Source organism: Oncorhynchus mykiss, chromosome 6 (assembly GCF_057628025.1).
Source record: "Oncorhynchus mykiss isolate SJ-2025 chromosome 6, ASM5762802v1, whole genome shotgun sequence".
Taxonomy (NCBI): Eukaryota; Metazoa; Chordata; class Actinopteri; order Salmoniformes; family Salmonidae; genus Oncorhynchus; species Oncorhynchus mykiss.
The window spans coordinates 56,877,126-56,945,654 of record NC_143027.1 but is presented as its reverse complement, the minus strand read 5'-3'; the positions used below and the strand labels follow the sequence as shown (position 1 = coordinate 56,945,654).

At 41.5% G+C, this 68,529-nt stretch overlaps 2 protein-coding genes and 1 long non-coding RNA gene across 6 annotated transcripts; all 3 read left to right on the top strand.

The window, feature by feature from the left end:
• The first annotated feature begins 24,849 nt into the window (after positions 1-24,849).
• LOC110526192 (protein kinase C and casein kinase II substrate protein 3) lies at positions 24,850-60,195 on the top strand. 4 transcript variants are annotated; one of them, XM_036980544.2, is made up of 11 exons: positions 24,850-25,271; positions 30,782-30,900; positions 45,581-45,681; positions 48,286-48,442; positions 48,729-48,964; positions 51,310-51,465; positions 53,717-53,892; positions 54,803-54,923; positions 56,119-56,252; positions 57,281-57,368; positions 58,896-60,195. In XM_036980544.2, the coding sequence occupies exons 3-11, from the start codon at positions 45,628-45,630 to the stop codon at positions 58,905-58,907; spliced, it is 1,134 nt and encodes a 377-aa protein (XP_036836439.1). In that variant the 5' UTR covers positions 24,850-25,271; positions 30,782-30,900; positions 45,581-45,627; the 3' UTR covers positions 58,908-60,195. The 4 variants fall into 4 exon arrangements, with proteins under 4 accessions (XP_036836439.1, XP_036836436.1, XP_090094476.1 ...); XM_036980541.2 differs by having other exon boundaries at positions 57,281-57,441; XM_090238350.1 differs by having other exon boundaries at positions 24,916-25,676; positions 57,281-57,441.
• A 2,158-nt stretch (positions 60,196-62,353) lies between these two features.
• Positions 62,354-62,867, top strand: LOC149982934 (uncharacterized). The gene is made up of 3 exons (XR_016496956.1): positions 62,354-62,465; positions 62,602-62,647; positions 62,787-62,867. It is a non-coding gene; the product is annotated as an uncharacterized LOC149982934 (long non-coding RNA).
• Positions 62,868-63,368: 501 nt separating this feature from the next.
• Positions 63,369-64,749, top strand: LOC110526931 (hatching enzyme 1.2-like). The gene is made up of 4 exons (XM_090239445.1): positions 63,369-63,400; positions 63,599-63,726; positions 63,844-63,925; positions 64,036-64,749. Exons 1-4 carry the CDS (start codon positions 63,369-63,371, stop codon positions 64,244-64,246), a joined length of 453 nt encoding a protein of 150 aa, XP_090095571.1. The 3' UTR covers positions 64,247-64,749.
• The last annotated feature ends 3,780 nt before the right edge of the window (positions 64,750-68,529 follow it).

Here is a 68,529-nt window from a genome sequence, read left to right as displayed (position 1 = left end):
AGGGGGAAAAAAGCACAATTGAACCAATTAGTTAAAAATAACCGACATGTCGGTTAATCGCTTAGCGCTGGCTGTAGTTTAATTTGCATGTGTTCATTCCATTGTGTTTTCATGGCCAATTACTAATTATAATGGTGCCTATTGTTGAACCAGATGTCTGGTTAAAGTTGTCCAACTGATTTTTGCATACACATGGGGTCCAAATCATGTCTCAATTTTAACACATCGCTGCAGTCGAGCTGTACATCATTTATGTGTATTGACAGACTGGAGAGTAATTCTGATCTGTAATATGTTGTGCTAACAGTCATAAATAATGGGTTTCACCATAGTGCTTGAATTATTGCAACAATATTTTGAGATTGTTTGCCTTTACGCTTGCAATGCTGTTTAACATTAATGCTTTTATGTCCTGATATGCTGGAAATTAGTTGTAAGCATTTTATGCGCTGGGAATTCGCAAGGCTTTATTTGAGTCACTGTTGATGTTTGGATTGCTTAAACTGCATTTTGAGTATTTTAGTATTTTTTTTTATCAATAGTCTTATTGCACTTTTTTTTATTTTTAATTAAGTTCCATTCTTAAAATGATTTGGGCTAGTACTTGTTCCGAGACGTAGGGGAATATACAGGTGACTGACGAAATAAAGTTAAGTAATAGGGCGTTGGGTCACCACGAGGTGACAGAATCGCTTCAATGCGTCTTGGCATAGATTCTACAAGGGTGGAATTTACCCAAGTGAAGCCCGAGTAAATGGAACGTACAGTAATATCCTTTAAATGCAAATTTCTTTCTGCGTGTTCTGACCTTGACTTTAAGCATGAAAATTGCATGCGATTCACCCGCTATTCGTTTTGGGTGGAGATCAAAGAAATGAACGTGTATCGGTGTGTCTACAGATACTGTATTCTTACATTGATTTAATTCCCCTCATTCCACAACTTTAACGCACGATGAATAAGGTTGAGCAACGTGTCGGTTCCTACTGGAACGACATACTTTTTCCCGATGGAATTAACACCATTCTACATGCACTTCAATTTACAAATTGATAAGAGCTGCGTAAATTAATAAACTGTTTGGGAAAGGGGTTTGTAAATGACAATTGTTTTACATCTATTTTACCTGGAGACAAATGTGACTATCAACATACTGTAACACCTTTTCCACAGTGTAGTTTGTGAAATGCTGGCTTTATAACCTTTCAGGGATGAAATTTGGAGACCCAAGTTGTCGGCTTCTGTAGCCATGCAGTAAATGACCGTATAGGGCCAAACCTACAAGAGTTGATGATTATTAGGGGATATTTGTATGACTACTGTTCCATACCTATTGTACACTTCTCACCTTCCAATATTCATGGGTGGATCCATTGAGTATGTTAACTTTCAGGATGAATCCAACCACTATTTTTGATCCACCAATACATGTTGTGCATAAAAGCTCTCCAACCCGTTTTTTAAAAGTATTCATAAGAACTTTCCTAACCCTAAATAATATACAGTATCAGATTTTCAAAGCTTACAATTGGTGCTGAAAATTGTGTATATACATTACTTTATTTCATTGATACCTAAATATTCTGAACTGTTCTCTATATTTTAGTGAGTCTGTGGAGAAAATTCAAATTATTGGTAAGGTGAATTTGGAATAAGTGGGCACTTTTTGCAGTTCCATTTTCTGTAACCTCTTTCGACATCTATCCAACTTATTAGCCCAACACATGATACATTAATAAAATACTCAAGATGTTTCCTAATGTCACTGATCTTACCCTGTGCTTTGCGAGTTGAGCTTCCTGTTTGAAGCTTGCTCTATCTATCCCACACTCACACCAATGAAGTGACGTAATTTAGTAATTAGTAACAATGTTATAATTTTTATCTTGTCAGAACAAGAAATAAATACGCCAGTATTAAACTGACTCAGTTTGTCCCACTCTTTCTGAATTCACACTACACCAAATTTAAAAGGATGGCTTTTGATAAATGTGCTGCAACCCCTATTGAATGAACTCCAGGAGAAAATATGTTAACCAGCAAGTGGGAAGGTTTTCGGCCGTTTAATTAAATGTTTTCAACTCATGCTAGGGAACCACACCTGCAAACAGTGTTGCCATGTTCGGATTTTCCGGACAAATTGGGCTACTTTGAAACCGCGGGTGAAAATGTATTGGCCGCTTGCTGCAGGTTTTTGGGCGTTTTCTAAATTGCACCGCGGTCGCCATGGCATTTTTCTTAATATATATATATATTTCACTGTGATGATGCTGCTGACTGTCGGGCAGTGGCGCATGCTGTTAGTGTGTGTGTTTTTGCTGAGAGAACACTACAGTTATTGGTTGAGTCACGTTAGCTAGAGGAGAGAAAGCAGCATTACTTTTTAAGTTGTAGGTAGGCTATTTGACATTATGGAGAGACCTATTTCCAACCCTTTTTCCATACAACATAAAGATATGCATTAACTGATGCACAATAATTAATGTAGACAAAGCACAGGAACATGACTTTGGCGCACTAGCGCGCATTACATTAAATTATCTCAAAGGTGGTTTAAACGGTATTCTACTGTTGACTGCCTAATGAAAACGGTATCAAGCGAAGGGCTTTATGCATGCTCAGATCTTGGTCTCTTGTGGGCAGCCCGAGTGGATTTTTGAAATCCGTGTTGGCAACTAATTTTCAGGGTAAATTGCTAGAGGTAGGTTGATTTGTTGCTCAATGACGTCGTGATGTCATTGCGTGATAAAGTAAAACTGCGTCATTACGTTGAATACACAATAACTTTACTCAAATTGACTGGCCAGCTCGGCAAAAAATATGATTTGACGTTTGTTCAAGTACAGACTACCACTCTTTTCTGTACTTCTGGCCGTACAATTTTGTTTGAGACATATTGATTGATGTTGTAAGTTCTGTTCAAGATCAAACATTCGTGAGCAGCTATAGTCATTGGGTTTGGCTCGTCGAACCCGTACTACTGCTGCTGCAGTCAGCCAACAATGATTTGCAATTTGCTGAAATTGCTGCTGGCCTGCTGCTGACGTCACTCAATGCACTTTTGCAGCCAGGCACGTGTGTTGTGACTGAGTGTGTGACAAAGAACATCGTTTTTGTTTCATTTAGAGGGAAATTGCGTGCATTTTAGCGTTTGTCACTTTTCAAAAGTTGCTAAAATTTAAAAATACATTTTTAAAAGTAGCAAAATTTGTTGCTAGGTGCAGTTTGAAAAAAGGTAGTCTGAAAAGTTGCTAAATCTAGCAACAAAATTGCTAAATTGCCATCACTGTTTGAAATGGAAGTTATGGAAGTCTCGCGTTCTTTGTTGAAATTCCTCAATGTAACTGACATTAGGCTAAATATGGAGAATAGTACATTTGCTTCTGGCCATCAAGTAGCCCATTAATGTAACGGTATATGCCATTGTAGGCTACCATTTCATAAAATAAATGTTGAAATCACTGGATCACAGCTAATCAATTTGTGCAACTTGTGTAGCCTACCTGGATCTGGCAAACCAGTTTTTAATAAATAGCCTATGACTTCAGTTAGTTGTAGTAGCCTTGGCATTATATTGACGGTAACAGTAGTCAGATTAGGCCACAGGTAAAACCTTTAAAAAATAAACACTGATGGTTGTTGACAAGAATATTTAGTTCATATACATATTATTTAATTCAGTGATTGAAATTATGACCCCCATCCTCAGTAGCCTATTCCAGCAGGCTATTGGGAAACAAGCTCTTATTACCCCGTTAGTTTGTGGTATATGGCCAGGCACTCCGCGTTTGCATCATGCTTAAGAACAGCTCTAAGCCATGGTATATTGACCATATACCATACCCCTTGTACCTTATGATGTAATACAGGGATTTGAATGTGAGGAGAAAAATAAATATAATTTGCCCTTATTCAACTTTCCAGATCATTTTTCATTAATGGCTGCCGATTTGAACTCATTTGATTGCTATGATTAAGCAATGTCATAGCTTGCAATAATTATTTTGAAGAAACCCACGTTTTGCTTCTAACGTCGTTACAAGTTACTATGATATACTATACTATGACACGCCTGCATGCATTTTCTTAATGGGTGTAATTGTGAAGACCATAGGCAGGTCATTAGTTTCAAGTTTGGGGAAGCTTACAATTTGTCCTACCATTTCCCCCGATAAGCGTGCCTCTTATTAATCTTCATATATGCACATTTTCATGGGACAGTTTTATTGCGTTAAAGTTATAGTTTCTCCAAATCACTGTCATGTGGTTAATCATACAAATCTGAAGTAAAATCGAAAAAGTTAAAATTCAACTATGGCTAGAGCCCTAGCCTCTGTCATATGGACACATTGGTCCACTGGTGGCTAAAGAAATGAGAGCATAGAACTCAGCCTATAGGCCAATGCAGCAGTTGGCCTTTAACTTACATCAACTAAATAAAATATCCTAAAGCTGACAAATAAAAACAGAAATTATCGTGAAATTCTGGTTCTTTCATTCACATTCAAATCTCTTCTCTGCATGTCTGCCTCCCTTATCTGTCTTGCTAACGAACTTGCAAAGTATCAACTAGCCTATTCCGGGCCCACAAAGTTTACTACGATGGTGAGCTCGGGACAGAAAGTTGATTTTCATGGCATTTCCAATGGATATATGGGATCATCAGATCATAATACAGGTATTATGCTCTTTCACACCGAGGCTTGGTGATTATCGAGGGCGGGAGTGTACCCCTTTTTCTCCCCAATTGGTAGTTAGTCTTGTCCCATTGCTGCAACTCCCGTATGGACTCTGGAGAGGCGAAGGTCACGAGCCATGCATCCTTCGAAAACACGACCTTGCCAATCCACCCTGCTTCTTGACATACTGCTCGCTTAACCCAGAAACCAACCACACCAAAGTGTTGGAGGAAACACCGTACAACTGGCGACCGTGTCAGCGTGCATGCGCCCGGCCCGCCACATGAGTCACTAGAGCGCGATTGGACAAGGACATTCCTGCCGGCCAAACCCTCCCCAAACCTGGACGACACTGGGCCAAGTGTGCGTCGCCTCATGGATCTCCCGGTTGCGGCCGGCTGTGACACAGCCCAGGATTGAACCCGGGTCTGTAGTGACACCTCAAGCACTGCAGTGCCTTAGACTGCTGCGCCACTCGGGAGCGCCTTGGGTGCAACATTTTAAAATTATACTCGACATTATCTTAAAACACATTTTTGACGCTATTCACTGACAGCCGTAACTCAAATCAGTTAGACCTATTGCCCATGCGCACTACCCAAATTGCAGGCTTCCCAAACACACTTGTGATTTGAAACAACCCACAGCTGTTTTTTTTTTTAAAGAAGCCAATGAACCTCTGTGGCGAACATGCTGACCACAGTGGCTGCATCGTGTGCACTGAAAAATATATTTACACATACATGTTATTCAATCATTGCATCCACAATGCTCGCGGGCATCGGCGTAGCCAGGTGCTAAAATAGAACTTGGTTATATTAGTGAAGCTTGATAAGCTGCAAGTCCCGCCTCTCCTCATTGGTTTTTAGGAGCATATTCAGTACCCACGTGGGTGATTTGAAGATTAACTGAGGTCCACAGTCCAGTTAGTGGTGGTAATGCACCTTTAAAGTTGGTTGGTCCAAAGAAGAAGCCTGAAGGAGGAGAAATTACTAGAAACAAATTGGTTTGCCCTCTTAGGTGTGGATTAATTGTCCAGAGTAGAGGACCTTGTGCATTTCAGGTAAAATAACAACCCAATGTTTATATCCCAGGACAAATTAGCTAGCAACAGCAAGCTAGCTATCTAAATTGCCATAAACATATAATTATTTTTGACCTGTCCCCAAATTAATACAGTTGGTTCAGAGTTCATTTTGATATTTCAACCTGCATGTCCTGATCACGTCTGGTGTTGGTGGACAAAATCAACATGTGGACACGCCTGGTGTAGTCAGCATGTTAGTCATGCTCCCTGTTGAAGTATTTTGAATTATTTTATTTAGACAGGAGTAATTATCTAATTTTGGCAAAACATCAATTGACTAAAGGACTATCCAGCATCCTAACAGCGCACTCGCTAACTTTCCTTTCCAATTCCCAAGAGACTGAAACCAGAGATCTTTATATAATGACGAGATGCTCATGTCTCCTCCCTAACAATGGGAGTCTTTGTCTCAAAGGCAGGAACGCAGGCGACAAGGGTAGGTCTGCATATTATTCCTATAGAAATGCATCGGGCTTATACTGGACAGAGCAGTGGCTTCTTCCTTGCTGAGCCGCCTTTCAGGTTATGTCGATTTAGGACTTGTTTTACTGTGGATATAGATACTTTTGTACCTGTTTCCTCCAGCATTTTCACAAGGTCCTTTGCTGTTGTTCTGGGATTGATTTGCACTTTTCACACCAAAGTACTTTCATCTCTAGGAGACAGAGCCTTCCTGAGCGGTATGACGGCTGCGTGGTCCCACGGTGTTTATACTTGCATACTATTGTTTGTACAGATGAACGTGGCACCTTCAGGTGTTTGGAAATTGGTCCCAAGGATGAACCAGAATTGTGGAGGTCTAGATTTTTTTGGCTGAGGTCTTGTGGAGGTCTTGGCTGATTTCTTTTGATTTTCCCATGATGTCAAGCAAAGTTTGAAGGTAGGCCTTGAAATACATCCACAGGTACACCTCCAATTGACTCAAATTATGAATTTTTAATTATTTCACCTTTATTTAACCAGGTAGGCAAGTTGAGAACAAGTTCTCATTTACAATTGCGACCTGGCAATTGATGTCAATTAGCCTATCAGAAGCTTCTAAAGCCAAGACATTTTCTTGAATTTTCCAAGCTGTTTAAAGGCACGGTCAACCTAGTGTATGTAAACTTCTGACCCACTGGAATTGTGATACAGTGAATTATAAGTGAAATAATCTGTCTGTAAACAATTGTTTGAAAAATTACTTCTGTCATACAAAAGTATGTCGTAACCAACTTGCCAAAACTATAGTTTGTTAATAAGAAATTTGTGGAGTGGTTGAAAAATTTGTTTTAATGACTCCAACCTAAGTGTATGTAAACTTCAGACTTCAAATGTAGCTAAGTAAAATGGAAGAATACTCTTATTGCAATGTGGATGGCTCGTAAAATAGCCTTTGGTTGTGCATAGTGTAGTTTGCGGTGTTGCCAGGGAACAGCACCCTCTGTTAGGAGGTGAAGATCTCCCGCACACCGTTTGCCGCTCTTGCTGTTTTGTTGGCCACCATCCTGGAAATATCCTGCAGAGCAGCAGACTTCCCTTCTGGCACATGGCGAGCTGAGATTAGGAGCACACTCTTAAAGGGAGTGCTCCTAATCTCAGTTTGTTACCTGTATAAAATATACCTGTCCACAGAAGCAATCAATCAATCAGATTCCAAACTCTCCACCATGGCCAAGACCAAAGATCTCTCCAAGGATGTCAGGGACAAGATTGTAGACTTACACAAGGCTGGAATGGGCTACAAGACCATCGCCAAGCAGCTTGGTGAGAAGGTGACAACAGTTTGTGTGATTATTCGCAAATGGAAGAAACACAAAAGAACTGTCCATCTCCCTCGGCCTGGGCCCCATGCAAGATCTCACCTCGTGGAGTTGCAATGATCATGAGAACGGTGAGGAATCAGCCATGAACTACACGGGAGGATCTTGTCAATGATCTCAAGGCAGCTGGGACCATTGTCACCAAGAAAACAATTGGTAGCACACTACGCCGTGAAGGCAGCGCCCGCAAGGTCCCCCTGCTCAAGAAAGCACATATACATGCCCGTCTGAAGTTGTCCTCTGAATCATTCAGATGTTCATTGGCAAACTGGGTGAAAGTGTTGTGGTCAGATGAGACCAAAATGAAGCTCTTTGGCATCAACTCAACTCGCCATGTTTTGAGGAGGAGGAATGCTGCCTATGACCCCAAGAACACCATCCCCACCGTCAAACATGGAGGTGGAAACATTATGCTTTGGGGGTGTTTTTCTGCTAAGGGGACAGGACAACTTCACCGCATCAAAGGGACGATGGACGGGGCCATGTACCGTCAAATCTTGGGTGAGAACCTCCTTCCCTCAGCCAGCGCATTGAAAATGTGTAGTGGATAGGTATTCCAGCATGATAATGACCCAAAACACAGCCAAGGCAACAAAGGAGTGGCTCAAGAAGAAGCACATTAAGGTCCTGGAGTGGCCTAGCCAGTCTCCAGACCTTAATCCCATATAAAATCTGTGGAGGGAGCTGAAGGTTTGAGTTGCCACACGTCAGCCTCAACCTTAATGAATTGGAGAAGATCTGCAAAGAGGAGTGGGACAAAATCCCTCCTGAGATGTGAGCAAACCTGGTGGCCAACTACAAGAAACATCTGACCTCTGTGATTGCCAACAAGGGTTTTGCCACCAAGTACTAAGTCATGTTTTGCAGAGGGGTCAAATACTTTTCCCCCATTAAAATGCAAACCAATTTATAACATTTTTGACATGCGTTTTTCTGTATTTTTTGGTTGTTATTCTGTCTCTCACTGTTCAAATAAACCTACCATTACAATTATAGACTGATCATTTCTATGTCAGTAGACAAACGTACAATATCAGCAGGGGATCAGAATCCACGCTCTACTAAGACTTGCTCGTTTGACACACGCTGTCTTGGACAGGATCAAAGTTTACAAACTCTGAGTGTTGGGCTTGGACAATGTCATCAATAAAAAGTGAGTATGTGATGACATCATTCAACAAATCTTCTTCCTTCAACCAATGACTATTTACAAAGTAGGTTAGGGCCTTCTTTCCATTTCTGCCTGCCATTTCCTTTGGATCCAAGAAAGAAAGATGCGAGACCAGATAATTCTTCAGTGGAGATTCCACAATGAGTTTAACAGTTGTGAGCGATTTTCAAGTCCATCAATGTTTTCTGTCCAATTTTCTTCCCTGCGGACAAGTCTCTCACAATTCTTTGAGTAACAAAGCCCAAGTCGACCTGTGAGGAGTCGATGTGATTGGATGACTGGTTCACCTTGACATCAAAAAGTTTTTGAGGGGTCTTTGCTTTTTTCATGAGGTCTGGCTTAATGAATCTGCTCCTCGAGCTCCTTAAGCAGCTTGAACAAGTCTGTAGAGAGAAATGGCACCATGGGCTTTTCGGTCTGGTAGCGTGTGAGGAATGGTGTCACTTCTTTGCTCACTGACAAGATGAAATTCAGTTTTGCTGTCATGAGCGGGTCCTTAACGGCCTCCTGAATCACCTCAAAGGACTTTGTGCCTGGATTTGGACATCTCTTCTCTACAGCCTTCACATATATGTTGCCAAATGGGGTTGAAACTAAACCTCTCAAGCACGGGCACATTTTCAACCCACCATGTCTTGCATAACTTAAGTGGCAATGGGGATCTGAAGTAGTCCTCCTTGCAGCCTGGAGTATCCTTCAGAAGTTGGTACATAGCATGAAATGCTCCATGTACAATATGGAGACTGCAACTGCCAGTGTTTATAAGGTGTACATCAAAATCTAGGAGAGACTTCTCAACCAATTTACATTTGGTCCATCCATTGAGAATTTTCTTTGGTAGATCTTTGGTGCTCTTCTTATAGACCGCTTTAAGGTCCAACGCAGTCGCATGTCCCATACATTTAGAATCATAAAATCTTGTCACAACTTCGTCCTCATCCCATAAACGGACATGAAAGTCACACTGCTTTGACTGTGTTTTTCCTGTTAAAACCTATTAGGTATAGGTGTTCCGCTAGCGCCAAATTCAAACAGAAATCTCATAATAAAAATTACTCAAACATAAAAGTGTTATACATCAGCTTAAAGATAAACTTCTTGTTAATCCAACCACAGTGTCAGATTTCAAAAGACTTTTACGGCGAAAGCATACCATGTGATTATCTGAGGACAGCGCCCAGCACACACAACATTACAAACAGTATCCAGCCAAGTAGAGGAGTAACAAAAGTCAGAAATAGCGATTAAAATTAATCACTTACCTTTGATCTTCATATGGTTGCACTCACAAGACTCCATGTTACACAATAAATGTTGGTTTTGTTCGATAAAGTCCCTCTTTATGTCCAAAAACCTCCGTTTTGTTGGTGCGTTTTGTTCAGTAATCCATTGGCACCAAGCGCGGTCACAGCAGGCAGATGAAAAGTCCAGAAATTACCATAAAAGTTTGTAGAAACTTGTCAAACGATGTTTATAATCAATCCTCAGGTTGTTTTTGTCATAAATAATCGATCATATTTCAACCGGACAATATCTCCGTCAATTGAAAATTAAAAACAAGAATGCACACTCCCGGTCATGCGCAGCAAACATCTCTGGAAATTTCCACTGTCCACTCATTGAATGTGGTGTTTCTCCCTCATTTTAGAGAGTAAAAGCCTGAAATAATGCCTAAAGACTGGCCACATGTAGGGAAAGCCATAGGGATCGTAAACTGGGTCATAAGTCTTTGTATGGTGGGTAGGCTTTCAATGGAAACAGCCATTTCAAAATAATAGCATTTCCTGGATGGATTTTCCTCAGGTTTTCGCCTGCCATATCAGTTCTGTTATACTCAGACATTATTTTAACAGTTTTGGAAACTTTACTACCATGCATATGTATATACTAGCTTCTGGGCCTGAGTAACAGGCAGTTTACATAGGGAACCTTATTCATCCAAACTACTCAATACTGCCCCCATTCCCAGAAAGGTTAAGGCTCTCATCAAAGCGAAGTACATATTCCTCCTCCCCAGCAGACAGTTGTATTAGACAACAAGTGCTTGAAATGAGGAGGCAAGCCATGTGCACACATAGCTGGACTTTGTTGCCCTGCATGCGAAGGTCTTGGCTATTGCACTGTCTGGGAACATCGCTGAGAACAGCACACCGAAGAGTAAAAAAAAGATTGAAATCAAATACTTGTTTCTGTTTCTAGCCGGTGTGTGAACGTGTGTGTCACAGAGAGAGAGAACATGAAAACAAACATAACATGTTCTTAAAAAGAATTTCATGTTACGGGTGACGGTTTATAAACCATGCCACTCACCCGTGCATTCACTAGAGTGGATAGAGTAGTGAGACTCCATCATATTCAGACCCCACAATGTCTCACCCCGCAATGTGTCCTCTTTGGGAATGGCAGTTATGACAGACTGTCTTGAGGAGGTGGTGAATGTGGTAGAAGATTGTACAGGTGGTGATGTAGATGACGATGACTTTTCCACATAGTTCAATAGAGTGGGAGCTGTAAGAAAATAAGTGTCCAAATCTGATGAATGACTAGCTAGCTGGCTAACGTTAGCTAGCATTAGTCATGAAACGTTGTCACAAACAACTCTAGTGAACATCCTTTAACAAAATGTAAACATTCAGCTAACGTTAGCAAACTGTTATTTATTTTAAATGTTCACTGTCCAGCTCTGTTTGACGGAAGTTGGCTAACGTAACATTAATAACTATTCTAACATTAGCTAGCTAGCACTATATTGACAGATGTGATTCTGTGGGAGAACTGACTGAGATGTCTAGATAACGTTAGCTACAGTAACATAGCAAACGTTAATTTGACTGAATAATTCTGTAACGTTAAAGTTAATTTACCCAACCACGAAGAGACAGAATAATCTAGCTAACTAATTAACGTTAGTAACTAACTAAGTATGGTTGTTGTATTCCTTTCTACATGTTCCTGGTGTAGGACCTACCTGCTTTTAACTTGCAGAGTTTTTATTTTATTTGATTTCACCTTTATTTAAACAGGTAGGCCAGTTGAGAGCAAGTTCTCATTTAACACTGCGACCTGGCCAAGATAAAGCAAAGCAGTGGGGTGACAACAACAGAGTTAAAGATGGGCTAAACAAACGTACAGTCAATAACACAATAGAAAAATTTATATACAGTGTGTGCAAATGTAATAAGATTTGTGAGGTAAGGCAATAAATAGGCCATAGTGGCAAAATAATTACAATTTAGCATTAACACTGGAGTGATAGATGTGCAGATGATGATGTGCAAGTAGAGATACGGGGGTGCAAAAGAACAAAGAAACTAATATGGGGATGAGGTAGTTGGGTGGGCTATTTACAGATGGGCTGTGTACAGGTGAAATGATCGGTAAGCAGCTCTGACAGCTCATGCTTAATGTTAGTGAGGGAGATATGTCTCCAGCTTCAGTGATTTTTGCAATTTGTTCCAGTCATTGGCAGCAGAGAACTGGAAGGAAAGGCGGCCAAAGGAGGTGTTTGCTTTGAGGATGACAGGTAAAATATACCCGCTGGAGCCCGTGAAATGGGTGGGTGTTGCTATTGTGACCAGTGAGCTGAGATAAGTCGGGGCTTTACCTAGCAAAGACTTATAGATGACCTTGAGCCAGTGGGTTTGGCGACGAATATGTAGCGAGGGCCAGCCAACGAGAGCATACAGGTCGCAGTGGTGGGTAGTATATGGGGCTTTGATGATAAAACAGATGGCACTGTGATAGACTACATCCAGTTTTCTGAGTAGAGGGTTGGAGTCTATTTTGTAAATGACATCGCCAAAGTCAAGGATCGGTAGGATAGTCAGTTTTACGAAGGTATGTTTGACAGTATGAGTGAAGGAGGCTTTATTGCGGAATAGGAGGCCAATTCTAGATTACATTTTTGATTGGGGATGCTTAATATGAGTCTGGAAGGAGAGTTTACAGTCTAACCAGACACCTAGGTATTTGTAGTTGTCCACATATTCAGTCAGAACCGTCCAGAGTAGTGATGCTAGTTGTGCGGGCGGGCAGCGATCGGTTGAAGAGCATGCATTTAGTTTTACTAGCATTTAAGAGCAGTTGGAGGCTACGGAAGAAGTGTTGTATGGCATTGAAGCTTGTTTGAAGGTTTGTTAGCAGAGGGTCCAAATAAGGGCCATATGTGTACAGAATGGTGTTGTCTGCGTAGAGGTGGATCAGAGAATCACGACATCATTGATATTTACAGAGAAAAGAGTCGGCCCAAGAATTGAACCATGTGGCACCACCATAGAGACTGTTCAGAAACACTATTGCATAGTGGAGAAGGTACGGTGGGGTTCGAAATGGTCAGTGATCTGCTTGTTAACTTGTCTTTTGAAGACTTTAGAAAGGCAGGGCAGGATGGATATAGGTCTGTAACAGTTTGGGTCGAGTGTCACTCCCTTTGAAGAGGGGGATGACCGCGGCAGCTTTGCAATCTTTAGGGATCTCAGACGATACGAAAGAGAGATTAAACAGGCTAGCAATAGGGGTTGCAAAATTTGTGTCAGATAATTTTAGAGAGGGTCCAGATTTTCTAGCCCAGCTGATTTGTAGGGGTCCAGATTTTGCAGCTCTTTCAAAACATTAGCTATCTGGATTTGGGTGAAGGGGAAGCGGGCGGGGGGGCTTGGGCAAGTTAATGCAGGGGGTGCAAAGCTGTTGGCCGGGGTAGGGGTAGCCAGGTGGAAAGCATATGGCCAGCTGTAGAAAAATGCTTATTGAGATTCTCGATTATCGTGGAATTATCGGTGGTGACAGTTTTTTCTAGCCTCAGTGCAGTGGGCAGCTGGGAGGAGGTGTTCTTATTCTCCATGGACTTTAGTGTCCCAAAACCTTTTGGAATTAGTGCTTCTGTTTGAAAAAGCTAGCCTTTGCTTTCCTAACTGACTGTGTATATTGGTTCCTGACATCCCTGAAAAGTTGCATATCGCGGGGGCTATTTGATGCTAATGCAGTAAGCCACAGAATGTTGTTGTGCTGGTCAAGGGCAGTCAAGTCATGAGTGAACCAAGGGCTATATCTGTTCTTTGTTAAAAAAAAAATTGGAATGGGGCATGCTTATTTAAGATGGTGAGGAAAGCACTTTTAAAGATCAACCAGGCATCCTCTACTGATGGGTTGAGGTCAATAACCTTCCAGGATACCCGGGCCAGGTCAATTAGAAAGGCCTGCTTGCTGAATTGTTTTAGGGAGCATTTGGCAGTGATGAGGGGTGGTCGTTTGTCCTTGGACTCATTATGGACGCAGGCAATGAGGCAGTGATCGCTGAGATCCTGGTTGAAGACAGCAGAGGTGTATTTAGAGGGCAAGTTGGTAAGGATGATATCTATGAGGGTGCCCATGTTTACGGATTTAGGGTTGTACCTGGTCGGTTCCTTGATCATTTGTGTGAGATTGAGGGCATCTAGTTTAGATTGTAGGACGGCCGGGGTGGTATGTAAAATAGATCTCCTTTCTATTTCTGACGCAGTTCGCGGTGCAAGTCCTGCCTCTCCCATCTCCTCATTGGTTTATTGAAGCAGGTACCCCTCTCCTCATTGGTTATACCCATGTGGGTGATTGAAAGACAAACTGTTTTGCCGGTAATCGTGGTAATACTATGAAAGTTTAGATGCGATCACCATATATGTTCAAAGATGAAAAAGCCTGGAAGGAGGAGAGATGACTAGAAACGATTCGGTTGGCCGTTTTATGTGTGGATTAATTGTCGGAGTAGAGGACCTTGTGCATTTCAGGTAAAATAACGACCCAATGTTTATATCCCAGGACAAATTAGCTAGCAACAGAAAGCTAGCTAAATAGGACAAATTAGCTAGCAAGCTAACTAGCTATATTGCCATACATGTTTAATTATTTTCGACCTGTCCCAAAATCAATGTAATTGGTTCAGAGTTTTTGATATTATAACCTGCGTGCCGTGATTGCGTTTGGTGTAGGGGGACAAAATACATTTATGCACGATGGCGCACGTGCACAGCCCGTTTGGGTTCTATGTCACGGCCATGTGTTGGTCTCAAACATAGGTTACAATGTTGCGCAAACTGTTGTGTCGAAAATCTACCCCCTGCCAGAACCCTCCCACCTCCCTTTCGTATGAACGTGCACGCACTCAAATCTGCATTGCTGTGGCTTGCTTGCGAGTTGGGATTTCTGCTCTTCACTCCGTTGTCAGGTTAGCCTGTTGAATATAACACACATTAATTAATTATTAATTTCGGTTGCCTATCCTGACGTGAAGTCTGTTCTAGAGATAGTATTTGACTCTAGTGACAAAGTGCCACAGAAAGTATTAAGCACTGGATTAGTAATAATGCATTCACTTTATAGAGCATTTTTATTGTAGCGCTGGTGATTTTAAGTGTCAAGGCTGTTGCCTAATATGTAAATTATAGTAGCCTATGTCACAATTGCAATGGTAGGCCCATTCCATAGCCTTTGTAGGATGAATAATAATTGATTGAATTCATAGAGTGCTTTTCCTATGTTTAGTTGTAACCACACGGGAGTCACAGATCATCTGACCAAAGCAGTAAAGAAGATCATTGAATTTTATGATGGTTTCTGAAAATGATTTGGTTTGGTGAGTGTACAGTATTCATTCACCTGTTTGTTTATGCTGGGAAAACATTTGGTCCAGATGGTCTTTGAATTGGGGATATGTGTCCCATCTGTAGCACCAATGGCGTTTGGAAAATCTGTGGGATGAATTATGCTATCATGTTTATCATGTTGTCTAGGTTTATTCATTTGGGATTAGAAAATCATTGCTAGCAGTCAATTGAGCGCAGCCTACTGTACCTGCAATCCTGTAAAAGTCATCCTTGACAGTTTGAAGGCCAGGGAATGCAACAAGTAGCCTACATTAAAACATATATTCAATGCGAGGTAGGCTCTACACACAGTTGCCTTGCCAAATATACTGAACAAAAATATAAATGCAACAATTTCAAAGATTTTGAGTTACAGTTCATATAAGGAACTCAGTCAATTGAATAAATGCATTATGTCCTAATCTATGGATTTCACAAGACTGAGAATACAGATATGCATATGTTGGTCACAGATACCTTTTAAAAAGCTTTCAACATCCTGGTCCTCAAATGAAACTGGTATACTTTCCTATTTATGCAATTTTTATTCCTCCGCCACTTTTTTAATACTTTATATTGGGCGGACAAACCAGTTCCCTAGCTCCTCCCGCTGCCACCTGCCTCCATTTTTGGGGTAATGCTGTAATATTGGATTGAGCAGACCTTCTCGTACAATTCTGATAACTCCATGAAAGACATAACCCTACCATTCCAATTGACAATATCATTTAAAAACAAAATACCCTTTTCAAACATCTGTTCCATAAATACAAGTATTTTATCAACCAGCACATTTGAGTTCAGCCATAATATTTGTTAATTATTTCAGGGGAGTGAAATTGAAATTGTTGCCAGCTTTGCAATGCTTGTTTGAAAAAGAGATACTTTGAAAAAAGTATAATTTTCAATTAATTGAAAATGAGACATGGCAATCTGCAGCACAAAGGCAAAAAGGCAATTTTTAAGCAATGGATGAGCTTTTCTTAGTAATCTACTTGAGAACCATTTAGGGTTCAAGTAAAACTTTTGAATAAGTAACACCTTTAGAGAGAGGTTTAGTGATTTTATATTTAATCATCTCAACCCACCCTATTCATATTCATGATATAGATTGGCACTCTTTATTTTGTCTGGTTTAAAGTGAAATATAGAGCAAAATGTTTTTTGCTCATATGATTTGAAAAATGAATCATCAGGAGTAGGCAGCGCCATAAATGAATAAGTAAACTGAGATATGACTAAGGAGTTAATCAGGGCAACTTTTCCAGAAATAGACAGGTATTTACCTCTCCATGGTTGCAGGACCTTGTCTATTTTTACAAGTTTTCTATTGAAATTCATTGTGGAGAGCTTATTTATATATTTTGTGATATGAATACCAACTATGTCTACTTCACCGTCAGCCCATTTTATAGGTAAACTGCTGGTAGTTGTATTTTTTAAGGATCCAATACGTAATATTGTACACTTGCCATAATTAGGTTTTAGTACAGAGAGTCCAGAAAAGTTATCTAGATCTTCAATGAGACATTGCGGGGTTCTAGCTTGCGGACTTAATATAAAACTTGAGTCATCAGCATACATGGACACCTTTGTTTTTAAGCCTTGGATTTCTAATCCTCTAATGTTGTTATTAGATCTGATTTTAATAGCTAGCATTTCAATGGCCATAATGAATAGATATGGTGACAGCGGATACCCTTGTTTAACTCCTCTTGACAATTCAAAACTCTCTGAGGAGTAGCCGTTAATAAATATTTTACACCTGGGGTTGCTAAACATTACTTTTACTAGTTTTATAAGAGAATCGCCGACATTCAAAACATCCAGGCATTTATAAATAAAATCCAGTCTTACTTGATCAAATGCCTTTTCAAAATCTGGTATAAATACCAAGCCTGGCTTCTTAATGTTTTCATGATGTTCTATTATTTCTAGTAGTTGTCATATATTATCTCCAATGTATTGTCCATGTAAAAAACCTGTCTGATCAGGATGAACAATACCTGATGAAAGCCTTTTAATTCTGAGTGATATGCATTTTGCTAGTATTTTTGCATTACAACATTTAAGTGTAAGGGGCCTCCAGTTTTTTAACTGGATCTTTTATATTTGCCATCTGGGTCTTGTTTTAATAATAGTGAAATCAGACCTTCCTGCTGAGTGCCTGACAGACTACCATTTCTATAGTAGTTAAAACAATCAAACAATGGTGCTTTTAGTATATCAAGAAATGCTTGATATACCTCTACCGGTATGCCATCAAGCCCTGGGGTTTTTCCAGACTGAAATTATTTAATAGCCTCAAAAATTATTCCTCTGTAATTTGGCCTTCGCACTGATCTTTCTGTACATTTGTTAATTGACCGCCATGCTTCACAGTAGGTATGGCAACTAAGCATTCTTTGTCCTCCAAACACGACGAGTTGAGTTTTTACCAAAAAGTTATATTTTGGTTTCATCTGACCATATGACATTCTCCCAATCTTCTTCTGGATCATCCAAATGCTCTCTAGCAAACTTCAGACGGGCCTGGACATGTACTGGCTTAAGCAGGGGGACACGTCTGGCACTGCAGGATTTGAGTCCGTGGCGGCGTAGTGTGTTACTGATGGTAGGCTTTGTTACTTTGGTCCCAGCTCTCTGCAGGTCATTCACTAGGTCCCCCCGTGTGGTTCTGGGATTTTTGCTCACCGTTCTTGTGATCATTTTGACCCCACGGGGTGAGATCTTGCGTGGAGCCCCAGATCGAGGGAGATTATCAGTGGTCTTGTATGTCTTCCATTTCCTAATAATTGCTCCCACAGTTGATTTATTCAAACCAAGCTGCTTACCTATTGCAGATTCAGTCTTCCCAGCCTTGTGCAGGTCTACAATTTTGTTTATGGTGTCCTTTGACAGCTCTTTGGTCTTGGCCATAGTGGAGTTTGGAGTGTGACTGTTTGAGGTTGTGACAGGTGTCTTTTATACTGATAACAAGTTCAAACAGGTGCCATTAATACAGGCAACGAGTGGAGGACAGAGGAGCCTCTTAAGGTCTGTGAGAGCCAGAAATCTTGCTTGTTTGAAGGTGACCAAATACTTATTTTCCACCATAATTTGCAAATAAATTCATTAAAAATCCTACAATGTGATTTTCTGGATTTCTTTTCTTCCATTTTGTCTGTCATAGTTGAAGTGTACATATGATGAAAATCTTTTTAAGTAGGAGAACTTGCACAATTTGTGGCTGACTAAATACTTTTTTGCCCCACTGTAGATTAATGAGCCAAATCTCTTTTTAGTCCACTTTCATATTCAAAAATATCCACCTTTCTTGTGAATCATTCCTGACTATTTGCATAATCAGATCAACATTTTTGTTAGTTAATATCATCACACCTTTTGGGTTCCTTTGTCCGTGACAGAAAATTATTTCACCACCCCATTCCTTTTTCCACGCAGCTTCATCTAAGGATGTAGACTTAGTTTTCTGTAAGCAGTATATGTTATATTCCTTTTCTTTTAGCCATTTAAAGACTGATCTTCTTTTTTTATAATCTGCTAAACTGTTACAATTATAACTAGATATACTTATTTCGCCCCTTACCGTAACTAGATAATATTCTCAGTCTAAATTGACCATCATTAGTGTTTTTAAAGTTTCTGCCATCAGAGGTATGACGGTCAAAATTAGAACATTCAAATGTCTGTTATTTAGAATTCAAGAAATAGGTTCTAGCAATATTTGTTTTATTCCCTTGCCTGTGAGCCTGTGCTGCAGATATTGGAAAATTGAGACAAGATATTATGTGTGTAGTAAATCTGAGTAGGTTGATGTGTATGATATTGGATGTGATTTAGTGAGTGTGTGTACGATGTCTGTAAGAGTCGGCAGGTAGCCTAGTGGTTTGAGCGTTGGGCCAATAACCGAAAGGTTGCAAGATCGAATCCCCGACCTGACAAAGTAAAAATCTGTTGTTCTGCCCCTAAACAAGGCAGTTAACCCACTGTTCCTAGGCCGTCATTGTAAATAAGAATTTGTAATGAATTGATTTACCAAGTTAAATAAGAGTAAGACTATAATGTGTTGTCCAAATAAATAATAACCCCGCCAATTTGCATGGTTGCGTGTCTATATGTGTAACATGTAGTGCATATAGCCTTAATATTCATGATGATAATTGTAATCCATATCGTATCTGCATCTTAATTACCTTTAACGTCATTAAAAAAACACATCCCAGCCGTTCCATAGCAATTGACATTTCATATGATCATGAGAGACCTTGCGTTACTATGGCGACGGCTTCACGACAGAACAGATTTATCCCGTGCAATATGTTATTATTCCCCAATGCCCCTATTCTGATATCTTCCCCTTGCTTGTTATAAACATGTAGACAAAGACATAGAAAAGATGGACAAACAAGAAACATATTAAATTATAGAACAGTTCTCGACAATCGAGGGAGAGCAGAGACTAGAGCGAGGTCAAGTGTGTATGTATAATTCTGTATGTGTAAGCGAGCATGTAATTGAGTATGTGTGTGTTCATATCCACTTCATAGTGTTCAGATATTTTTACGGTTCCCATACATTCTTTTTTTCGTAACCTGAAGCCACTGTAGAATTTATTAGGTGCCACAGTTTTCAGTGCATGTCAGAGCAAAAACATAGACATGAGGACGAAGGAATTGTCCGTAGAACTCGAGACCTCAGGGTACCAAACTATTTTTGCAGCATTGAAGGTCCCCAAGAACACAGTGGCCTCCATCATTCTTAAATAGAAGATTGGAACCACCAAGAATCTTCCTAGAGCTGGCCTCCCGGGCCAAACTGAGCAATCGGGTGAGAAGGGCCTTGGTCAGGGAGGTGACCAAGAACCAGATGGTCACTCTAACAGAGCTCCAGAGTTCCTCTGTGGAAATGGGAGAACCTTCCAGAAGGGCAACCATCTCTGCAGCACTTCACCAATCAGGCCTTTATGGTAGAGTGGCCAGACGGAAGCCACTCCTCAGTAAAAGGCACATGACAGCCCGCTTGGAGTTTGCCTAAAGGCACCTAAAGCACTCTCAGACCATGAGAAACAAGATCCTCTGGTCTGATGAAACCAAGATTTAACTCTTTGGCCTGAATACCAAGCGTCGCGTCTGGAGGAAACCTGACACCATCCCTACGGTGAAGCATGGTGGTGGCAGCATCATGCTGTAGGGATGTTTTTCAGCAACAGGGACTGGGAGACTAGTCAGGATTGATGGAAAGATGAACAGGGCAAAGTACAAAGAGATCCTTTATTTAAAAACTTGCTCCAGAGCACTCAGGACCTTAGACTGGGATGAAGGTTCACCTTCTAACAGGGCAACAACCCTAAGCACACAGCCAAGACAACGAAGGAGTGGCTTCGGGACAAGTCGCTGAATGTCCTTGAGTGGTCCAGCCAGAGCCCGGACTTGAACCTGATCGAACATCTCTGGAGAGACCTGAAAATAGCTGTGCAGTGACGCTCCCCATCCAACCTGACAGAGCTTGAGAGGAACTGCAGAGAAGAATGGAGAAATTCCCCAAATACAGGTTTGCCAAGCTTGTATTGCCATACCCAAGAATATTCGAGGCTGTAATCGCTGCCAAAGGTGCTTCAACAAAGTACTGAGTAAAGGGTTTGAATACTTATGTAAATGTGATATTTCCATTTTTTTTTTTAAATACATTTGCAAAAAATTCTAAAGAAACAGTTTTTGCTTTGTCATTATGGGGTATTATGTTTAGATTGATGAGGGGGGAAAAAACTAACAATTTAATTAATTTTAAAATAAGGCTATAATGGAGGGGAAAAAAATGGAAAAAGTGAAGGCGTCTGAAAATTTCAGAATGTACTTTATGGGTTGAGTAAATTGACCAGATATGTGTTATTGTGCTCATTCAACCATTCAGTAACCACTTGTGGAATGGGGCATTGTCATCCTGGAAGAGACCACTCCGATCAGGATATAAATTATTCACCATAGGTTGAACGTGATCACTCAGAATGGCTGTGTATTTATTGGCGCTAACCTTGCCCGCTAAGGGGTTGAGTGGACCTAAACCATTCCAGGAAAATGCACCCCACAGGTCACACCAGAACCCTCATTTACTCAAGTGTTTCCTTTATTTTGGCAGTTACGTGTACATGTAGGCCTACACAAGATGCATAATGCAAAATCTGTTCAGAAGCATTATACTCAGGATCACACAATCATGTAATGTTATCATGGATAAAGATTTACTTTGGACAGATTACCAACTTAATTTAACATACCTACAATAAAAAATGTTTTCATGTAGTTGCTTAAAAAAATACAATATTTAACTTTAAACAGAATGGTTTCTGGATATTGTATGAAGAAGACAATGCGTACAATTATTTAATGTTTTTGACAACAGTGGTCAGCATATCAACTCTGAAAATATAGTATTTTCAGAAATATCATATCAATGACATTGGCTGCTTTGTGGTGAATGGTAGGGTGAGCAATCTGACCATGGGAAACCACTTGTAGTCAGTTTTCGGCCTCCCCTGTGATTTAGGGAATGTGCTCTCGTGTGGCTTGAGCTTTGAGCTTGCGTGGAAGCCAATAGGTCAGCTCACTCAAAAAATGATCCCACAATTTTGTCCTAGAATAGACAGATCACCCCCCTCTTGTCACTCATACTAGAAACTATTATCTGTTACCTAGTTTACAACCATTGTATTGTAGTTACATGGATCTGTAAAGTTCTTTAAGGCCCTTCAAAATCTAGATTCTCAAAGTACTATCTTTAAAGATAGTCCTAGTTGTGGAGATAACATTAACATATGGTCTATGCAATGTATAGTTTCAGTATTTGACCTGATGGTATAGAGCACTGTAAGTGTAAGTGGTTGCCTTTTAAATGGTTGTTAAAAAGAATGAACCACAATGGGTGGTGTCTTTCTATATATATATATATATATATATATATATATATATATATATATATATATATATATATATATATATATATATATATATACACACACACACACACACACACAGCTCAAAAAAATAAAGGGAACACTAAAATAACACATCCTAGATCTGAATTAATGAAATGTTCTTATTAAATACTTTTTTCTTTACATAGTTGAATGTGCTGACAACAAAATCACACAAAAATTATCAATGGAAATCAAATTTATCAACCCATGGAGGTCTGGATTTGGAGTCACACTCAAAAGTAAAGTGGAAAACCACACTACAGGCTGATCCAACTTTGATGTAATGTCCTTAAAACAAGTCAAAATGAGGCTCAGTAGTGTGTGTGGCCTCCACGTGCCTGTATGACCTCCCTACAACGCCTGGGCATGCTCCTGATGAGGTGGCGGATGGTCTCCTGAGGGATCTCCTCCCAGACCTGGACTAAAGCATCCGCCAACTCCTGGACAGTCTGTGGTGCAACGTGGCGTTGGTGGATGGAGCGAGACATGATGTCCCAGATGTGCTCAATTGGATTCAGGTCTGGGGAACGAGAGGGCCAGTCCATAGCATCAATGCCTTCCTCTTGCAGGAACTGCTGACACACTCCAGCCACATGAGGTCTAGCATTGTCTTGCAGTAGGAGGAACCCAGGGCCAACCGCACCAGCATATGGTCTCACAAGGGGTCTGAGGATCTCATCTCGGTACCTAATGGCAGTCAGGCTACCTCTGGCGAGCACATGGAGGGCTGTGCGGCCCCCCAAAGAAATGCCACCCTACACCATGACTGACCCACCGCCAAACCGGTCATGCTGGAGGATGTTGCAGGCAGCAGAACGTTCTCCACGGCGTCTCCAGACTGTCACGTCTGTCACATGTGCTCAGTTTGAACCTGCTTTCATCTGTGAAGAGCACAGGGCGCCAGTGGCGAATTTGCCAATCTTGGTGTTCTCTGGCAAATGAAAAACGTCCTGCACGGTGTTGGGCTGTAAGCACAACCCCCACCTGTGGATGTCGGGCCCTCATACCACCCTCATGGAGTCTGTTTCTGACCGTTTGAGCAGACACATGCACATTTGTGGCCTGCTGGAGGTCATTTTGCAGGGCTCTGGCAGTGCTCCTCCTGTTCCTCCTTGCACAAAGGCGGGGGTAGCGGTCCTGCTGCTGGGTTGTTGCCCTCCTACGGCCTCCTCCACGTCTCCTGATGTACTGGCCTGTCTCCTGGTAGCGCCTCCATGCTCTGGACACTACGCTGACAGACACAGCAAACCTTCTTGCCACAGCTCGCATTGATGTGCCATCCTGGATGAGCTGCACTATCTGAGCCCCTTGTGTGGGTTGTAGACTCCGTCTCATGCTACCACTAGAGTGAAAGCACCGCCAGCATTCAAAAGTGACCAAAACATCAGCCAGGAAGCATAGGACCTGAGAAGTGGTCTGTGGTCCCCACCTGCAGAACCACTCCTTTATTGGGGGTGTCTTGCTAATTGCATATAATTTCCACCTGTTGTCTATTCCATTTGCACAATAGCATGTGACATTTATTGTCAATCAGTGTTGCTTCCTAAGTGGACAGTTTGATTTCACAGAAATGTAATTGACTTGGAGTTACATTGTTGTTTGTGTTCCCTTTATTGTTTTGAGCAGTGTGTATATATATATATATATATATATATATATATATAACTTTCTTCTCGTAGAACAACCACTGTTGTTGTTTCCTCTTTTTTCTTCATTACCTTACAGTTGCTCGGGGACCTTGAAGACCCACCAACCATGTGTCTCTCATATAACTTCTCAGATCCATCTGATAGAAGTTATTATTTCTGAGAAGTTAAATGAGAGACACATGGTTGATTGTGCCTTTTAATGTCCCTCAGCATCTGTAGGCTATAGTAGGTCAACTGGTGAGCAGATCTGTCAGATTGAGAGCTGTGGGAGTGGTGTTTCCAGAACAGTCTCTGTGCTCTAACATTATTTATCACTACAGCCAAAGATACCAGCATGTAATACCTTAATGACTCCTCAAAGTCCCTCAGGGTGAATTAAACTTTGTCAGAAGAGAGGAACATACAACAGCGCTCTTCAGCAGATTTCCAAGAGTGAGTTCAAATAATAGTTATATTGTATGTAGCCTACAGTTTAGTTCAATATCATCTATTTGTTTTTCCTTACTCATTGATCACATCCAACGTCAAATCATCTCACACTATTAGCCGTGGTTTGTTGAAGATGATTGTATTGAAAAAAGTATTGTCATTTGGCTACAGTAGGCTACTTTCACCAGGAACCAGACGAACTATTAATATTATGTGATTTACATGATGACCTATAGATGGTGCTGTTCACAAGTATTTGAATAAGGCAGTGGACCAAGCAACAAGTGTTTGGCATAATTCAAATAAATCTATTAATTCCACAGACAATTATGTTATGTCACGTAGAGTTGTAGCCCATGTGTTGAGTGATAATTAATGAAAAAGGTTTGATTCACATGGCCTGATCATAATTATCACTGTGAACTAGAGACTCGCCTCTAGTCAGTAAAGGGTTAACGCCTGTAATTGGATGAATGGATATTGTGGTTCGCCACAACATCTGATTACACAGCGTTGGAGACCTCTCCAGAACAACCGGGAGGATTGCCTTTGTACCTTCCTGCCCGTTAGATAGCACACGTTTTTGGGGGCTTTTGTTGCACTGTTTCTGACTAAAGTACATTTAACCAATTTACCGCCGATGATATTAGGCCTACCTCGTGAATTTGAAGGGGCAGGAAATATAATAATTATATCTTCGTTGCAATGGCAGAGTGGTATCTACGATGGCCTTCGCTGTTTTCGGGAAAGTTCTTAAGCGAAATTGTTGATGCACTTGGTTTGGTCAAGGGATTGCTTTGGGAGTTTTCGCTCCGGCGTTGGTAAACTCGTCGAGAGACGAGGGATTTGAAGCTGCAACAGGTAGGTCGCAAACTGGATAGAAACTAAGTAGACACGATATGGTTACAATTTTGTAACAATTCGACTTGTGTTTGCGTCTGTTCTGTTGTTGCGGTGAGCAGGAGTTACATTGTGTCGATAATGACCTAGATATCAGCCAGGGTAGGCTTAACCATAGGCGTAACTACGACTGCATGAATGTAAGATCAAACGTGCATGGTGATTTATGTTGAGTGACTATCTCCTGGCATATTATTAAATTGTGTTTGGATTCACATGTGATTTTAAATACCCTTTGCAATGTGTATTTAAGGCGGTGGAACAATACATTTATCCTTGGGCTACTGTAGGCTATACACCTCTTCAATGGATATCATCTATTAGGCTACTGCTATTCGACAGGAAGCTATTTGGCGAACGTTCAAGGTTTGTGTAAGACTGTAAAGTGAATTTGAGATTAAATAACGTTGTGTAGGCCAACAGAGCAATTGCTTTGTCTGTCAATATCTTTCAATAGCTTAACAATATGGCTATTAGTTGTGTTGTGAGCAGAACTGCCAATACACAGGATAGATTGGGCAACCTCCAATTGAAGATACATTGCTCTGTTGTAATATGAGAACAACCCACCCTTTTTAAAAGCATGTGTAATTTCATAGAAATATAGATTTTCAGAACCATTAAGCATGATCACTGATATGCCTGATCCTAGCATACTTAGACTAAGCAAGAAATTGGTACACAATATATTGCTTAGTCTGATACTTTAGCTGGTTATTGTTCAACAAAACCTGCTTTCTTTATGCAACAGAATTGGATCTTTTTCTAGTCTCATTTATTGCAGTGTAGCCTATATGCTTCTCCTGGGGGACACAGCCATTCTCTAAGGACTGTTTTTGGAAACAATGGCCTGGACATGGTACACTATGTTAATGTGTGACACATCACCTTGAGACAATGCCATTAAGGCACACTGCATTAGACTCTGTGTGTCTATAATGGAGCCTCTGGTGGTCTCACACTTGCTGCCAAGCTTTCTCGTTGCTTAAATAACCCTTCCTGCTGTTATACTATCTTGAGCCTGGAGTGCAGGATTTTCTCAATGCCAGCTCTATGAGATCTGTGGTTTAGAAATGGGCGATTCAAGTCCGTCTGCAAGTAGCTAAAACAGTCGGCCTTTCCTTAGGCTGGTTGTGTGTAGGCCAGTACTAACTGCACTCTGTACATTGACATTGCTTTAAACTTCTTCCTCCATTAGTTTCAAGGATTGTAAGAGGGAATCATCTGAAGTACAGAGATATTCAACACCAGTCCTTGAGGGCCTCAGTACTGCTGTTTCTTTTCTTTTTTTCATTGTTGTTGAAGACAACCTGTATTGATTATTGACACCTCCAGAGATTTTAGCACAGAGCAGACTACTGTTTTTATTCCTTTGTTCTATGTAGTTATTGGACATGTTTGTTCCACAACCTGTCTTTGTTTCTCATTACCAACACTGGGATTTGAGGTTCACTTGGCCCTCTAGGGTAGGGTACATGGAGCTGTGCTGTGGCCAAACAGTGTATCCTTTTACTGGGGTAGGTGCTCCATGGAAGATTTGCAGAAATGCAAACCATTGGGCTTGAATTCTGGATGTTTGACTTTAGACTTGAGGTGGCGTTTTTAGTTATATTATTGCGTATGCAACTGCAATCGACCAGCCACTAAATATTATGTAATCTTTTAAACAATGAATCAATTATGTAAACATTCCTGTGTTGGTTGGTGACAGTGGAGAACACTTTGCATCACTGTCCTATCCACAGGGTTTTCCAAAATCCCCCCCCCCCCCCCCCCCAGGTGCATGTTTTGCCCTAGCACTACACAGCCGATTTAAAATAATCAAAGCTTGATGATGAGTTGGTTATTTGAATCAGCTGTATAGTGCTAGGGCAGCAAAACAAAGAAACTTACCCCCCAGGACTGAACCCTGATATCCAGATCCATTAGCCTGCCTTTTGTCAGCATTGGACTGCTTATGTAATTAAGCCAGGTCTCTCATTGAAATAATCCATGACTTCAGTCGTCAGTGTCAATGACTGACATGCCTGATCACTCAAGCCATGTGCTTCAGTGACGTGTCCTCTGGATCTGTCAATTCAAAGGGATGGGCTAGTTCAACCAATGTACTAATTTACCCCATGACGGGCTACCTAGGTCAACCGAAGGGTCAGACACTCAACATGCGGGTTTGGTTTAGTGTTAGCATCCTTGAGTGCAAAACAATTTTAGTGGTTGGATCCCTGTTGCGTGCCCCAAACATGTCTATCAACTCAAAGTAACTTGTTATGGAATGCTTTAATTTAGGTGGAGGAAATTAAGTTTGTTGACATGGAGGATGTCTCAGTTCTGGGAAGCGGCCATATGCTTCAGCTAGTGAGAGAAGCATGATTAATGTTAGCCTTATGTAGTGAAGGAATGTCTAAAATGCCATGGGGGCTGTCACCTGCCTTCAGTTTCTTTGGTCTTGTCTACACTTGATACTTAAATGCGACTTCTGCTATCAGAGTACGAAGATCGCTTTGGCTGGATTTTTGTGTAGATCTGGTTGACCACTTCAGAAGGTGGTCAGGGATGCATTGTGTGAGGATTTCTCCTGTGTCTGGGCGGAATCCGGCTACCAAAAATTGCATTCAGTGGGTGACGTCAGCAGCACTCCTCCCACAAGTCTCCAGAAAACTTGTTTTGAGACCGAGAGGCACCTTTTCTTTACCACTTTGGCAGAAATACGTTCCTTGTGTGTGAGGAATGTGTTTGCTGGCCTCATGCTAGCCAGCTAGTTAATATTTAGATTTTTTTTGTGTGTAGCTAGTTATGCAATCCCTTTATTTATTGTTGCTTGCTGGCTAGATACAGATTTTATCTGGCTAGGTAGCTACAGTAATTACTACTGCCGTCAGTTATTTTTTAAAATTCTAACCCCTGGTTGAAATTGAGTGTTTGGTGTATTCGTTTGATTTTCAACTGCAAAAGACAAAATGTAATGACAGTTTAAGATTGTTAACTAGAATGTAAATTTAAAAAACAAAATTAAGGCCTGGACTAAATTATTTAAAGTCCATTTGGTTGAAAGCAAGTGATTCTCATTTGTATAATTTCTCACCTCGGGTAAGTTGCAGGTGCGTACAGGGTAAAAATAGCCGTTCATCCAGTTTTGAAAAGAGAACCGAATATTCTGCTACATTTAATATTTGACCGTGACTGTAAGTAACCTTGTCTCAGCCCCCCAACCCAGGGTTGGTAACAAAATATTGGGGCTGAAGTTCCAAATGGATTTCTTCTCTTTGATTCCTAGCAGGTTATTTTAGATGTGATCCTGACCTTCCGTAGTTGGAGGGTCTCTTTTTAGAGGTCGACCGATTAATCGGAAAGGCCGATTTTAATTAGGGCCGATTTCAAGTTTTCATAACATTCTGCATTTTTGGACGCTCATTGCACTCCACGAGGAGACTGCGTGGCAGGCTTGACTACCTGTTATGCGAGTGCAACAAGGAGCCAAGGTAAGGTGCTAGCTAGAATTAAACTTATCTTATAAAAACAATCAATCTTAACATAATCACTAGTTAACTACACATGGTTGTTATTACTAGTTTATCTAGCTTGTCCTGCATTGCTTATAATTGATGCAGTGCCTGTTAAATTATCATTGAATTATAGCCTACTTTGCCAAACTGGTGATTAAACACTGTCGTTGCACCAATGTGTACCTAACCATAAACATCAACGCCTTTCTTAAAATCAATACACAAGTATATATTTTTAAACCTGCATATTTAGTTAATATTGCCTGCTAACATGAATTTCTTTTAACTAGGGGAATTGTCACTTCTCTTGCGTTCTGTGCAGCAGAGTCGGGGTATATGCAGCAGTTTGGGCTGCCTGGCACGTTGCAAACTGTGTGAAGACTATTTCTTCCTAACAAAGACAGCCAACTTCGTCAAAAGGGGAATGATTTAACAAAAGCGCATTTGCGAAAAAGCATAATCGTTGCACGAATGTACCTAACCATACACATCAATGCCTTTCTTAAAATCAATACACAGAAGTATATGTTTTTAAACCTGCATATTTAGTGAAAAGAAATTCATGTTAGCAGCCAATATTAAACTAGTTTAACTTCTCTTGCATTTGCACGCAGAGTCCGGGTATATGCAACACTTTTGGCCACCTGGCTCGTTGCAAACTAATTGGCCAGAATTTTACATGATTATGACATAACATTGAAGGTTGTGAAATGTAACAAGAATATTTAGACTTATGGATGCCACCCGTGAGAGAGAATACGGAAAGGTTCCATATTTCACTTAAAGAATAAACGTTTTGTTTTCGAGATGATAGTTTCCGGATTCGGCCATATTAATGACCTAAGGCTCGTATTTCTCTGTGTTATCATGTTATAACTAAGTCTATGATTTGATAGAGCAGTCTGACTGAGCGATGGTAGGCACCAGCAGGCTTGTAAGCATTCATTCAAACAGCACTTTAGTGCGTTTGCCAGCAGTTCTTCACAATGATCCAAGTATTGCGCAGTTTATGACTTCAAGCCTATCAACTCCCGAGATTAGGCTGGTGTAACCGATGTGAAATGGCTAGCTAGTTAGCGGGGTGCGCGCTAATAGTGCTTCAATTGGTGATGTAACTCGCTCTGAGCGTTCTAGTAGTTGTTCCCCTTGCTCTGCATGGGTAATGCTGCTTCGATGGTTGCTTTTGTTGTATTGCTGGTTCGAGCCCAGGGAGGAGCGAGGAGAGGGACGGAAGCTATACTGTTACACTGGCAATACTAAAGTGTTATAAGAACATCCAATAGTCAAAGGTTAATGAAATACAAATGGTATAGAGAGAGATTGTCCTATAATAACGACGACCCAAAACTTCTTACCTGGGAATATTGAAGACTCATGTTAAAAGGAACCACCAGTTTTCATGTGTTCATGTCCTGAGCAAGGAACTTAAACGTTAGCTTTTTTACATGGCACATACTGCACTTTTACTTTCTTCTCAAACACTTTGTTTTTGTATTATTTAAACCAAATTCAACATTTCATTTTCTTTGAGGCTAAATTGATTTGATTGATGTATTATATTACGTTAAAATAAGTGTTCATTCTGTATTGTTGTAATTGTCATTATTACAAATACATTTTTAAGAAATCATCCGATTTAATCAGTATCGGCTTTTTTTTGGTCCTCCAATAATCGGTATCGGTGTTGAAAAATCATAATCGGTCAACCTGTATTCTCTTCCAAGACCACCACACTGCATAGTTTTCCAGCACACCCATGACTGGTTTTCCAATGCTTCTGTGTGGCATTTCACTCTCTAATTCAGAATCTGCCACCTTTTGGAGCCAGGACTTATTATAACCATCTGACTGCCAGCCTCAGTCATGCTCTGATCGTGAGTGGTTCTCCTCCACTGCTCATGCTGTGCTCCTCTATACTTGATTTCTCCCTGTTATCCTCAGTTCTCACACTCTGCCCCTCTCTTCCAGTGCCACAGAGAAAGCCAAGTTCCTCAACAGGGACCTCTCTTCCAGTGCCACAGAAAGCCAAGTTCCTCAACAGGGACGTCATCTTTGACCTCATCCCATCTCAATTAATTTAATTTTGGGTAAGTCCTCTTCGGGTTCCACTCCTATGCAATTTGTGGATAATGCATTTTTATATTTTATTTTTTTCCTCTGTGCTGTATTTGTCTGATTTGAATATTATTGGGTAGTCTGTCTGACCTTTTGGGGATGGGCTGTTTCCCCATTGCTATGAGGTTTATGTCATCTCCCTCAGTTAATCTTCACCTCTACCATGATTCACACAAGAATGCCTGGCCTCTTAATCCAATAATTAGAATGTGTGAAGTTTTTCACCTAAAATGTGATACTCAGTCACTATCGATAGCAATCAATGAGTAATATTGAGTTCTTATATGCCATACATTTTCAGGCTTTAATAGTATTCAGCATAAGTATTTCCTTTGCTGTGTTAATGTCCTATTGCTGTAGCAACAATTGTTTGCTTTGGTTTGTGAAACACTGGGATTATCACCTTGTGTTCTTCAGTGCAGGAATGATCTATATTTAGGAGTTGTGCATTCGGAAAGTATTCAGACCCCTTGACTTTTCAACATTTGGTACGTTACAGCCTTATTCTAAAATGTATTAAATAACACTTTTTCCTCATCAATACCCCATAATGACAAAGTGAACGTTTTTAGAAATTGTATTTAAAATGACAAACTGAATTACCTTATTTACATAAGTATTCGATAAGATGGCGCCGATGAACATGGCTGTTTTACATTCTCCCAACCAATTGTGCAATTTCTTTTTTTGTGTAACTTATTTTTTAACTTATTGTGTACATAATGTTGCTACTACCGTCTCTTATGGCCGAAAATAACCTCTGGACATCAGAAAAGAGTTTACCCACCGCGGAATGGAAGAAACTTTTTCCTTTAAGGATATCTGGCTTTCACTGGAACAGGCCCAGATCCACACCTTTTGCGTGAAGAAAAGATGCCAGAAAAGGGGACGCAGATCGGGGCTCCTTCTGAGAAGCCGGAGGCGAGCAAGTAAACTCCCAATGCCTTCCATTCTTCTTGCTTGGTGACATATTAAGATTATACGACCAATGGGCCATTGAAAAGTGTAATATTTTATGGTTCACCGAGACGTGGCTGAACAAAGAAATTGACAATATAGAGTGGACGGGATTTTCCATGCATCGGCAGAACAGAGACGCTACCTCTGGTAAGACGAGGGGTGGGAGTGTCTTTTTGTCAATAACAACTGGAGCGATGTCTAATATTAATGAAGTTTTGAGGTATTGCTTGCCTGAGTGTGGTCGACAGAATACCTCATGGTAAGCTATCTACCAAGAGTTTTCATCAGTATTATTCATGGCCGTCTATTTACCACCATAAAGCGGCGCTGGCACTAAGACCGCTCTCAACCAACTCTATAAGGCCATAAGCAAAGAAGAAAATGCTCACCCAGAAACCGCGCTCCTCGTGGCCGGGGACTTTAACGCAGGAAAACTTAAATCAGTTTTACCACATTTTTACCAACATGTCACATGTGCAACCAGGGGGGAAAACATTCTTAGTCCATCTTTACTCCACACACAGATGCATACAAAGCTCTCCCCCGCCCTCCATTTGGAAAATCTCACCACAATTCTATCTTCCTGATTCCTGCTTACAAGCAAAAACTAAAGCAGGAAATACCGGTGACTCGCTCAATACAGAAGTGGTCAGATGACGTGGATGCTACACTACAGGACTTTTTTGCTAGCACAGACTGGAATATGTTCCGGGACACATCCAATGGCATTGAGGAATACACCACCCCAGTCATCGACTTAATCAATAAGTGCATCAATGACGTCGTCCCCACAGTGACTGTACGTACATATCCCAACCAGAAGCCATGGATTACAGGCAACATCCGCATCGCGCTAAATGCTTTTCCTGCCACTTTCAAGGAATGGGAGACAAATCCGGACGCTTATTAGAAATCCCGCTAGGCCCTCAGACGAACCATTCAAACAAGCAAAGCGTCAATAAAGGATTAAGATTGTATCCTACTGCTCTGAAGCTGGTCGACTGTGGCAGTGTTTAAGCTATTAAGGGCTATGAAAGGAAACCCAGACGCGAGCTGCCCAGTGACGCAAGCCTATCAGACGAGCTAAATGCCTCTTAAGCTCGCTTTGAGGTAAGCAACACTGAAGCATGCACGAGACCACCAGCTGTCCTGGATGACTGTGTGATAACGCTCTCGGTACCCAATGTGTACAAAACCTTTTAAACAGGTCAACATTCACAAAGCCGCGAGGCCAGATGGATTACCAGGACGTGTACTCAAAGCATGCGCGGACCAACTGGCAAGTGACTACACTGACATTTTCAAAGCAGAGCACCATAGTCCCTGTGCCCACTCACGGCGGTAGTCGTGAAGTGCTTTGAAAGGCTGCGCATGGCTCACATCAACAGCATTCTTCTGGACATCATAGACGCACTCCAATTTGCATACCGCCCCAACAGATCCAAAGATGACGCAGTCTCAATCGCACTCCACACCATCCTTTCTCACCTGGACAAAAGGAACACCAATGTGAGAGTGCTGTTTATCGGCTACAGCTCAGCATTCAACACTATAGTGCCCTTAAAGCTCATCACCAAGCTAAGGACTTTGGGACTAAACACCTCCCTCTGCAACTGGATCCTGGACATCCTGACGGGTCCGCCCCCAGGTAGTAAGGGTAGGTAACAACATATCTGCCATGCTTATCCTCAACACTGGTGCCCCTCAGGGGTGTGTACTTAGTCTCTTCCTGTATTCCCTGTTCACCCATGACTGCGTGGCCAAACACGACAACACCATTAAGTTTGCTGACAACACACAGTGGTAGGCCTGATCACTGACCACAATGAAACAGCTTATAGGGAGGAGTTCAGAGAACTGTCAGTGTGGTGCTAGGACAACAACCTCTCCCTCAATGTGAGCAAGACAAAGGAGCTGATCGTGGACTACAGGAAAAGGCGGGCCGAACAGGCCCCCATTAACATCAACAGGGCTGTAGTGGAGCGGTTGAAGAGCTTCAAGTTCCTTGGTGTCAACATCACCAACAAACTATCATGGTCCAAGCACACCAAGACAGTTGTGAAGCGGGCACGACAAAATCTATTCCCCCTCAGGAGACTGAAATATTTGGCATGGGTCCTCAGATCCTCAAAAGGATGTACAGCTGCACCATTGAGAGCATGGTTGCATCACTGCCTGGTATGGCAACTGCTCGGCATCTGACCAAGGCGCTACAGAGGGTAGTGCGAATGCCCCAGTACCTCACAGGGGCCAAGCTTCCTGCCATCTGGGACCTATATAATAGGTGGTGTCAGATGAAAGCCCATAAATTTGTCAGACTCCAGTCACCCACGTTATAGACTGTTTTCTCTGCTACCACACAGCAAAGCGGTGCCAGAGCGCAAGTCTAGGACCAAAAGGCTCCTCAACAGCTTCTACCCCCAAGCCATTAGAGCTGAACAATTCATAAAAATCGCCACCGGACAATATACATTGACCCTCCCCCCTTCCCCCATAGCTGCACATGCTGCTCGTATAATGACTACAAGTTTCCAGTGTAGTTTATGAGCTCTTGGCTTCTCCTTTTAATCTGAACCAATTTTGGAGGGAACAGGAGCCAATGTTCAGTTTCTTACTCTGTCAGCATGGATAACATCCCGAGGAGAGACGTACAACTTAATATCTCCAGGTAGTGTTTCTAGGTTTTGTCATTTTATTAATCTAGCTGGAATGTTTGTCTCTAAGCAATGTAAGTAAACCAGTTCCACATGCTACGAGTTGTTCTTAAAGCCACATCTGAGGGGGGCGGCGGGGTGAAAAGCTCCCATAATGGGTTCTGAATGTGCTGCCATTTGGTATCCAGTTTCCCTCTATGCTGTTCAGTCCTTGGCCTACTGGCCCACAAATACGTGTTTCCAGCTCTGACTTGAGACAACTAGTGCACTTTTTCCATGAAGGGTTCAGCAGTCTTTGACCCAAATCCCTCTGACTGCTACACAGGATCTGCTGTCTTCTGTCAGCCATGCCCCCGCTGAGGATTTCATCTCCCAGAGATTTAAACAGACACATTCCAGTTCTGCTAAGTGATCTGGATGAGCTGAGCATACTGCCTAAACAAAGTCAGTGACCGGTGGAACGTCAACATCCTCTGACACAGGGATGTTGTCCAAATGAAGGCCTGCAGCACATGGTCTGTTGCCTCTGGGCCTGTGTGGAAGTTTGTTGCTCAGCTCACACTTATGGTGGTTATGTGCTTTCAATTGTCAGGGGTCTTCCTTAATGCTTGTCATGTACTTTGTTTTCCACAGTGTTTAGGAAAACTATTCATGGTGCTTTAAACGTTTTTGTTAGACAATATACATTGAATAGAAAAGGCACAGTTAGGCAAGGACCTAGTGGAATTTCTGAAATTATATCTATTTTTGGGCTTGTTTTTCAATACTACATTTTTTTTATTGGTATTTTATATGTTTCAACAAATGCCACAGATTAAGCATGTAATCTCTGAGTAAAGGATACATGCAATGAGATCCAGATGTCATAGGTATGATTCTGCAGCCTGTCATGTTTACAGACTTAATCTTCTGTAGTGTGAATTGTGTGTACTCTAAGTGGTTGCTCTGCCTTTAATTTGAATTTATTTGTGCTCTTATCCTTGTGATTTAAATATCAGATGGCAAAGCCATCTGTTCGATTTTCACCCTCATGTTCTGTTAAAGTAACTAATATCCCTAGATTCCATACATTTATGGCATCTGTATAAAAACATGACATATTAGTATCTATTGAATCTGAGCCTCTGGCCCCTCCAGAGACTAAATCTGTATCCGTATGTTGAATCCAATGTGACCTAGATATTCAAGCTGCTGATATGTCTTACTTATGCCGTCAGCTGGTCATTGACTGGAGATTAGTGGTGTTTGACCCCTCCTTTACCCGCCCTACGAGCTGCTAGTTTTCCCCCATGGTTCAGGGCTTACATTACTTTACCCTGGGCTTCAATCACCTTTGTCATGCTGCATCCCCACACCAGCCAACTTTTCCACTCTCGAGATGGGTCAGAGATATTTATTTTTCAATTAGCAGGCCTTGCTGAAGTGAGCCTGTCATAGATGTTCCTGTTTTGGCATGTTTGTGGAAAATGCCTCTCCTGCTAGCATACATTCTGCTGCCTGACAGCACCGCCCCACCCCTCCTAGCCATCAGAAAGTTGAGGGATATTGAATGTCTGAACTGTCTCCCGCAAATTGAGCCTCTTCTCTGCCTCTTCATCCCAAGCAGTCCATCCATGATCTGTTAATATCAGTCCTGTGTGAATGTAAACAAGCAGCTTATCACATTAAAAGCTATGTCACACAAACTCTGTCTGACTGAGGTCTGGTAATTCTCACCAAGGGTATGTTAAGGAAATATTGTGTGTAACATTTTCTGTTTAACAGTAGCTCGATTTCCATTCAAATGTGCCATTTCTCATGCGAGTATTCTAGAATCCGCATAAAGTGTATTTTCCCACCAGTGGTATGTTTCCACCGAATGGACTTGTTGCAGCTTAAAATCAGTGAGTGCTGACAAAGCGCGCACAATGTACTTTTTCACATCCGTTTTCATGTACCGAATAAAAATCTAGTTCCCATTGCATTTTCAACTCTACCGATTTTTTGTTTTGTCACAACGCAATAGTTGAAATAGGAAATGTGCCTGCTCTGATCTTGGCTCCTTCATCAGCTTTGTAGATACAGTGCCGGTTGGCTAGTCTACTGATGCGATTATTATGAATAAGAATGCGAGAATGCTTTTTATTTCGTTCAGGCATCAACGATCATGTTACTAAAATAATATGCCCTCTATTTATTGGAAAGCAGCACCAAGCTCATCACCTTGCGCTTTCACCACTGTTAACTTCAGCTGTCGCTATTACTTTGTATGTACAATGACTTCATACACATGAAAAATGTGGATGGAACCATTTAATGTCTATCATATTTGTATTCTAATAATAATGGTGTAGCATATGTCCTCTACATGACCCAAAGTATGTGGACACACGCTCGTCGAACACTTAATTCCAAAATAATAGGCATTAATATGGAGTTGGTCCTCCACTCTTCTGGTAAGGCTTTCCACTAGATGTTGGATCATTGCTGTGGGGACCAATTCAGCCAAGAGCATAAGTAAGGTTGGGCTATTAGGACTGGCTCTGTCGACATTCCAATTCAGCCCAAATGTGTTCGATGGGGTTGAGGTCAGGGCTCTGTGCAGGACAGTCTTGTTCTTCCACCTATCTCACTTTGTGCACTGGGGCATTGTCATGCTTAAACAGGAAAGGGCCAGCCACGAAGTTGAAAGCACAGAATTCTCTAGAATGTAATTAATGCTGTAGCGTTAAGATTTTCCTTCACTGGAACTAAGGAGCCTGAACCGTGAAAAACAGCCCCAGACCATTATTCCTCCACCAAACCTTACAGTTAATCCCACCTTCCTTAAAAACCTCCTGCCGCGCAGATCCCTTTAGTGGGATAATTTTCGTCAACATCCGGTGAATTGCAGAGCGCCAAATTCAAATTAAATTACTAAAAATATTTAATTTTCATGAAATGACAGGTGCAATATACCAAAACACAGCTTTACTTGTTGTTAATCCACCTGGTGTGTCAGATTTCAAAGGCTTTACGGTGAAAGCAAACCATGCGATTATGTGAGGACAGCTTTCAGCAGACATTACAAACAGCTAACAGCAAAGTAGATTGGTCACGAAAGTCAAAAACAATAAAATTGATCGCTTACCTTTTGATCTTCATATTTTTGCACTCAAGACTCCCAGTTACACAATAAATGTTTGTTTTCGATAAGATTCTCTTTTATATCCAAAAACCTCCATTTGGTTGGCACGTTTTGTTCAGAAATCCACAGGCTCGTGCGGTCACGACGGGCAGACAAATTCCAAATAGTATCCGTAAAGTTCGTAGAAACATGTCAAATGTTTTTTATAATCAATCCTCAGGTTGTTTTTACAATAAATAATCAATATTTCAACCGGACGGTAGCCTTTTCAATAGAAGAGAAAGAAAAGTCCTCAGATTTGTGCATGCGCGTGCGCCTGGAGCGAGACCATCTGGCTATCCACTGACGCGATGTGATCTTTCTCGCTCATTTTTCAGAATAAAAGCCTGAAACTGTCTAAAGCCTCTACACACCTTGTGGAAGCCATAATGAAAGGAATTGGGTTGATATCCCTTATATGGGAGGATAGGCTTGCAATGGAAAAGAGTAGTTTCAGAAAAACAGCACTTTCTGGATTTTTCCTCAGGACATTATTTTGACATTTTTGGAAACTTTGGAGTTTTCTATGCTAATCTGCCAATTATATGCATATTCTAGCTTCTGGGCCTGAGAAATAGGCAGTTTACTTTGGGCACGTTTTTCACCCAAACATCAAAATACTGCCCCCTAGCTTAGAGGTTAATGCATAGTGTCATCCTGGCATCCGCCTAACCCAGATTCCAGATGGTGCCAGATGGTGAAGCGTGATTCATTACTCCGGAGAATGTGTTTCCATTGCGCCAGAGTCCAATGGCGGCAAGCTTGACATCACAGCTTGACACCACTCCAGCCGACGCTTGGCACTGCTCCATGGTGATCTTAGGCTTGTGTGCGGCTGCTCGGCCACGGAAACCCATTTCACGAAGCTCTTGACGAACAGTTTTTGTACTGATGTTGCTTCCAGAGGCAGTTTGGAACTCATAGTGTTGCAATCGCTCTTCAGCACTCGATGGTCCCGTTCTGTGAGCTTGTATGGCCTACAACGGCTGAGCCATTGTTGCTCCAAGACGTTTTCACTTCACAATAACAGCTGTTGACCGGGCATCTCTAGCAGGGCAGAAATTTGCCGGACTTACATGTTGGGAAGGTGGCATCCAAAGAAGGTTCTACGTGAAGTCACTGAGCTTTTCAGTAAGGCCATTTGACTGCCATTGTTTATCGATGGAGATGGTATGGCTGTGCTGAATTTGTATACACCTGTCAGTAAAGGGTGTGGCTGAAATGGCCAAATCCATTAATTTGAAGGGGTGTCGATATACTTTAAAAATGTTTTATATAGCTAGTTAGGTGTGTGTCGCACCCTGCCCAGCAGTTTAGTTGTGAAACCCTTTTTTGTCAAGTGACTTATTTTTCCATTTCCCTTGTGGGTTTTCAGACTTGATAGTAGGGCTGTCTCCGACGAAGAAAAATACACTGCTCAAAAAAATAAAGTGAACACTAAAATAACACATCCTAGATCTAAATGAATTAAATATTCTTATTAAATACTTTTTTCTTTACATAGTTGAATGTGCTGACAACAAAATCACACAAAAATGAACAATGGAAATCAAATGTATCAACCCATGGCGGTCTGGATTTGGAGTCACACTCAAAATTAAAGTGGAAAACCACACTACAGGCTGATTCAACTTTGATGTAATGTCCTTAAAACAAGTCAAAATGAGGCTCAGTAGTGTGTGTGTGGCCTCCACGTGCTTGTATGACCTCCCTACAACGCCTGGACATGCTCCTAATGAGGTGGCGGATGGTCCCCTGAGGGATCTCCTCCCAGACCTGGACTAAAGCATCCGCCAACTCCTGGACAGTCTGTGGTGCAACGTGGTGTTTGTGGATGGAGCGAGACATGATGTCCCAGATGTACTCAATTGGATTCAGGTCTGGGGAACGGGCGGGCCAGTCCATAGCATCAATGCCTTCCTCTTGCAGGAACTGCTGACACACTCCAGCCATATGAGGTCTAGCATTGTCTTGCATTAGGAGGAACCCAGGGCCAACCGCACCAGCATATGGTCTCACAAGGGGTCTGAGGATCTCATCTCGGTACCTAATGGCAGTCAGGCCCCCAAAGAATTGCCACCCCACACCATGACTGACCCACCGCCAAACCGGTTATGCTGGAGGATGTTGCAGGCAGCAGAACGTTCTCCACGGCGTCTCCAAACTCTGTCTGTCACATGTGCTCAGTGTGAACCTGCTTTCATCTGTGAAGAGTACAGGGCGCCAGTGGCGAATTTGTCAATCTTGGTGTTCTCTGGCAAATGGCAAACGTCCTGCACGGTGTTGGGCTGTAAGCACAACCCCCACCTGTGGACGTCGGGCCCTCATACCACCCTCATGGAGTCTGTTTCTGACCGTTTGAGCAGACACATGCACATTTGTGGTCTGCTGGAGGTAATTTTGCAGGGCTCTGGCAGTGCTCCTCCTTGCACAAAGGCGGAGGTAGCGGTCCTGCTGCTGGGTTGTTGCCCTCCTACGGCCTCCTCCACGTCTCCTGATGTACTGGCCTGTCTCCTGGTAGCGCCTCCATGCTCTGGACACTACGCTGACAGACACAGCAAACCTTCTTGCCACAGCTCGCATTGATGTGCCATCCTGGATGAGCTGCACTACCTGAGCCACTTGTGTGGGTTGTAGACTCCGTCTCATGCTACCACTAGAGTGAAAGCACCGCCAGCATTCAAAAGTGACCAAAACATCAGCCAGGAAGCATAGGAACTGAGAAGTGGTCTGTGGTCACCACCTGCAGAACCACTCCTTTATTGGGGATGTCTTGCTAATTGCCTATAATTTCCACCTGTTGTCTATTCCATTTGCACAGCAGCATGTGAAATGTATTGTCAATCAGTGTTGCTTCCTAAGTGGACAGTTTGATTTCACAGAAGTGTGATTGACTTGGAGTTACATTGTGTTGTTTAAGTGTTCCCTTTATTTTTTTGAGCAGTGTAGATTAATTATAATCTTTGTCGACCGAGCATCATCTGTTCTTTTAGACCAATCGATTGGTTGAAATTAAAATGTGTTTTTCTATATATAGACACACACCCTGTTTGAATTAAATGTAACTATATGTAGGCTACTTTGCTTGATGCAATTAAAAATCAAGACACATTACTAAAAGACCATGCTCAATATAGCTGAACCAGAAGAAAAATACTTTAACCAGGCACTGTACACCTGGCGAGCAAAGTCAGCTTGCAGACGTTCAAACCCTCCCCTAACCCAGACGATGCTGGTCCAATTGTGCGATGCCTCATGGGTCTCCCGGTCACAGCCGACTGACAGCATGTGATTGTACCTGGGTCTGTGAAGCCTCAAGCACTATGATGCAGTGCCTTAGACCGCTGCACCACTCGGGAGGCCTAATCAAAATTATAAACTTGAGCCCTGAATTGGCTGACAGCTGTGGTTTATCAGACCGTATACCACGGGAATGAGAACCATTTTTTTCCTGCTCTGTTGGTAACCAGTTTATAATAGAAATAAGGCATATGTCCAATATACCACGGCTAAGGGCTGTATCCAGGCACTGCGTTGCATTGTGCCTAAGAACAGCCCTTAGCTGTGGTATATTGGCCATATACCACACCCCCTCGTGCTTTTTATTGATTAACTATCTAAATGTAAATTTATACAAATCTAAAGTAACTTCTATTGTCATTGGCAATATTTTAAAAAGCCTACAATATTTACAAAATCCTAATCAACATTGCAGGTTAAAAAAAGTATCCTATAAATCACATTGGCTATGCATGACCTGTCTGAAATGGATCCACCGGATCAGCGCATGAAATGTTTTCCACTTGGTTATCAAAAGGGACAAAGTTGGAAACCTTTTTAAAATGGGCTACTTTGAGGAGCTTTTGTCATTCTCAATGGATAAAAACAGATTTTGTTTTCAAGCTTTTTTTAAAAGGGCTTGGTAGCCTAGTGGTTAGAGCTTTGGACTAGTAACTGAAAGTTTGCAAGATCAAATCCCTGAGCTGACAAGGTACAAATCTGTCGTTCTGCCCCTGAAAAGGGAGTTAACCCACTGTTCCTAGGCCATCATTGAAAATAAGAATTTGTTCTTCACTGACTTGCTGACTTAAAGGTTAAAACAAATAAAAAGGCAAAGAATGTATTTGATTGTGAGTTAAGACGATCAGAAACAGTATCCGATCCACAAATGTACACATTTTCTAAGCCTACTTAAGATTGACAGAGCGCTCCAAACATATAAGTAATAAATTGACAACTTGTAAATGGAATGAAACAAACCAAAACAACTTGTAGGAGTGGGCACATTTGAAACAAGGACAAAGGTAAGACTAATAATACTACATTGAATGCATTAACAGAAGTTACCCTAACCAAACATTGTATGTTAGAAATTATGGTAGTTAACGGTAAATGTGATACTTGTGTGCCATCCCTGCGGCCTCCGCAATGGATTAGTCCACTCAGACAGGCGTGAATCAGATGGGTGTCTCGTGTAGCTTATTATTTAAAAAAAAAAGTATATACAGTGGGGAGAACAAGTATTTGATACACTGCCGATTTTGCAGGTTTTCCTACTTACAAAGCATGTAGAAATCCTGTCATCTTTATCAATGGTACACTTCAACTGTGAGATGGAGTCTAAAGCAAAAATCCAGAAAATCACATTGTATGATTTTTAAGTAATTAATTTGCATTTTATTGCATGACAAGTATTTGATACATCAGAAAAGCAGAACTTAATGTTTGGTGCAGAAACCTTTGTTCTTGACCAGGTTTGCACACACTGCAGCAGGGATTTTGTCCCACTCCTCCATACAGACCTTCTCTAGATCCTTAAGGTTTCGGGGCTGTCGCTGGGCAATACGGACTTTCAGCTCCCTCCAACAATTTTCTATTGGGTTCAGGTCTGGAGACTGGCTAGGCCACTCCAGGACCTTGAGATGCTTCTTACGGAGCCACTCCTTAGTTGCCCTGGCTGCGTGTTTCTGGTCGTTGTCATGCTGGAAGACCCAGCCACGACACATCTTCAATGCTCTTACTGAGGGAAGGAGGTTGTTGGCCAAGATCTCGCGATACATGGCCCCGTCCATCCTCCCCTCAATACGGTGCAGTCGTCCTGTCCCCTTTGCAGAAAAGCATCCCCAAAGAATGATGTTTCCACTTCCATGCTTCACGGTTGGGATGGTGTTCTTGGGGTTGTACTCATCCTTCCTCCTCCAAACACGGCGAGTGGAGTTTAGACCAAAAAGCTCTATTTTTGTCTCATCAGACCACATGACCTTCTCCCATTCCTCCTCTGGATCATCCAGATGGTCATTGGCAAACATCAGACGGGCCTGGACATGCGCTGGCTTGAGCAGGGGGACCTTGCGTGCGCTGCAGGATTTTAGCTCTCTTCGGGTCATTGACCAGGTCCTGCCATGTAGTTCTGGGCTGATCCCTCACCTTCCTCATGATCATTGATGCCCCACGAGGGGAGATCTTGCATGGAGCCCCAGACCGAGGATGATTGACCGTCATCTTGAACTTCTTCCATTTTCTAATAATTGCGCCAACAGTTGTTGCCTTTTGTCCTGTAGCCCATCTCAGCCTTGTGCAGGTCTACAATTTTATCCCTGATGTCCTTACACAACTCTCTGGTCTTGGCCATTGTGGAGAGGTTGGAGTCTGTTTGATTGAGTGTGTGGACAGGTGTCTTTTATACAGGTAACAAGTTCAAACAGGTGCAGTTAATACAGGTAATGAGTGGAGAACAGGAGGGCTTCTTAAAGAAAAACTAACGGGTCTGTGAGAGCCGGAATTCTTACTGGTTGGTAGGTGATCAGATACTTATGTCATGCAATAAAATGCAAATTAATTACTTAAAAATCATACAATGTGATTTTCTGGATGTTTGTTTTAGATTCCGTCTCTCACAGTTGAAGTGTACCTATGATACAAATTACAGACCTCTACATGCTTTGTAAGTAGGAAAATCGGCAGTGTATCAAATACTTGTTCTCCCCACTGTATATATTTGCAACTGCTCGACTAAAAATCTTCTTTGACCAACTTCCTATCGACCAGTTGACAAAATGGGGTCAGCCATACTTGATAGGGCGTTTTTAGCAGTGCAAAGTCACACTGTATAGCCTTGGTAATGAATGTTCACCAGAATCCATAGTCTTCCTCAAATTTTCAAAGGAAGCCGTTTGACTTTGTATTAGCTAGTTGTGCCAATCAGGAACAGGACCGTAGAAGTATAAGGAACTGGGGCCGGATTCACAAAACCTTAAGGAGAAATTTCTTAACTGCAATATTTTTCCCTTAAATATAGACTTAAGAAGAAAGCTTTTAGCAAAGTTGCTATTCCTCAAAGTTATTGGAAATGTTCTTAAGGTTTTTCCTAAGAAAAAAGTTAAGAAATAAGATTCTTGAAAATAATGCTTTAGGATTTCTTCTTGGAAATGTACTTAACTTTAAGACAGCTAAACACCCGTCTTGAGACGAAAGGGTACTTTTGTAACCAAATACAGCAAGAATACAAATTACTAGCTCAATATCTAGCTAGTCATTAACAATATATTACAATATTCTAGAAGTGTTAAATAGCTAGCGCTATTTTGTCAATTTGCAACGAATTTGGCTAATGTTAACATCATTGGCTATAATGTCTTTACACTTTTGCTAGCTAACTTACTGTTCTTCCACTATCTTTGTGATAGATGACACCTTCTCCTCCAGCTGTTCCACATGAAATGTCTCTCAGCTCCCTTCTTAGCAGCCAACTTATTTTTTACGGCGTCACTGTCCCTTGCCATACCCCAGACAGCAGAGACAGGCTTGGCCACTCTCGCCCATCCTTGGCAACCTTTTTCTTTGCTGCTATTTCCTCAACCATCACTTCAATATCTTTTCTTGGTTATCCATTTTTGATTTTGATATAGCTAGTCCGATGGCTGTGTGAAATAACAAAATCCGATCATCCCTGTCACATTGGTTTCAAGCACGTCACTGTCAATGCCACAAGATATTTACGAAGTTCCTAAGAACATTTTGAGGAATTTAATTTCTAAACTATCTTATAAACTTCCTATTTTTTTCCGTTAAACTTCTTACATTTTTTCGTAAGTAATGTTTTGTGTATCTGGCCCCAGAACTCTGTACAGGGTTAATTTTGAGTTGGAAATTCATTTTCACCTAGCTTATTGACTTTGTAAAAATGAATATAGATTATCTTGTCAATTGACCATGTGACGAACGTCTTATTTTCAAGCATATGAGTGTACTAGAGCTAAAGCAATGTGTCAGGGGGCTTTGCTCTTGAAAAAAACATATTAGATATCAGCTATTTGGTTGACCTGCAATTAATATGACAATGTAAGTGTGCTGCTGGGTAGAGCTGGATGACAAGGCATTGTTATCTTAAGATCCCCAGCCCCACTCAGCCTGGCTAAAAACTAGTCTGTCTCTCTGCCTCGGCTCAATCTTCTCAGAAAGAGATGGACACTCTCCCCTCACCCTAAGGGTTTACTGGATTACACCTTCAGGGTAGACTCATTAGCTCTGTGAGGTGACTCTATGGGGCCTTTTCTACAGATTAAGGATGTGGCCTAATATCAGGTGACTGGATACGTCATGTGGTGCTGTGGATCACTTGGTCAGAAAATGCATGAAAGTTGTCAGGGTGAAAGGAGGTGGGAAATTAGAAATATTCTCTTAGTTTTCTTTTTCTGCTCAGCCACTGCTTTGGTATTAACCCCATGTATGCTTGCCAAGTAGGGCAGCAATTTACTTTGTCTCTTGTGATGACATAGTAGTTGCTACTGTTGCTTTTGGCATTTTCCCTTGAATTTGAATTTTGAGTGAGTTGCACATAACTATATCCAGCTACGTAGGCCATCTACAGTCACTTACATGTTCTCTCTTCAGTTTAACAGATTGCCGCCATCATTCCGTGCTGTAAAGGTGATCCCGAAATGTCTTCCAATGGAGACCTGCGAGACGTTGGGAGCTGCGAAAGCTTCTGGGAGGTAAGCTCAACAACTCCACTCCCCAGGGCTGCCAACCCTGTGGAGCTGACCATTTCTGAAGTGGAAGTCGGACTGCCCACTCAGGCAGCCTTCCATCGTTTTCATGGAGGACTCCTTTTCAGGAGAAACACTACAGGGGCAACCCTCGTAATGAGTCCCTGCTGATTTTACATTTCCATGTCCTGGCTGTAAGAGGTTCCTCATTCCATTGGCTCCTCTCCTCCCCCACCTCATCAGGCCTGCCCCATCAAGTTATCACTTGCTCTGAGGAAAACTAGCAGCAGTAGTCACCTGCTCTGTGCATTGACGAGTTCAGTGGTTGGTTATGTGATGTAATATGTCTCTCTCCCTGGTGTCATGACTATCCTGACAGTGGATCAAAAGACTCATCAGCTAGGCAAATGTTTGAAGATAGCCAGACCTCTCTCCCGTGGAAGGGGGGCTGTGCTGGTCTTGATACCTTAACACTGGGTCGTAAATTTAGAGAACTTTCTCTTTCTTGCCCTGCAGTATTGGGAAAGAAATCCCTTTGTCTACAGAATACCTTTGCCGCTGAAAATTAACGACCAAAGAATTAACTTTGGAACAATATTCATAAGATAAATGTTAAGTTGTTGGATCTAAAGAATAATCCTGTGATATGGTTTATTATTTTGTGATTGGGTGACAAAGTAATTAACTATGAAAGTGTACGCATCCTATGTATCAAGTTTACATCTAAATGTTGTATAAAATATGATTTTAACCTCTCTGATCTCCCAAACCCGGATCCGGTATCGTGACTACAGCCTCAAGCTCATTACCATAACGCAACGTTAACTATTCATTAAAATCGCAAATGAAATGAAATAAATATGCCATCTCGCAAGCTTAGCCTTTTGTAAACAACACTGTCATCTCAGATTTTCAAAATATGCTTCTCAACCATAGGAAAACAATAATTTGTGTAAAAGTTGCTAGCTAGCGTAGCATTAGCGTTAGCATCCAGCACGCAACATTTCAACAAAAGCATAAAAGCCTTCAAATAAAATCATTTACCTTTGAAGAACTTCTGATGTTTTCAATGAGGATACTCTCAGTTAGATAGCAGATGCTCAGTTTTTCCAAAAAGATTCTTTGTGTATTCGAAATAGCTCCGTTTTATACATCACATTTGGCTACCAAAAAAACCCGAAAATTCAGTCCTCAAAACGCGAACTTTTTTCCAAATTAACTCCATAATATCGACTGAAAACATGGCAAACGTTGTTTAGAATCAATCATCAAGGTGTTTTTCACATATCTCTTCATTGATATATCGTTCTTGGACACATGGCTTCTCCCCTATATCAAATGGAAAAGTACAAGCAGCTGGCAATTGCGCACCGAATTCCACGCAGGACACCAGGTGGACACCTGGAAAATGTAGTCTCTTATGGTCAATCTTCCAATGATATGCCTACAAATACGTCACAATGCTGCTAAGACCTTGGGGGAACGACAGAAAGTGTAGGCTCATTCCTTGCGCAATCACAGCCATATAAGGAGACAATGGAAAACAGAGCTTCAGAAATTCTGCTAATTTCCTGGTTGATGCATCATCTTGGTTTCACCTGTAGAATGAGTTCTGGGGCACTTACAGACAAAATCTTTGCAGATTCTGAAACTTCAGTGTTTTCTTTCCAAAACTGTCAAGAATATGCATAGTCGAGCATCTTTTCGTGACAAAATATCGCGCTTAAAACGGGAACGTTTTTTATCCAAAAATGAAATAGCGCCCCTAGAGATCTAACAGGTTAAATATAAAAATACTTTTGTGACGACACGTGATTCTTAGCCTTCTAAATGAGAGGATTGCTTTTCATAAACCTGTGCCCAGTCAGTAACCACGCCCACGTGAGCACAGACATTTTGTCGGCGTGATGACTCGCTAATGAAATTTACATTAGACCAGCCAACGTACAGCGCTGGTTAATGGTTAGAAATGGTTAATGGTTAGAAACTCTGAAGCTCTGAACCTCGACACGGGTGACGATCACCTAGGAGACAAAACATTCAGTCTGCAGCTGTCCATGTAAAAGTGGTCCTAGAATTGGACCAAAGACACAAGGGGAAGGATCAGATCCCTCTTAGAATAGTTTCTTCAGATGTACTAATGGTTGTCTTAACAATCACTGCACTATCAAAAGACATTGTGACCTCTGGTGGACAACCAGAGCCTTACATCGAGCCACTACCGATCGAAGTATCCATCGAGTTAAACAGAGGAAGACAGCTACGCGTAAATATATATATATATATATATTGTATTTCTAATCCGAATGAGCAGTGGTTAGGGTGTTAAGTATTCTGGTTACGGTCAGCGTAGTTTCCAAATGTATGTACGGTAAGTTGACTCTGTCTTTCCCTACCCCCTTTCCATTGTGTATCAAGCCATCATATTGTGTACGTGTATTCTGTGTTATTTAGTAAGTAAATGAATGTAAAGCCAATTTGTGTTTTGCTGATTCATCACTAAGGTTAGGGTTCTTGCAGATATCAAGGAGTGTGCAATGTGACAGACTGATATGCGGTAATAATGATTAAGTGACTTTCTTACACAAGTGTGTGTCCATCTTAACTTAGCCGGGGCACTACAAGAGGACGGTGAAGCGTATCGACGATGGACACAAGCTATGCAACGAGCTAGTCGGCTGCTTCGCGGAGCGGGCCAAGATTGAGAAGGGCTATTCCCAGCAGCTGAGTGACTGGGCCAAGAAGTGGAGGGGCGTTGTGGAGAAAGGTGAGTTGGCCTGGTAGTGGAGGTACTCATTCACCATGGCCGCCCCCAAAAGAGCCTGTAGTAAAGCTCATATACTGGCTCAACCTTCTCATTCTCACGCTGTCAGTGACAAGTACATAAAATGGATATGACACCCCTTCCCAAAGATATAGGTCATCATTTACTGGTTGATAAGGAATTCACTCTCATTAAATGACTTGGAGCCAAGTGTTATTGGAGTGAAATGTGTCCATTAACCCTGTGAAGGGTGTCCATTATCCGAAATGTGTCCATTATCCCCCTGAAGGGCCTCAGTATGGCACCCTGGAGAAGGCGTGGCATGCCTTCATGAATGCTGCTGATAGGCTGAGTGAGATCCACATGGAGCTGAAGGAGCACCTGGCTGTGGAGGACAGCGAGAAGCTCCGTAACTGGCAGAAAGATGCCTTCCACAAGCAGATGATCGGAGGGTTCCGGGAGACAAAAGATGCAGATGAAGGATTCCGTAAGGCACAGAAACCCTGGGTCCGGAAACTGAAAGACGTGAGCGTTGCTCTTCTCATTTGCTTTTTTTTAACCAGTTTAATGTTTAGACATCAATCCTGAATGACCAATAATAGATTAGTAGTATACATTGTGTTAGTATTGTTTGGTATTTTGTTAGGATCCCCATTAGCTGTTGTGAAAGCAGAAGCCACGCTTCCTGGGGTCCACACGCAACATGAAACAATGACATAATACAGAACATTAATGTTGCTTGTCCTGTGTGGCTCAGTTGGTAAAACAATATTGCAACGCCAGATTTGTAGGTTTGATTCCCACGGGATACCAGTATGAAAATGTATGCATTTGATACCGTATGTCGCTCTGGATAAGAGCAGCTGCTAAATGACTGAAAATGTTTTTTTTTTTTTTTATATAAAATAGCTCAAGGACAGAACTACATACACTAAAATGGCACACAGCCTACATACACAAGTATGTGGACATCCCTTCAAATTAGTAGATTTGGCAATTTCGGCCAAACCCAGGTGTGTAAAATGGAGCACACATCCATGCAATCTCCACAGACAAACATTAGCAGTAGAAAGGCCTTACGGAAGAGCTCATTGACTTTCAATGTGGCACCGTCATAGGATGCCAAATTTCCGACAAGTCAGTTCGTCAAATTTCTGCCCTGCTAGAGCTGCCCTGGTCAACTGTAAGTGATGTTATTGTAAAGTGGAAACGGCTCAGCTGTTTAGAAATAGGCACACAAGCTCACAACTGGACCGACGAGTGCTGAAGTGCCTAAAAATGGTCTGTCTTTTGTTGCAACACTCACTACCGAGTTCCGAACTGCCTCTGGAAGCAACGTTGGCGCCCGAACTGTTCATCGGGAGCTTAATGACATGGGTTTTCATAGCCGAGCAGTCGCTGACACAAGCCTAAGATCACCATGCGCAATGTCGGCTGGAGTGGTGTAAAGCTGTGATGTACAGCTCGCTGCAATTGGGCAATGGATTCTCTGGAGTGATGAATCACGCTTTACCATCTGGCAGTACAACGGGCGAATCTGGGTTTGGCAGAAGCCAGGAGAACACTACCTGCCACAATGCCAACTGTAAAGTTTGGTAGAGGTGGAATAATGGTCCGGGGCTGTTTTTCACAGTTCAGGCTAGGCCCCTTAGTTCCAGTGAAGGGAAATCTTAATGCTACAGCATACAATTACATTCTAGACGATTCTGTGTTTCCCAACTTTCTGGCTACAGTTTGGGGAAGGCCCCTTCCTGTTTCAGCATGACAATTCCCGGTGCACAAAGAGCTAGGTCCTTACAGAAATGTCTTGTCAAGATCGGTGTTTGGATGAACTTGACTGGCCTGCACAGAGCCCTGACCTCAACCCCATCAAACACCTTTTGGATGAATTGGAACGCCAACTAAGAGCCAGGCCTCATCGCCCAACATCGGTGCCCAACCTAATGCTCTTGTGGCTGAAAGGAATCAAGTCCCCGCAGCATTGTTCCAACTTCTAGTGAAAAGCCTTCCCAGAAGAGTGGAGGCTGCTGTGGCAGCAAACTCCATATTAATGCCCATAACTTTAGATTGAACGTTTGAAGATCAAGTGTCCACAAAGTTTTGGTCATGTAGTGTATCAATACATAAACACAAAATATCTGGGTCAAATAGGGGATAGGCGTTGTGCTGTGAAGTGCTGCTTCATCTGTTTTCTGAAACCAGGATTGCTGTTAATTTAAGGAATATGAGATGGGAGTTCCATGCAATAATGGCTCTATATAATACTGCACGCTTTGTTAAATTTGTTCTGGATTTGGGGACTGTGGAAAGACCTTTGGTGGCATGTCGGGTGGGTTAGGTGTGTGTCAGTTGACTATACAAACAATTTGGAATTTTCAACACATTGACTGTCACTACTTAAAAAATATAAAAAATCTCTCAACTCTTAACCAAGAGAGACTGGCATGCATAGTATTTATATTATCCATCTGATTGACAATGAAGGGCAAGACGTGCTGCTCTGTTCCGGGCCAGCTGCAGCTTAAATTTGTCTTTACAGCACTTGACCACATGACTGGACAATAAGCAAGATGATACAAAATTAAACCCTGCAGCACTTGCTTTTTGGAGTGTGGTGTCAAAGCAAAGCTTAATGTTATTATGGACAGACCTCTCCCCATCTTTACAACCATAGAATCTATATGTTCTGACAATGACAGTTAAAATTACTTGCCGTTACCTTAGAATGTCGTCTCCTCAACTTGTTCAACGGCCACACTATTAATGACCAGATTTAGCTGAGGTCTAGAGCCTAGGGAATGGTTTGTACCAAATACAATGTAGATGTGGGGTTGGCGATGATTGTAAATAGAGGAATTGCTCTGTCCAAGGTGGAGTCGTCTAAGAAGAGTTACCACCAGGCCCGTAAAGAGGAGAAGACTGCTTTGACTCGCGAGACCCATGCCAAGGCCGACCCCACCAAGTCACCGGAAGAGGTCCGCAAATTTACAGACCGCGTCGAGAAATGCAACCAGGAATCAGAGAAGGTACTGAAACGCCACCGATCATATGTAAACAATAAGTATTCACCTAGGTAGCCATCCGGTTGCATTACGTTTTATTTTAGTCAAGAGGCTTGTGAGGTACATTGAGGTATTTTCTTACACGCTGGAATCCTGATACTTTTGAACCTACTGTTAACCCATGAACAGAAGTAACAAGCCAACCTCTTGAGCATTCTATGTTATTTGTACAAGCCTTTTGGGCTCCCGAGTTGGCGCAGCATCTCCGTGCCAGAGGCATCACTACAGACACCCTGGTTCGAGTCGAGGCTGTATCACAGCCGGCCGTGATTGGGAGTCCCATAGGGCAGCGCACAATTGGCCCAGCGTCGTCCGGGTTTGGCCGGTGTAGGCAGTCATTGTAAATAAGAATTTGTTCTTAACTGACTTGCCTAGTTAAATAAAGGTTACATATATAGGATCAGCTAATTGTCCAGTCTAAATAGCGGATGTGTTGGTGGAATTGGTTCAGTGCTGTTACAAAGCTTTGTTTTAGTTGGTGTGCTGTCTAGAGGCAGCCTGTCGTCAAGTGTCAAATTGTGGGTGGGGAAGCACATACCGATGTGCCTTTTTTAAACATGACTGTTTGGCGTGCTGAGGCTTGTCAGGTGGCAGCCTTGCAGCGACAAGCAGAAAGACTGGCAGCTGTTTTTGTCTGGCTGGATCTGTGGAGGCTGTTACTGTTTGTCTCCCATGTCTAAACTATAATGAGCTTTAGGAAGTGCACAGTAAGGTCCCATTGATGTTGATTTTCTAATCAAAGTTTTCCTATAAACAAAGCTCCGCCTAATTTAGAATGTAGGGATAGTTTGTAATTTAGACCGTAAATCCTGAAAAACTGGATTTATGTCTGTTTACTTGCCCACAGCTAATCTCTTGTGACCACACCCCATAACGGCTCTCTGTCTGCTCAGGGAGGGCAGGCTCTTTCTCTCAGATTACCAACATGCCAAACAACATTAGCTAGGTCAAAGCCAAGTGCTTCCTGGCATCTGAAGTTTTTTAAAAATTGTATAACAGAACAAAATATATAAATGTACACTACCGTTCCAAAGTTTTGGATCACTTGCAAATGTCTTTGTTTTTGAAAGAAAAGCTTTTTGTCTGTTTTAAAATAACATCAAATTGATCAGAAATACAGTGTAGACGTTAATGTTGTAAATGACTATAGTAGCTGTAAACGGCAGATTTGTTATGGGATATCTACATAGGCGTACAGAGGCCCATTATCAGCAACCATCACTCCTGTGTTCCAATGGCACGTTGTGTTAGCTAATCCAAGTTTATCATTTTAAAAGGCTAATTGATCATTAGAAAACCCTTTTGCAATTTGTTAGCACAGCTGAAAACTGTCCTGATTTTAAAGAATAATAAATAATAATAAAACTGGCATTTAGACTAGACCATCTGGAGCATCAGCGTTTGGGTTCGATTACAGGCTCAAAATGGCTAGTAACGAAGAACTCGTCAGTCTATTCTTGTTCTGAGAAATGAAGGCTGTTACATGCGAGGAATTGCTGAGAAACTGAAAATCTCGTACAACGCTGTGTACTACTCCCTTCACAGCATATCACAAACTGTCTCGAACCAGAATAGAAAGAGGAGTGGGAGGCCCCGGTGCACAACTGAGCAAGAGGACAAGTACATTAGTGTCTAGTTTGAGAAACAGATGCCTCAAGTCAACATCTGGAGGCTTCATTAAATAGTACCCGTGTGAAAATTGAACCCACAAATGCAGATGCTCCAGATACTCAACTAGTCTAAAGAAGGCCAGTTGTATTGCTGCTTTAATCAGGACAGCAATATTCAGCTGTGCTAACATAATTACAAAAGGGTTTTCTAATGATCAATTAGCCTTTTTAAAATGACAAACTTGGATTAGCTAACACAACCTGCCATTGGAACACAGGAGTGATAGTTGCTGATAATGGGCCTCTGTACGCCAATGTAGATATACCATGAAAATTCAGCATTCCAGCTACAATAGTCATTTACAAAATTAAATATCTCTACACTGTTTCTGATCAGTTTTACATTATTTTAATGGAGAAAAAATGTGCTTTTCTTTCAAAAACAAGGATATTTCTAAGTGACCCCAGACTTTTGAACGGTAGTGTATATGGCTAATGCGAGTTTACCATTTACTCCCATTTCTTGTTTTGCACGTAAAGATGGTGATGCTGTGATCTGTGTCTGAAGCCAGAGGCCTAATTAGTTGTCTTATTTTTAACTCCAGGCAAAGGAGCGCTATGAGAAGGCTTTGGAGGAGCTGAACCGCTGCAACCCACGCTACATGGAGGACATGGAGCAGGTGTTTGAGATCACCCAGGAGGCCGAGAAGAACAGGCTGTGCTTCTTCAAGGAGGTCCTGCTGGACATCCACAAACACTTGGACCTCTCCAGCAATGATGGGTATGACAATCACATTCTGCTGACTAGTACCTCTATTCTTGTACTGTGAAGTGAGGTATTCTTTTAAAAAAAAAAATGTTTTAAGCATTTTCTGGACACCTATTAATGGTTAAGAACGTATCTAGGTTCATAGATTTATTTTTAAGAAATATATTTTCCATTTATCTTGAATTGGGCACTGGACATTCGCTACTTACAGGTATGATGAGACATCAGTCATGTTTCACAGTTGCATAGATTGATACGGTTGAACAGTAGACTTTGAGCGTGGGCATCTATTAGTGCAAGTACTTCGTAGTATTAGCCTACGTTTCTGTTCAACAGAATGTGTACACAAGGAGTGAATGTTCAACTGCTGGCGTTGTCCATTTAACTAGCAGTCTTTCATATCAGGTCCGTACTCTATTTAGACAAGGGCCAGGTGACCACGCCACTGTTGATGATTGGGCTGAACAAATATTCAGTGGAATTTGGCCACATTCTTATAGCTTGGTGTTACCAGAGATTGCGATAAACCTAGCATAGTACACACAGTAAGGGTTGAACTATGGGTTTGACTGGATAAAGTCCACCAATCCCACAACAAAAACAACCTCTTGTCACACATTCCAATAGAAAGCTAAATAACAATGTTATGGTGATTTCAGTTTTATTTGTGGACCTCTCTGTATCGTCCCATTTAAAAAAATGGTTTGTAGTATTTTATGTTCCTATAATGAAATGGTTTTTGAAGCGTGTGCTCTCATTTTGCCACAAACCCCTGTTATCCTATGTATTCATTCCCAAGATGTTCACGTTACATAATTGTTGTTAGTTCAACACGTGTGGGCAATCTTGCTCATTGACCACAGTATTGTGTTTAGTGTGGAGAATGTGACTCCAGTGATTAACAGAGGAATTTGTCCCTTAGATTCAAGGTCCTGCACTGTGACCTGGGCCAGACCATCACTGCAGCCAATGACAGCGAAGACCTGAGGTGGTGGAGAAACACCCATGGGCCTGGCATGAGCATGAACTGGCCACAGTTTGAGGTAAAGGACATTTGCTGGTCTAACCTTTTTATGTAAACAAGTGTCTATTGAATGAGGGCACATGAGTTACAATACAAATTGCATACTGTAAGCTTCTAATAAATGTTGCCTATGTTTACGGATTTTCAAATAGTATATATGAAAGCCAAATTATCTGGTAAAGAGACATTGTAAAAGGTTTTCACTGTTCATATAAATAAGAAATCTTCTCCATAGAGCCATATTGAGCTCTTGCTTGGACTGTTGGTAAATTCCAAATGGGGATGACATTGAATGGGCCCGACATTGAATGGGCCCTTGTGTGACATGTGGACCTGAGTGGGTTCTGGAATGTTGGAGTGCTTTCTTAGAGCTAAAGCCTGCTCTGACCACCCCACACACAGCCCAAGGTTCGTAAGCCATGCCATTAAAACTGCTCCTCAGTCACCACCTTCACTCTACTGCACATGCAGGGGGCTGCAAAATGCAATTTTTCGGTTTTGTGGAAAATTACAGCTACTGTGAACAAAAAAGTCTTTACTTCATAATGATCCATTTAAAGCTGGCGATAGCTGGCACACAGGAGCATGTTGATCTGGAAACCGGCATTGGTTTACAGTTCCAGGCAAAGCCACTGTGAAGCTTGTGGAGAGCGAGAATGAGGCAGCTCTCCTCTGTCTCCTTAGGAATCCTTTGGCATTCCCACTGGTTTCCCCGGACACAGGAGCCCTTTGTCCTGGCTGGGGAGCAGCACAGCTCTCTGTAGTGACTCCAGAACTAGGCACAAGGCTTCAAAAGCGCTTTGGTAATTTAGTATCCTCCCAAAGATGATGCCTCAACATGTGACTGGCGAAACTGTGTTATCACCGTTTATTGTCGTTTTTTCCCTCCACTTTTCATTGGATGGTGATTTTGGTTTAGATTACAGTTCTGTGAGGTGGCTGTTCTTTTGTGGTGTTTGGGTGGGGTTTTGATCTACTGCATTGATTTAAAATGTTTATTTTTATTTTTAATAACATAACACAACAGGCCAGATGAATACAATACATATTTCACTCAGTAAGTTTGAGAAATGTTCAAAATAAACTATACTGTTTGGAAGAAGCCTCTGTAATGTGTGAGGAAATGGGATGTTCCCAGCTGGTGGTAGTTAGAAAAACACATAAAGTTCCATGCTTTTTAAAGTGTCTTATATTTGGTTGTCTGTTTGTCCCAGGAGTGGTCCCCTGAGTCAAACCGCTCCATCTCCAACCAGAAGGCGAGGAACAGCCGGGCGGAGGACGTGGTCACCCTGACCAACATTGTCCCTTCGAGCGAGGAGGCGCCCCAGACCCCTCAGGAGACCACCAGGTAACTATGCTCTCTGTGACCTGCAAATTACCTATCACGGTAGCTTCTGTACCAAATTTAGTTGTTCAAATTCAGAGCTAGAGATTACTGTCTGACTGCACCACGATTCATGACTTGTCTTCTCAGCTTTAGGGCAGTGACTTAACAATGTTAGCATGTGTCATTCATATTCTATAATACAATAGTTGCCTTGTGCATGGAGCAGGAAAGACTGGGAATAATAGTTGTGGAGTACAGTATCTTGTTTTTCTGACTCACTGTTACCATGGGACAATGGACGTTTATGAGGAGTACATTCTTTATTTGTAATAAAAATGTATGACTTTGGTACTTGAGGTGGAGTTTTTATTTTTCAAAAACATGACAAATGAAAGGATGACAATTATTGTGTTCAACTCCCTATTGGTTTGCTCCAAAGCTGGTTTGCTCCAGAGATGTATACTGTACCTCTGAGGTGTTTAGACTACAATTATTCCAGCTTTTGAAAAACGGTTTGGCTTCTGCCACTGTATTTGTCTTGTGTTCTTAGTAACCATGGTCCCCCAAGGAGTTAACTTCCTGTATCCACAGAGAGCTGCAGCCTCTAATTAGTGTTTGTGCTAGTGCTGAGTCAGAGGCCTTGTATTTTTTGCCTCTTTTTCTTGTTGCATTTAACCTCTATATTCAGTTAACATGCATACACACCAGTCACAGATTGTTCATCTGAGTGTGTGAGCACTGCGATCAAATGAAGTTATATTGATGTAGTGTCACCTTTCATAGAACTTGTTGGGGGGGGGCTGTGGTCTCTACCACCCTCTGTTGGTTAGTTATTGCTACAGTGACATGAGAATACACGGCCCGTTTTATAAGACATTGTTTGGTTTCTGGTTTCAGCCTCCATGTGTAGTTTGGAAGAGAACATTACATGTTCAGTGTTTTCTTCATTCCGTCCTTGTATGACTACTCAAAGTAATAATAGATTTTGTTTAGCTTTTTTTTTGCCAAGGGATACTAACCCTCAGCCCTTTTTCCTTTCCTGTCAATAGAGGGGTTAAAGACTACTCATCAGACTGGTCTGACGAAGACATCCCCAAAAAGGTCATGGCTGCTAATGGGGTGGACGAGGAAGAGAAGGTAGCAGGTGTACGAGTTAGAGCGCTGTATGATTACACTGGGCAGGAGGCGGATGAGCTGAGCTTTAAAGCAGGTATTAATCCCTACTAATGCTTATTAATGTCACCGGACATCGACACACACACACACACACTCGGACCAATGTATGCATGGCAGCCACAGCTCACTGGTCCTAATGCACACTTTGTCTTGCATGGATATTAATTCACCGTTTGTTCATTTGGTCTAGAAACGTGTTCAATTTTTAAAGAGAAACAGTAGGAGAATTAATACAAGTGTGATTTGCACAACACCAGATTTGAAGACACTGTGCAGCAATATCATTTGTATCCTACCTCTTACCTGATTTAGTTATGGAAAGGATATGTATCGTATAGGATCAGCCTTGGTTCCCTTTGGTCTGATTTTATTTACACATATATCCTTGATATAATTATTTCATAGGATGTCCTGTTTGAAACATTATTGTATTTACAGCTTTGGGTGAAGTTATTCATTGTAATTCTGAATGTTTTAACACTCAAAATAGCTACGGAACTAATAAGAAGGCAATAAATGCTGCCAAACTAAATGATTATCAAATAATCATTTTTAAACTCCTACAACTCGTCAACACTGCAGGTAAGTGTTGCAATTGATGGTCATGACGATTGTTTTGTGCATTGCGTGTGTGAATGAACCTTGAACTGAACCGTACTTGTCATTTGTCAAGAGACTTCACAAAATGCAGTTATTTTATCCTAGATGATTCCTGCCAGGTAAAAGGCACAGGGTAACATTGGCCATTATTTTTGACTAGCAGTTAATTCCCATGATCACTACAACCCTAGAGGTCCCTTTGTTACGCTAGTGAAAATAAAGCTGCCGTTAAGGCAGTGCCAGGCCCCTCTGATTGGTGGGGTCACACTCAAGTCTCCCTCCCAGTGGAGCTTAACCAGTCTAAGCCCACATCAGAGCCCAGTCTAACTGGGAGCCATCTCCTAGATTAGTAGATATCTACACAGAGGGGGGTTGTACACCCTTGGATTTGGAGAGGATACTGGATAATAGGAGTTGAAGTGCCCATGTAGAGAGATTGTAGTAGACCTTAGTGCACAGTTGCCTTGCTTTTGGTCTACTTTTGGTTCTAGTCTTGAGGGATCACAGAAGGCCAAATCATATGAGGCAGTACTTTGGAGAAGGAATAAGCCCTCAAAATGAGCTTTTGCTTTCTAGAAGAGCACCTCTGATTAAACAGAGATGATATAGCTAGATGTCAATAATTAGTCATTTCAACCATTTGGATATGGTGTGAACATGATGTACACAGGTAATTATGCTGCCACCTTGTGGTGGTCCCTGTAACACTTCAGATTCAGTGCATTACATGAATATGGATGAATTATGGTGCATGTAATTGCACTGAAGATGTTTCACACTCCCAACAGGTGGCGCCCGTGGAATATTCCAGATATACATGGGACTGGAGAAAGTGTGAGTTATTATTTAAGCGGGTTCCCCTGTGCTTTCTGCTCTCTCATCACTCAGGTGAAGAGCTAATGAAGATGGGCGAGGAGGACGAGCAGGGCTGGTGCAAAGGGCAGCTGGCCAACAGAGAGGTGGGCCTTTACCCTGCTAACTACGTCCAGGTCGTCACATCCTGATGACCCGCCCCCTTCCTGGGCAATAATGCAGCCATTGGTACAACAGAGTACAGACATGAGAATTACTGACAACACCAGCACAGCCAGTTGTCGTTGTCCCCCCCTCCCCCCCCCCCCCCCCCCCCCTCTCCCAGAAGACTGGATGTGCTTGGTGTTTTTGTTGCGACAGCTGTTGCTCTTCATTTCAAGTATAATGAGACAGGAATATAGTCCAAATTTAAAAACTGATGTTTCCTTAACAAACTACTAGAGGATTAATAGCAGAATGGAGGTCATCGTCCCATGGGCTTTATCCTCGGTCTTTGTGTTAGGCATAACCGGTACAGTGCCTTTTTGAAAAGGATAACAGGGAAGGATGTCTGCAGAGCCCTCCCCTGCCATGTGATTGGCAGCACTCGGCAGTGGATTAGGCTGGGTGACGTTATGAGCGACCCCTGGAGGACAAGATGGTACATGGCAAGTTAACTGATCACGAGAATGCCTCTGCAAGGATGCAGAAAGGATCTCTTCTGTTGTGCATCAAAAACATTTTGACATTTCAGTAGCTTTCACTCAAAGCACAATTCACTTCCAAGTATTTATTAAGATGAGATGGTATGCACAGTTTTTCACCTGTTACTTGCAGTTTCTTTACGATATGTTGTGTACTTCGTTCATTTTCCCGACCCTATGTTTAGTATGTAGATACACTTAATATTTCTAATGGTATGTTTGGGATGGTTAGTAGATTAAGGTTACAGTGCATTCAAACCCACGTTGGTTTGCTGTGCACACTTAGTTTTTTATTTTCAGTAAAATAGCCATACTTTTGTGAGATTAGGGTTATGAGAGTAATTCCATATCGCCTATTTCGCTACCCTTTTTTTGTATTCAAAATTTTACCTACAGTCAGACTTATTTGCATTTTAATTTATTTTTCTTTAAATCATTTTAATTATCTTTTTCTTTTGCATATGAACTAAACCAACTAAACCAGGGAGACGTAAGACTTGTTTTTAAGTTAGTTGATTGAAACCTGTGGGAAGAGGTGAGATGCAAGGTGTGTACAGCTATGAGACTGTTTTGAGGACAATGGAAACATTTCTGTCTCCACGGCTCTGCACTCACTGTGAACATGGTTTTACATGAAACTTCTGTAACAAGCTAATCTATGTACAATTCAGAAATTAAACATTTGAATCAAATCCCAATCCACTAGTTGAATTATTTTCACTTTTCGTCCTATGAGGAGGATAATCCGGTAGTATTGTTGAATGGATTCTTATGCTTGGAAATGATTTGAGTGAATGACACAACCATCTTATGTCTGGAGATGAATATAAAATGTGTCTTATGAATTGATAACACATTTTCTCATTACAAATCTTACCGAAGGTTACTTTTTAAGACCCTAACCCTATCAAGACATGCATTGGTGAACCATGCCCTTTGAGAAAGAGAATGGTGATTTACTGTAAACCAGTGAACAAACAATCCATAAAATTACTCCAGTACATCTGTCACATGGGAATAACAATATTGGTACTTCCTGGATATTATTCTGCACATTTCTAGCCGGTAGTAAATCTCTAAATTTGCACTGATAACATGACCTTAAAGCCCTGGCATTCCCAGGAGTGGTGTACGGAACCATTTTATATAGAGTACGTTTCCTTCAATGTAGTGACTGAGTTGCTTTGCGATTTACATTGGACTTGGGTGTCCGTTTGTGGAACCAAAACATAATGAGAACAAACACAGCGTTTACAGTAATGATGGTTATTGTATGTAAACTAATTGTGACATTTTATTGTAAGGGATGTATGTCGTGAAGTTGATGTTTGAATGTTAAAGTTCAAACTTGAATATAAATGTAAAAATGGTGAGAACCGCATAACTACACCATCGTTTTCATACATACACTGACTATATGCAATGTTAACACCTGTTCTTTCCATGACAGACTGACCAGATGATGTTAAAACCACTCAATATGTGTAGATGAAGGGGAGACAGATTAAAGAATTTCTAAGCCTTGAGACAATTGAGACGTGGATTGTGTATGTCTGCTATTGAGGGTCGTCTTATCTTTGGGTTGAGGATGAATGAGCAAGACAATGTTAGTGATTTTGAAGGCTTTATGGTAGTAGGTGCCAGGCGCACCGGTTTATGTTAAGAGCTGCAGTGCACAACAGTTTCCCATGTGTATCAAGAATGGTCAACCACCAAAAGGACATCCAGCCAACTCGACACAACTGTGGCAAGAATTGGAGTCAACATGGGCCAGCATCCCTGTGCAACACTTTCGACACCTCGTAGAGTCCATGCCCCAACGAATTGAGGCTGTTCTGAGGACAAAGTAAGGTATTCCTAATGTTTAAATTGCCATGTACACCAGGTATACTAGAGGAAAGTTGTTTTGGAGCATATCTGCAGACCTTTCTATTTTGGCTGCACGTGTTCAAGTCTGAGAAGAGTGTTGTTGACTAAAGTGTCATATAGCATAGGCAATTCAAAACAATGATTTATCTAAATCATAAAGCAGCATGTATTTATGGTTTTGCTATGTTTATTCCATAACCAAAACATTGATATTTTCAAAATAGTTTTATTTGGTGAAGTATCCATTTATCAAATGGATTATGGCGTTGACAAAATTGTGATAACATAACCCCAGAGACCTGGGCCAAATACATATCTTTGAGGTGCACCTGATTTAGCTTGAAGTTTGCAATGTTGGTACTATTCCATTGGAACTTTTCTTCATGGCCAAAATGTGTCAAGAAGTCAAGTATTTGACAATTGTATTTGACCCAGGTTTGGCTAACCATGATTAGGGGAGATCAAATTATTACTTCAAAGCTATCTTGGGAGGCTACAGTAGCCTGCACCTTACCAGATGTTTTGACTGCTGAGTGGTTATCTACCTAGCTTCCAAGGAACCATCACTCTGTCACTTTAAACATTTTTTTATCATATGGATCACGCGATACTGACATTATCTCGAATGAATGAGTTTATGGTTAAGCTTAAATAGATGATACATTTCTACTTTGCGGCATCTGTGTTTAAAAGCAGAGTAGATCCTGCTTCACTTCACCTGCAGTTTTTCCTACATCAGGTTAGTGCTTAACTGCTCTTTCTAAAAGGACGATGCTAGTTCCATATTACCCACACTATACTTTTAATGCTACTTGACTGAATTTTTACAATGTTCTTTCTTTGTTCACCATTGGAGGTATTGGATGTGTATGTTTTTTTGTATTTTTTACATTTGATTATATCTGAGTAATATTGGATAGTTGAACGCTTGAATGTCTTAAGAGACACATTTGTATAAAATAAGCATGTTTTCTTTCCGGTCTTAGATGAAGAGGGAAAACACTTTGACCAGAGCACCTTCATCATGACTCTTGTCTTCATGCTGAGCCTTACCTCAGCACTGCTATGTGCAGTAAACTGTCATCCTCTGGTGGTAAGACATCTCACAAAGTCGTATTATCGTAGGAATAGCTTTTCAATATGAATGTTATGACTGCTTCCGCTGCCATACTAAATAAATTGCATGAGTGTTTTATTTATTGTAATGATGTGTTATCTTGTTTTTGCAGACTTTGAATGAGGTGACAACTGGAAATGAGGACATGTACACCTCAGGTAGGCCATGAATCCCATTTTCTTGTTATGAGAAGACGAGTCAAGACAACATCTGAAACATTAATTCAACCTGCTACATGATGCAGTTATTATACGATGATTATTCTAGATTGCCTTTAATGCTTTGTCTTTGGTACAGATACATTTGACAGTGATCTTGACGTCTCCGACGTAACTGAGGCAGCCAACGAAAACTTGGGTCAGATCTTGCTTTAAAGAATGTGTATCAAATCTATTGGATCTTGTGTACACTATGCTGTCCAAAGCACAGACACATGTTTTTATTCCTATTTCTATGGTCCAATAATGACACAAGGTGAAACCATGGCAATGAACTCTGGATTTAAGTATTTACCATTATTTCCTACCATAGGCATTGACAGACATGATACATTCTTCCTATTTGGAGATATTGCTATGGAAACTGGGATTCGGAATGTTTCTCCATGCACGGCTCGAGATTGCAAGTGGCCTAAAAAAGCAAGAATGGGGTTGTGCCTGTGTATATCTCCTCTTTGTATAGTAAGTGTATTTTTGAATTAATATTGTATAGTGGCCATTCACACCTAACTTTCATTATGGTCGCCTTACTGCTGTCCAATTTAAAGGGTCCTAAATTCAGTGCGGTGAAAATCGTCTCATTCGTTCTTTACAGCTTTAGAGGAGCAAGATATCTTCATAAAAGGACTGATCTCCTTCCACCAGTCTACCTGCATCCAATATGTGTGGTGGAAGCGGCATCAAGATTATTTTGTATTTCCACCCTGGAAATGGGTGTTACAAGTAGACGTTCAAGTGAAAAGGGAATTCGTATAATGCAGATTTGTCTCCAGTTGTTGTCTTTCCTGACACAATACTGTTAATATCGAAGATAAGACTGCCTGTGTGCTTTGCTCCTTGTCTCTAAGGTGCTGGTCATATTTGGGTGGTCAGCAGCTGATCTCCTTACAGCAGCGTGGCTGTGTCCCATCATGGTGCAGTCCAGCATGAAGTCCTGCATGCTCTGGGCTTCCACCATGAGCAGAACTGCGGTGACCGGGACAATAATGTCACCGTTGTCACAGAGAACATCAGCAAAGGTAAGGGGCCTCCACTTTCACTTTGTTTTAGAGGTTGCTAATGTGTTTCTATCGTCAGACTGGCAATACTAATGTCTTATCACAGTGAAACATGTATCTCTAAATCTCTTCTTTTAGGCAAGGAACACATCTTCAGAAAGGTGGAAACCAATCATTTGATGATTCCGTATGACTACACCTCTGTGATGCACTATGGAAGGTCAGCTTCTAGGACTATCTGTATTTATTCAAGCAAAAAATAAACCTTCAATCTCCCACCTACAGGTATGCTACAGTTGTACATGTACTATGCAATGGTTTGTCTTCCAGGTATGCATTCGCTAAAGGTTATGGTAAGCTGCCAACTATCATTCCAAAGCCAGACTCTAGTGTTCAGATCGGAGGGGCCCGACAGATGAGTCGCCAGGACATCGTGAGGGTGAACAGGTTGTACTACTTGCAGAGAGTATTGGGCTTTATTATACTATATCTTACAATGGAAAATACATGTTTTCTTTCAATCGTGTGTTTCATAACATGAGAATAAATGGTTTTTTTTTGTGAACTTTGTCAACACTGCTGATGATGTTGTGCCTTTTTTATGTTTCTTTTTTTGTATGTTCACCCCAATAGGAGGACACTTGAATAAATTAATTTAGAAGACTGCATCAGATATTTCAACCAACAACTATTTGAAATAAAATCAAATGGCAGCTAATCAATTAGCTTTCTGGATGAGGTCAAATTCACTTGGCACAATACTCATCGCTTTATGTTGTGTTGTGGATGCTTCACCACCCAGTTGGTTGCAATTATTCTCTCACCCAAATGTTTAAAAAAAATTGTCTTTTTGACACTGTTATAGATATTATTTTGGGTGATTGTGAGACATTCAGTACTCAATGTTCTATTGCGTTGGTTGTGTGGTTAATGTTAATGTGATTTCATATCCTGTGTTTCCCCCACATATTAGCATTCAGAATCTTGACGGTTACTGCACTGCCTTCATATTTGCTCAATAAAAGCTCACTGTATATATGCCAAGTGACAGTGTATTTGTTACACTAGGTGGCATCTGAATCTCATGTATAGTACATACATTAAAGAAATAATGTTTCCATTCATGTATAGAATTCATTAGCATTTGGATAGATTTTGCATCTTCCCCTACACCTCCAATCAAACTAGTGACTTTTCTACTAAAAGATGAGCACATATACCACACACATACATATACCACACACATACATATACCACACACATATACACAAAAAATGGGTGTCAGACATGAATAAGCCAAACGTCCAACAACAAAAAATCTAGAATCCGTACATCCAAGCATCCAGAAATATACTGAAACATGTCTGCCTCATGTTCCAAGAGTAGAAACCGTTCCCAAGAGAACCAGCCACCTCCAGGTAAATCACACAGTCGGGGGACCTGTCAGTGACTCACTGGTGCCATCACCAACCTGATAATTGGCTTTGTCAAAGCTTTGTCTCACATTCGGCGACGGGTTAGGTGGAGGCAGCGAATAAAATGGGAAACGAGTCAAGTACTGTACCCACACAGGACTATTTAGACCTAGAAGAACAGGGACAGTAAAAAGAAAACATTGCAACAAATACAATTGGCCTTTTTCTTTTTTATGTGCAGCTTCTACGAGTTGTATGGGCTTGTATACTAATGTTCCTCCACCGTAGATTTATTTTTAGAGACGGGTATGTGCTCGTTCAGTAGATTGGACACAAAATGTGATGATATTGTAAAATCATGGCACATTAAATGTGGTTGCGTTACTGCTGTAAGCTATAGCAGGAAGCTTTGGAGTGTACGCTGAGCTTAGCAAGCCTGGAGGAGTTGGGCAGCCCACAGTCCCCATTTACTTTCAGCCTCAACACCTCCTGCTCGGCTCCGACTGTGAGCTGGAGAGGAGGGGTGTCTGCCACAGGGATTGAAAAAGTGGTTCAAAGCACAGCAGAATGCTCATCCATTGAACTGATAAGAGAACTTTTTATCTTCCTTCCCTTGCTCCATCTCTCTCTCTCTCCTTCCCCCTCCTGCTGCTCTTGTTTTACTTGAGTTAAATTACTCAACACACTAGCAAATCTTTATATGAGCTCTTCTCACTCCATGCTCTGACATTTTTTTTCCTTCATGCTTTGAATTAAATTTTAGGTGCAGTCATGCTCAAACATCAACAAAAACTCCCCTGCAGAGCTGGAGATGACATTTTAGAGGTGTGTGTTTGCTTCTTAACTCTTCCAAACATTCTGTAGACTAAGTAGTGTCAGTGTTTACTATTAATATGTGGCTCCAAGGGTCTAATGAACTGGCCTGTATTTGTCCTCTAATTATTTACTCTGAGGAAAGCAGTTGAATTTGATATTAATTATGATGACGACAGGCTGCAGTTCCCAACATTATATAAAGGATGACCATATAGGGATGCATGGGGATAGAGTATTTTGAAACCTCTAGGTGTCATGATTCGTGTACTCACTTCCCATGTGATCAGTGGCAGCTAACATTTGCATATGCCAGTCAATTAATATGCGATTTAAATCCATTATCTAACCAGGATGATTTAGGCTGTGTGATGGTTACAGATGGGCAATGGAGGAGAAAGACATAAAATGACAAATGAAAAGGATTACCGTAAGTGGCACACACATTCAACATTCAGTACAATTTTTTTTAGTAGGCACAAATTATTCAGTTAATTTATTACATTTAGCTATTCTTTCTGCGTATTTGCCATTTTAAAATTCTGCTTACAGCCATCAGGTTTTTATAAAAGCTGCTGACCTAACTCCATGTGCACAGGAGTAGCCTTCAATCCTCCCTATGTGCCACTGACCCGCATGAGTGTCAAAACCCCACATACACATGAATAATTGAGAAGTTGTATTTTTGGCCTTTGAAGATATTGGATGTCGAATGGGTACCGTATGCTAGGCCAGCGCTATAGACAGCTCTCCTAGTGACACAGCTTGCCAGCTTGTAGCCCTAAAAAAACAAATGAGTCACTGGTTCCTTCAGCCATTCCAATGGGGAAAGAATAAGGTTTTGGGATAAATGCTGGGGGAAGAAAGGTCTGCGGTTAACACAGGCAGAGGAGATTTCTTATACCTTTTTGTTCTATGACATATCAGTGAGGTAGCATGACTTTTATGAATTATGACACCTTAATTTGTTATTGTTATTACATAAATGCTTTAAAATTCACATAGTGGTGTTAGCTGATGACGATTATCTCATAGACAAAACGTGTGAGATCTAAGCCTGTGTTAACCACAGATCTTATTTTCGCCGTGTGTATCCAAAATCCTACAAAAACTCCATTCATTTCCCTATAGGTTTTGTAAAACGAGCCATGGTGGCATTTGTGCCGACAAAAAGACGCCATTACTAATTGTTCTCTATTGTTTCCTGAATTACATGTAGTTCATTTTCTTTAGAGAAAATAATACAAATCACTTTTTGAACACATACTGTAGGTAATCACTGTTATAGGAAATTATGGAATTCTCTCCCACTAAAAAACAAGAACCTTATACGAGAGATTGATTTTTATTTGATTTTTTACAGTGCGCCAAATAGGAATGGGGGGGTTGTGATGAGGAGCACCATGAGGTTGGGTAGGGACCTCTTTCTACCTCAACCCCCTTTTCTCCACGCTTCATGAGTTTACGGTGTTGAACATCACATGAGGGGTCTGTGAAAGACGGGACACATGCTCGCTCTGAGTGGGTGGGAGTCAGGAGTGAGAATGAGGAAGACTGTTTGGTCTCTTAGCAACAGCACGTTAACAGAGAAACGAGGAAAACGATGCTCCAGAGTGCTTTAGCGAGCTTCCACATAGTACATTTTATGAAAGGTGGATATCCATGGAATGATAGCTTACTACAGTAAATAGAAAACACTTTATTTCTCATCCCTTGAGAATCTGTAATGTAGGCTGCTTTTGAAAGCAATTGCCTACAAGATACTTGGCTAACCATATTAGCGCTAATTGTTCTTGTTGGCTTACTGGCACGTATACTTGGTGGCCAGTTTATTAGGTACACTACACCATTCATGAAAATGGATCGCTCTCAGTCACATGGCCTGCTATATGAAGCAGGCAGACAGGCATCGAGGCATTCAGTTACTGTTCGATTGAACATTAGAATGGGCAAAACGAGTGACCTAAGCGGCTTTGAGTGGTGTATGATCATTGGTGCCAGGCGCGCCAGATCCCGTATCTCAGAAATGGCCGCCTTTCTGGGCTTTTCACACGACAGTGTCTAGGGTTTACCGAGAATGGTGCAACAAAAAACAGAAAGATATATCCAGTCAGCAGCATTCCTGGTGCCGAAAACAGCTAGTTGATGAGAGAGGTCAAAGGAGAATGGCAAGAATTGTGCAAGCTAACAGGCAGGCCACAAACAGAAAAATAATGGTGCAATACAACAGTGGTGTGCAGAATGACATCTTGGAACGCACAATATGTCGATCCTTGTCACGGGTGGGCTATTGCAGCAGACGACCACACAGGGAGCCACTCCAATCAGCTAAAAACAACAAGAAGAAGCAGCTCCAGTGGGCACGCCGTACCCAACCAACACTGGACAATTGAGGAGTGGAAAAACATTGCCTGGTCCGACGAATCCCGGTTCCTGTTGCGTCCTGCTGATGGCAGAGTCAGGATTTTGCGTAAGTAGAATGAGTCCATGGACCCATCCTGGTGTCAATGGTAAAGGCTTGTGGCGGTGGTGTCCTGGTGTGGGGAATGATTTCCTGGCACACGTTAGGGCCCTTGATGCCAACTGAGCAACGATT

Coding starts and splice junctions, on each gene's coding strand:
- LOC110526192 (XM_036980541.2), top strand. CDS start 45,628: ATGTCTTCCAATGGAGACCTGCGAGACGTTGGGAGCTGCGAAAGCTTC. Junction 56,253..57,280: donor ACCCCTCAGGAGACCACCAG/GTAACTATGCTC, acceptor TCCTGTCAATAG/AGGGGTTAAAGACTACTCAT. Junction 57,442..58,895: donor TGAGCTGAGCTTTAAAGCAG/GTATTAATCCCT, acceptor CTCATCACTCAG/GTGAAGAGCTAATGAAGATG.
- LOC110526931 (XM_090239445.1), top strand. CDS start 63,369: ATGTGTGGTGGAAGCGGCATCAAGATTATTTT. Junction 63,401..63,598: donor AGCGGCATCAAGATTATTTT/GTATTTCCACCC, acceptor ATCTCCTTACAG/CAGCGTGGCTGTGTCCCATC. Junction 63,926..64,035: donor TCTGTGATGCACTATGGAAG/GTCAGCTTCTAG, acceptor TTTGTCTTCCAG/GTATGCATTCGCTAAAGGTT.